This window comes from Zonotrichia leucophrys, chromosome 3 (assembly GCF_028769735.1).
Source record: "Zonotrichia leucophrys gambelii isolate GWCS_2022_RI chromosome 3, RI_Zleu_2.0, whole genome shotgun sequence".
NCBI classification, from domain to species: Eukaryota; Metazoa; Chordata; class Aves; order Passeriformes; family Passerellidae; genus Zonotrichia; species Zonotrichia leucophrys.
Window position 1 is genome coordinate 112,234,298 of NC_088172.1, and position 60,948 is coordinate 112,295,245.

The following is a 60,948-nucleotide window of genomic DNA, read 5'->3' on the forward strand; positions in this document are numbered from 1 at the left end:
TGCTGGTCACATACAAGAGCACCAACAGTTCCATGTCCTTCTGAGCCTGTTCCTGGAGAGACTGGAGTAAGGAATAAATGGCCAGGCTGCTGGTCTGGGTGGCTTCTATCTTTGCTTCATGAACAGCAGAAGCAGAGCTTCCTGGTGCGTAGGTGACAGCATGGATGTGCTCTTTCATTTGCTGCAGTGTTTTGATGAGCTCTTGAAGCTCAGAGACTTTGGGAGATCTGGGAAGCGGGTGGTCAGTGTGAAAGACCCATTGCATAATTAAGGAAGCATCAGGGAAGTCCTTGACAGAGTAGATATGAGGATTCAGGAGACTTTTCAACATTACCTTGATAGTGGTGGTGTTTTCTGGACGTGACTTCTGGCAACTCCGCACAGTGTTCACCAGGAAGTCCTGCAGGGCTTTGTCTGACAGGCACACGTTGATCCACACACTGGGGTTCCTGGTTTTTGCATTCAGATCATCTTTTAGCTCCATCAGCCTTCGCAGATTCCTTTCATCCACTTTCGTCACCTCCCAGGCCTTCACAGTTGCCATGAAATCTTTGGCCTCTTGCACTGCACTGCCCAGTTCCTCTCCAAAAGTGATGACGATGCCCTGATTTGTCAGAGCTTTGTACGCAGCCCTGAGGGCTCTGCTCATCTGATCTACGGTTTTAAAATCCTTGCCGTGATTGTACAGGATGATGTCCCACACTGGGATCAGCTCAAAGCCACGGTCGATAACACACCACGTTGTGTTATCACACACAAGCCCTGTTTTCCACTGAGGAAGGGAACCTGTGTCTGCTGGGCCCCCTGTGTTGACCATGGAGACCTGAATCCCTGTATGGGAACGCTCTCTGGCTTTCCCCAGGACAGAAGCCTTTGAGCTGGACTTAGAAATTTCCAGGGCCCCTCCAGCATTTGCCAGGAAGTCACCATAGCTCTTCCTGACAAGGCTGTTCAGTACTTCAGAAGTTTGTCGCTTCACCTCTTCTTGCTGCTTTGCTCGGAATCCTTCTGTAGACGCCTTCCACCAGAATATCCCCCCAAAGTGAAGGGGACCGTGATTTACATGGGACCCAAACCTGCTGAAGAACATCTCACATCTATTCAGTAGGGGGGCCTTGTCTTCTTGAGGGAGGCTCAAAAGCTGCTGCTCCATGTCTTGCAGCTCTTGCAGAGCCGCATCTGAGAGGCGAAGCTGATGCCTTTGGAAGTAGCAGGAGGCCAGAGGGATGTACTGGTACTTGGTGATGCAAAAGTAGCTCTGCTCAGAGTGAGACTCGTGGGTGTCCTCTGACTGCGAGGAGCTGCTGTGATCTACACTCCCTCCCAGATTAATCCCCCAGAATGAGGATTTGGCAGAAACGCTCAGGCTGAACCCCAGCAGCTCCATGGACTTGGTGAAAGTGGATTCTGCGGCAGAGGAGGAGAACTCCTTTGTCTCAAGCAGCGATCCTTGCTCTGGACCGGCAAGCTGGAATCCCTCAGGAACCCTGAGGAGCTGTTCTCGCTTTGCCAGCATATCTTCATGTCTGCTCGTTCTGTAGATGCCCTGCAGGGCCAGTCCCCCTGATGCCCGCCTCAGCACCTCCGTGTCAGGGATGTTCCTCTTCCTGCCTGCTGACAGCTCCTGCTGCTCCTGCTGCTTATTGATGCTCTCCTGCACATCCACCAAGGGGTTCTTTGGCTGTGGCCAGCTCTTGGGAATTTCCAAGGCTCGCCACAGAGTCTCTGCTTTCTCCCTCAGAGCATCCTGGCTGTGGCTGTTGAGCATTTCTGTCAGATCATTTAGGACATGTTTGGCCTCTTCTTGTATCTTGTTTGTCGTCTCCAGGTACTCCTTCTGCACCTCTTTAGTGGTCATTTTGTCATCTGTTATGTTCAGGAGTTTCTGGAGTGCCTTTTTCTCCCAGGGATACCGTACCTCACACTCCAGCTTGAGGTAGTCTTCATATTCCAGATGTTGCAGGGCTTCTCTGCACTCAATTCCCAGGATCTGTGTCACTTTGGGCAGCCAGTATCCAGCATCCAGTCCTTCCTTCTGAAATACGTCTGCCAGGAGCTGTGCCTGTACGTCCACCTCTTGTGTGTCCTCCTGTGAAGCCATGGCTGTGGAGGAAGAACAGAGATTTTCCCTAAGGTGTTGTCAGAGGCCTCAGGCTCCTGGCACAGGCTGTGCAGCAGCTGCAGCCCTGGGGATTGCTCCCACACGGCTGCTGGAGCTTGGGATGGCACAAGAGCCAGGGTCTTCTTCCCAGCACCCTGGATGTGCCTGTTGCTTTCCTGTTTGCAGAATTGTTGGGGGTTGGGTTTTTTCCCTTTCCTTTTCTTTCCTACTTACTTGTGGAATTTTTTCCCATTGAGTTCATAAGAAGCACTGATGGCTGGGTGCTTGAGATAGTGGGAAGGAGCAACTGCTCTGGTTTTTTGGGAGTTTTTCTTGGGGAAGGTGGGCATGGGACTGGACAGGACAGAGCTACTGCGAGAATAGAGGCAGGAAAAAAAAGATGAGATGAATACTCTTGGTATTCGGAGGAGGATGGTTGAGCTGGTGCTTGGGGAAAGCAATTTTGCTACCACTGCTATAACCCCACCGGGAGTGGCCATCCTTCTGCTGCTAGGCCCCTGCACCCCTGCCCCACCTAGACATCTCAACCCCCTCCCTGGGATTTTCTGCTCATTTCCACAATGCCAGCCTGCTACTTCCCAGAGTCCTGTTGGGGCACCGGGATTGTCTGCCCCAGGGTTTGTGAAGTGAAGCCTCTCCTCCATCCCTCCCTGTCTCAGCCGAGCCACCATCTCCATGTGCTCCCCGAGCTTGCACCGGAGCGCCCCCTGCAGCCCCGTGGGGTTCCCTGCACCTGCCCTGCTCACCGGGAGCACCAGCGCCCCTGCTGGCTATGCCCAGAACTACACTTTTGGGGAAAGTGCTGCTGTGATGTGCTGGAATCCATAAAGTTAGAGGGTTTTAAGGAAATGGTTAAAAAAGTATAGGCCTCAGACTGAAGTTTTGTTAGCATTGCAAATACAGCAGAAAAGTTCCCCAAGCAGTAGAGCATACGTGACAAATAACAATAGGCCTCTGTAGAATTGGCTTATGGATGGCAACAAGGTTATTTAATGTATATCTTTAGAAGGTTAGCATGAAGAGAGTTCTGTTCTTTGTCTCTTATGAACCAGTCTTTGTTTTAATTACCATTACGTGTGTTTTATAAGATTGGATAGAATACTTGTCAATATGTCTTGTTCTATGTATGATTGGCTGAAATCTAGGCTGAGATGGTTTTATGCTATGCTGTAATGCTCCACCTCCTTGGCATTCCCTGTGGATCAGCGAGCTGTTAACATCCTGTCTCCATTGTCTAACAATGTCCTGAGACCAATGTGCTGAAAATAAAAAAAGCTCTTCACTGGTCTGCTTTGTCCAGTGTTGTCCATATCTGGACGTAGTTGCCGCGGCCCATGGTTTCCTTGGTAATGCATGGGTTCCTGACACAATTGGACATATATTTTCCCATACATACACGCCCTGCATGATGGACTGGGTTTCTGCTCTACTATTATTAATGGCCCAGTTGTTGTTCTTTTGTTTGCCTTATTATACATACGAGTAAAGAACTGTTATTGCTATTCCCTTATCTTTGCCTGGGAGACTCTTAATTTCAAATTTATAATAATTACAAGGAGGGGCTTTACATTCTCCATTCCAAGGGAGGCTACTGCCTTCTCTAGCAGACACCTGTCTTTCAAAATGAGACAAAGATCAACCCTGGAGCTGAGGGTGTGTCCCAGAGACATCACAGACACAGAGAGACAGAAACACAGACAGAGACACAGTCACACACACACACACACACACACACACACAGACACACTGAGACACACCAGACATACACAGACTCACTCATCCACACAGGCTGCCCTGGACAAGGTGCTGCCTTTGCCATCACCCACATCCTACCAGCAGAACTCCTCCATCCAAAAGTGCAGGGAGCCGGGGGCATTCCTGGCTCTCTGGAGCACTGGCACAGCCCCTCTGCCCATCCAGCAGCCCTGCCTGCATCCTGCACCCTCTGCCCAGCCCACGGCTGCCCTGCTCGCTGCCTGGCCCAGCCTGCTGCTCCCAGCACCCGCAGGCAGCGCTCACACACTGCCCCCATGGCACCCCACACTCCCCAGACACACTCCCCCCATGACCCCCAGGGTCTCTGAGCTGTGCTCCTGCTCCAGCTGCCAGTGCAGCCCCTCTCTCGCCCCTCTCTGGCCTCTTCCCAGGAGCTGCTTCCTGGCACACTCAGGGACCCACCCAGTGCAGGGGGAAATCCACCTTGTCCCTGCCCCCAGCTGTGCCTGGGACATCCTGGTGGCCCTTCAGGAGAGACTGGAAATAGTGGGACCCATCTCAGAGAGGTGCCCTCTGTGATCTGCTGCTCATTAGCACAGAGTCTCATCAGGCAGGTGCCCATTGGTGGCAGTCTTGGCCACAGTGTTATAAGCAATAAATATAATTATTTGCTTTCACATTTATGTAAAACCTTTTGTTTTGCTAGTTACTATTGATCACAAAAATCCTGATATAGTACAATTCTTCATTACTGCTTTTGATACAGCATAATCTGTCAGTTTATATAAGCATGGCATAGATTTTAGAAATAGTGGTATAATGAATACTATTTTAGACCATAGCATAATAGAAACTGTGAAATGTTGAAGTGATTTTTCATGTAACAAACTCAGAAAATGGTGTAAAATAATTATGTGATTTCCTATATTTGGGGACTATCTTATCTAAAAGGCAAGATAAATGGAAACAGAAACTAGAGCACTGTGAAAAATAAGAATATATTGTCTCTCATTATCAGGAAGTGAAAATACAACAGAATGGAACCACAAGAAGAAATAAAATATATTACTTTAATCTACAAGATGAAGACAAGTCAAGGGTTAAAACTCCTAAAAGAACATCTAAACTCAAAGGAATGACTGAATATGTATAAACTCTTAGGAATATGCATTTACCCCCTGTAGTGTAACAGTACATAGAGAACATGGTTTAAGTTAATGGTACGCTTTTGGCAAATAGCCAGGCACCCCAGTGCTGGATTTTGTCCCTTTTATCCCTGAATAAACTTTTATAAAAATTTTAAATATTGAGCAATATTACAATTTGGAGGTTTCACTGAGATCACACTTCATTTTCATAACTCCAGGAGATCCTGAGGGGTGCCTTGCTGAGTTCATGAATCTCAGCTTAACCAAGTTTCTCCTGATGTTATCGGTGATAGCAGGTCTGACATTTGGTAGATAAAAGGGATAAAAAGAAAAGGGGAAGAAAAAGTTCTCCAAGAAACTGTGGCAACTGTCAGCCTTTAAACTATGCCCGAAGACGTAGACCTAGGTAAGTATAGTGTGGGCAGGCTGCGAATGCCAGGAGAGTGAATGGTGTGTGTGTGATGTGGACTGGACCATCCAGATCTGTGAAGAAAGTGTGAGGTCCTTCTAGCCATGGTTCTGTATCCCCGCAAGGGGATTGGCCAGCAAAGGGACAAAGTGAAAGGGGGTGACCAAGGGAATCCCAGAAAAATTGCTGGGAATGACTATAACTCAATTCCACGTGAAGGAGCAACAGCTCCTGTCAGTACTGCACCAGGCCCAGACCTGACGTACATCGGAGCTTCAGCCTGTCACTGCAAGTCCGTGCTTCAGTATGTGGCCAGGTGAGTCAGCTAAATTATTTTCCCTTTTAACCCAATAACTGATCACTTGAAGCCTGCAATGCGGACTTTTCTGTCCAATTACAAAATACCACCTAAACCCATGAAGAAGGAAGAAGAAGGCAAAGAAGAACAACCTGTCTCCGCTCTAAAAGCTCCATCTTGATATTTATTACCATATTCTAAAACCTCAAACTCTAACCTTTCCACTCTGATATTGCACACTTCTAACCAACTACACACCCATAATCCCAGTGCTATCAATCAATTTTGGAAGCCTTCTCCACAGCCTCAGGTCAAATGCAGTGCTCGCTTGTGGGTCTGTGCCTTTCAGCATAGAGAGTTTAAAATTCTCAGCATCAAGGGTTCCAACAGGAGTGATTAAGAATATTTGTGTGAGAAACAGTTGTTAGAACAGCAAGCCACAAAAAGCGGGGCACAAAGAAGTTCATATCCTTATCCAGAGAGACTCAAAGTGAGAGTTTAATGGAAGTTATTCCACTTAAAAAGACATTTTACAAGAGGGGCTCTGCAGAAATTTAAAGCATTTTGATGGATAGGACCTATAAAAAATACTAATTAAACAACAGAGATACCTCAGTGTTGTGTGAATGAGTGAATAGAAAATTAAGAGAGTATATGTGTATGTTTTATGTCTTGTGTAACTGATAAATGTAAAGATTTTGTGTTGTAAATTTCTGTTTAAGTTGTGAACTCAGCTGCAAACTCCTGAATATAATGTGAGTGTAAAATCTATCACAGGAAATAGTATTAAACATTCACACAACAGACTGCCTGATGCTGAGAATGTGAAAAAGTAAATTAAGAATCAGAAATCAGGCATTGAAATGTCTTAATTTCTGTAAAACTTTAAAAAGTAAACAATCCAATGGTAAGAACTGCTTCATGAGAGACAGTGACCGAGTCATGACAAGCAAAGATAATTAAAATAGTGAGTAAAAAGCCAGCAGTTGGTCCCCAGAGATTAGGGAATGAGACACAAGGCAAGCCATGAGAAGACTCCAGAGGCAAAGCAAAACATGGAAAATTGTCGACCAGTAGTTACTGGGGGGATTGAGGAAGATACCCCATGGGCTCAGAGTGCCCGTGAGACATTTTCTGAGCAGCAGAGGAAGGGGAAGGCCCCAGCTGAGGAGAAATTTAAAAAATATAAAGCAATATATCTTTCAAATATAGACCATAATACAAAAACTAGACAAGCCCTATCTAAGATAGCTTTCATCATTCATATTAAGCCAGGCTGGCAAAATAAGAAACTAAATGATCCATTAGAAGAAGTGCAGAAAGTATATATACAGAAAGATGAGAAGAGAGTAAGGACAGTAACTAAGATAATGGCAGCTGCTGTTCCAGGGGAAACAGCTCTGCCAGTGGGGCAGCAGGGCCCTGTCCCACCACTGCCCCCACCACGCACCTGCTGCTGGGGGGAAGCTCAGGGCCCCGGAGAGGGGGGAGAAGCCGTGCTGGGCTTGGATTCCAGCAGGCACTGAACTCCCCCAGCAGCTCCTGTGCTCCCACCAGCAGGATGGGGACAGGAGGGGGACAGCAGAAACAGGAAAAGCTGCTGGCTCGAGACAAGGGCAGTTCAGCAGCAGAGGAAAGCTGGGTGTGCTGGCAGAGCACAGGAGGGATTTCAGACACCAATTGTTTTCTTTGGGCACATGTCCAGCTGCTCCCTGGGCAGCAGAGCCTCAGTGCAGGATGGCTGTTCAGGAAGGGAACTGCTGGCTCAGGGTCACTGCTGGAGCTTGTCCACTTGAGCCACTTGTCCCACCCCTGTCCTCTCCCACATTCTCTCCCACTGGAGCACTGCCAGTGCTGGTTCAGTCTCAGGAGCCAGAGGCTGCCCTGGACAACATTAACTCCAGCCCAGCCACACCCTGAAACTGCCCCCAGGCACCCTTGGCTGTCCCTGCACGGCTTCCCAGTGCTGCAGGAATAGGGAAAAAGCCCCATGCGACTGTGTCAGTGCCCGCAGAGAGACACTGAGCACATTCAGGGCATAACTGGGGACTGAGTTCCTCCTTGGAAGCAAAGGAGGGAAGTGGCAAGGCTGGCAGCAGGACCTGCCATGGGAATGCCTGCACCCCGTTTCACAGGGACAGCTCCCTGAGAATGTCTGCCCCAGGGAAAGGGGCTCTGGGAACACTGCTGCCTTTGTGGGGCAGTCCCAGGGACCAGAGCGCTCGGGGTGGTGATGCTCAGACTGTAAGAGAGGAGAATCCCACCCTCCCTGCATGGGCAGGAAAAGGAATGATCCCCCCGGCTCCTGCCCTCAGGGGAGCGCCGCCATCCGGCCCCGCCGCGGGGCTGGGGGTGCCCGGGCCGGGCAGGGTCGGCCCCGCCTGCGGGGAGCGTTTCCCGGCCGGGCACGGGCTGGCGGCAGGGAAGGGGCTCCGCTCGCCATCTGTGCCCGGCCAGCCCCGCTGCCGTCTCCCGGGACAGCCTTTGCGCCTCTGCAGCCTTCCCTGTGCCCCTCCATCACCGCATCCCTCCTCCTTCCCCCGCCGCTCCGCTCCCACCGCTCTGAGCCCGGGGCCCTCCCAGCTCAGCCCCGCAGCGCACACGGCTCCCCCGAGCTGCCCAAAGCGGTGCCAGCAAAGGCGGCTTCCTGCAGCCCATGCTCGGAGCGCACAGCGCCCACCCGCTGCCCTCAGCCCCCTCTGCTCCTGCCCTGCCATCTCCCCAGCCCTGGCAAAGCACAGGGAACAGGAGGCAGGAGAGCAACAAGATCCCGCTCCCGGCTGCTCCGGCTCCGAGCCCCACAGTTCATCCCCATCCCCATCCCCATCCCCATCCCCATCCCCATCCCTATGCCCTACCTTCTTCCTCCAGGCCCTGCAGCTCCCGGGCTGGGAGAAGCTCATCGAAGCCCCTTTTTATCCAGCTCTGGCTCTCCAGGGGGTGCGGCTTTACCTGTTCCAGAGGTGATGGGGTAATTCCAGGAAATCAGACATTTTATTGCAGCCAGGTGACAATTTTGAAATCAGATAATTGAATTAGTGTAGAAATTACACACGAGCTGTAATTCAGTTGGCTCTATCACAGTCAAAACTTGTCAGTTGCAGACCTCTGACCATGAACTCCAGCGCTGATTGCTGATAATAATATTGTAAACTGTGATAGTTGGATAGGCATACATGTAAAAGAAGGAGTAGAGGGACTTTGGACAAGGGTCTGGAGGGACAGGACAAGGTGGAATGGCTTTCCACTGCCACAGGGCAAGGATAGATGAGATATTGAAAAGGAATTCTTCACTGGGAGAGTTGTGAAGGGCTGGGATGGAAATGCAAAAGAAGCAGTGGCTGCCCCATTCCAAGACAGGGACACCTTCCACTGTCGCTGCTTACTCCAGGCACTGTCCAACCTGGCCTTCCCTGGACACCCTTCCAGCAGAGGAAGCAAAGCAGGAACAGGGGCTGGCTGCAGTTTTCTTGGCAGGGGACTGTTGCCTTCTGATACAAGGCAGGCGACCTGGTTTCAGGAGACAGCACGGCGACCCCCTTCCCCAGGGTCGCTCAGGCCTAAGAAACACGCTAACACCAACATGGTGGACGGTCAAAGGCCTTTATTCTCTCTTCTCGTGGGGTTTTATAGTCTAAGGGGCTTCTACGTCAGGCGAGGGTCTGTCTTTACCATGTATGGTTAGTAGGGAATGGAAAGTTACTGGGCAAGTGGAAAGTTACTGGCATCTGGTTCAGGGGGCTACATTCCTATGTTAATTTTCTTATCTAAGGGGGCAGGGGCCCTGTCTTCCCGTAACATCACGAGATCTTCCGAACGCCAGGCCCTATCTGCTACATCTCCCCCCCATTTTTCACAAATGAATGAGGTAGTCATATACTGAAATGAGGTGTAAGGTTGTAGTTTGATAAGGAAAAGGGGGTTTGGTACATCTGAGTAAGTTTTCGCCAGTCAAGGTTAGGACTTGTGGCTGGCAGTGTTCCCTGGTTGGATTCGCCGGCCGATGAACAGGATGTTGGCCCGTTCCAGGCGGGCCTGAACGAATGAAACCAGCTTGTTCAGCAGGCAAGGTCCGAAGGTAACCGCTAGAAGCAGCAATGCCAGTGGACCTATTAGGGTAGAAATCAGAGTGGTTAGCCATGGTGATTGATTGAACCAGGACTCGAACCAGCCCTGTTGAGCTTCCCTGTCCTTCTGCCTCTGAGCCAGTCTGTTTCTGAGTTCTGCCATGGAGTCTCTCACGACTCCTGTGTGGTCTGCATAGAAGCAGCACTCCTCTCTCAAGGCGGCACACAGGCCCCCTTGCTGCATGAACAGGAGGTCCAGACCTCGCCTGTTCTGCAAGACCACTTCCGAGAGAGAGGAGAGTGACTTCTCCAGGAAGGAGATGGATTTCTCGATCCTTTGCAGGTCCTCATCGATGGTCATTTGCAGCTGGGACAGTCCTTGGTGCTGTGTCGCTAGGGCTGAGACACCCGTTGCCGTTCCTGCCGCTCCTAAACCGAGCAACATCGCAATAGTTACACCTGTTATTATTTCTCTTTTGTGGAGCCGGCTGGGTTCCTCAAAAAGGTGGTACACTTCTTCATCTGAGTGGTACAGGACCCTAGGAACAATCAGAACTTGGACACAAAAGTCGTTAGAGTCATCAAATTTGGCAAGAGACACACAGGGACTCACTCCAGATCGCTGGCAAACCCACATCCCAGGTGCGGATGGGACTACCCACTTATTGGTTTTCCTGTTAGGCTTGACAACTTTGGTGCAGACGTTGCTTCTCTGCCTAGCTAGTGTTGCATTGCCAAAGCATCTGTCCTGGCCTGTGACTTGGCTCAGGGTGATTCTTTTCTGAGGGGTTTCTCATCTGCACTGGTGAGGGGCATCGGCTGTGGAGTAACTGAAGGGAGTGTTTAAAGCAATTCCTTCATAAAAGGGAGGTTTGACATCGTAGCAAAGCCAGCAGGATTCAGTTAGGTTAGGGTTGGATTCATTCAGGGATATAAAGGTAGCTTCTAACATACGAAGGATTGGGTCTGAGTCCGGCCTGGCTGCGTGGTCTGTCTGAAAGACTTCCGCATGGCCGGTTGGGACTTTGCTAACTCTAGTGGGTAGGGTTTTATGGTAGGTTGCTTTTTTTTCTTTCAGCACGCTTTTAATCACTTTGTTTGGTCCGACCGCTCGGGGCGCCGACGGTTGGAGCCTGATAATTCGCACATTTACTCTCTCTTTTGACCCTTGAAGGACAACTGTCCACGTTCGGCCTATGGCCCAACTGGGGTGATGTGGCTGCAAGACTGTCATGTTATAGCTAGTGCATTTCCGAACTTTTGGGATTTTATGGTGATTGCAATAAAAGTTTCCCTGGAGGAAGATGGGTGTTTTGCAGCCGCTGGGTGCCTAGGCGAACTGTAAGAATTTGTCGGGCTCTTGTGGATCCCACCCAGGCCCCGACGGTCTGGCATCTGTAACAATGGTTTCGCAGCCCCAGTGCCCACAATATCCCCCTTGGCGTGGTGGAGCAGTTGCTGATAGGCGCCTTGGCTGGGGGCAGTTTACTGCCAGGTGGCCTGCCTGGCCACACTTAAGGCATGCCATCACACTGGTTATTGCAGTGTGAACTGCTGCTTGGATGGGAGCCAGATGCTCTTCCTTTGCAACGTGCCTAGTCATGGTTGCTGTATTAGACTCAGGTGGTAGTGATCTTAAAATGTCCTTGGTGGCTGAGTTACACTGCTGGCGCAGGCAGTCTGCCAGCACAGGACCCTTGGCCTCCGACGGCAACAAGGAGGAGTCCAATGCTGCCTGAAGTCTGTCCACAAACTGAGTGAAGCTCTCGCTCTCACTCTGTTTGATAGTTGACCATGGGGACGGACTGGCTACTACTTTAGCAGCTGCACGGATAGCTTCTCGGGCAGCACGGGTGGTTGTCATAACTTCATGAGCCCGCAAGCCCTCAGCCTGCGCCTGGGGGGTGATCATAGTGGGGTCTCTGCCCATGAGCCTCTGTATGCTGGAGCCATGCAGTGGATGGTTAGGTCCTGTTACTTGGGCCAGCTCCTTTGTGCATTGATCTTCCCACTCCTGTTTAAAAACTATCATCCCCGCGCCATCAAAAATCATTCTACACGTCTGTTTAATATCAAAAGGCAACATATCATCCCCTCCGAAAACGGCATCAATGAGTGTGGTAGCCATGGCAGAATTAATTCCCTTGTCTGCAATCGCTTTGATTATTGCCTGGATTTCCTTTGGGTTTACAGGGGAGTAAGTCCTCTGTTGGTTATCGCCTGTTCCCCTCACGCGGACTGGGAGCACCAGGTTAGCAGACGGGCTCCACTCCGCGCAAAACATCTTTATCTTCCGCCAATCCGTAAGCGGAGTCCGGTCTTTCTCTAATGACCCCTTCACCCACGCGGGAGCCCTGCGACTAGAAACCTTGTATGCCGCTGATCTCCCTCTGTTAAAGCTAGAATCCAAATCCGAACTCCCTGACTCCCTTTCGTCCCAGACCGAGTCAGAGTCAGAGGCGGAAGCAGAGTGAGTCAGCACTTCCGGGCTGCTCTGCCTTTTTCCCGGGCTCCGACCCCGCCCCCTCCTGCGGGGGTCGGGCCGTTCCCTCCCCCTGGGGTCCCCCCGCCTCCTGCTGGGGGAGGTTCTTGCCCTATAAGGACTTAATTTGAATAGAGCGCTTTGATTGGTCTTACGCCGTACCGCGGGGGCCGCCCCTTCTCCCCGCTCTCCCGCACATGCGTTCTGGAGCGAGCTGACTGCATTTCCGCCCCCCGTCTCCTTACTTCCGCCCTCATGATGTGCTTTGGCGCCATTTTCAAGCCCATACGGCAGCAGGGAGTCCCCGCTGCTCCCGGCGGGGTTGGCCGCGTTCCGCGCCTCCTCCGCCAACCCCCGCCAGAACGCCCGTGCGTGTCCTCCCACCCCCGATGGCGAGTCCACTCTCTGGGGGGTTTCTGCCGGCCGCGCCTCCCCCGCGAGACCGCCCAGGTCAAGAATCTCCGCAGTCTGTGTCGCCGCACCTACCCCGGGCTGTGGGGGGGCTAGCAAGCAGGTTTGTGCGGCTTTCCAGGCTTCCTGCTCTTGTCGAGCTTTCTGTAAAGCCTGGAGAACTTTGCCCCAGGATTTTAGGGCTTTCCCTGAGCCGGAACACATAGTGTCTTCGGCCAGGACCTTAGTACAATCGTCCCACACCCCCAGATGGAGGATATCCGTGGGGCTTTCTATAGCCCCAAGCTTAATGAGTCTCGGCAATGCGAGAGATAAATCCTTAATTTTACATTCTATCCCAAAATGTGCATGCATATCTGATACGACCTTTGCAATGGATTCCATGTTCCTTGCTGGTCCAGGGGCGTCCCCCTCGCTGCAGTCGGACCCACCGCCACAGCCGCTGCTTCCCGTCCAGGTGAATTCCCGCTCCCCCGGGCGCTGATCGGCTTCCCGGGTGTCGGCACCAGATGTTGCCTTCTGATAGAAGGCAGGCGACCTGGTTTCAGGAGACAGCACGGCGACCCCCTTCCCCAGGGTCGCTCAGGCCTAAGAAACACGCTAACACCAACATGGTGGACGGTCAAAGGCCTTTATTCTCCCTTCTCGTGGGGTTTTATAGTCTAAGGGGCTTCTACGTCAGGCGAGGGTCTGTCTTTACCATGTATGGTTAGTAGGGAATGGAAAGTTACCTGGGCAAGTGGAAAGTTACTGGCATCTGGTTCAGGGGGCTACATTCCTATGTTAATTTTCTTATCTAAGGGGGCAGGGGCTCTGTCTTCCCGTAACATCATGAGATCTTCCGAACGCCAGGCCCTATCTGCTACTGGGGACACCCCACACCTGACAGCAACAGAGCCTTGGGGTCTGGCAGAGGACATTCAACATCCATCCAGAGCAGGGGGCCTGGATTGCTTTTCCCTTGGCATGTGGACACACAAATCCTGCTCCATGGCCTCAAAACAAGCACTGGAGTTTGGATATGGATCCCTCCAGCCTGCCAGGACCAGCCATCACCTGTCCCAGCCTGACAAGCCTCAAGTGCTGGAGCAGACACAGCTGGCATTTGTCCGGCCTCAGGGGAAGCCTCAGCAGCTGCCAGGCAGGGCTGGGACACATCACCTACAGAGCATGGATTTGGTCCCTCAGTTCCCAGCTTAGCTGAGCCTGTCTCCAGAGGGATATTTCCTCCAGCCAAAGAATTCCCTGCTGCAGGAGTGTTACAGGCACAGAATCCCAGGATCTCTGAGGTTGGATAATCCTAGACCTTCGAGTCCAGTCCATGACTGATCCCCACCTTGTCCCTTGCCCAGAGCACTCAGTGCCACATCCAGGCATTCCTTGGACACCTCCAGGGATGGGCACTCCAAACCTCCCTGGGCAGCCCCTGCCAAGGCCTGAGCACCCTTTCCATGCAGAAATTCCTCCTGATGTCCACCCTGAGCCTGCCCTGGCCCAGCCTGAGGCCATTTCCCCTTGTCCTGTCCCTGTTCCCTGGGAGCAGAGCCCGACCCCCCTGGCTGTCCCCTCCTGTCAGGGACTTGTGCAGAGCCACAAGGTCCCCCCTGAGCCTCCTTTTCTCCAGGCTGAGCCCCTTCCCAGCTCCCTCAGCCTCTCCTGGGGCTCCATTCCCTTCCCAGCTCCCTCAGCCTCTCCTGGGGCTCCATTCCCTTCCCAGCTCCGTTCCCTTCCCTGGACACGCTCCAGCCCCTCCAGGTCTCTCCTGGCAGGAGGGGCCCAGAGCTGCCCCCAGCACTGGAGGTGCCCCAGCAGTGCCAGCACAGGGGACGGGCACTGCCCTGGCCCTGCTGCCACCCCAGAGCTGGCACAGCCCAGGGGCCATTGGACTCTGTCACACCCAGGCTCAAGTCCAGCTGCTGGCACCAGCACACCCAGGAAATCTCATCCAGCACCATTAAACCATGACCCCCTCTCTGCCAGCGATGCACCGTGTGCTGCACGGCTTCCTCAGGCTCAGGAGCTCCTCAGTGTCCCTTCAGGAGCAGCCACAGAACCGTTCCCTCTCTGCCCCTGCCAGCCTGGCACAGCAGGAGCACACTCCTGCCTCACCCCAGCCAGCAGGAACGTGCACACTGCAAACTGCAACCATCTGCACTCCTGACTCCATGGCAGCAGTGACCCAGCCAGGGCTGGAGAAGGCTGGGGATCATCCTGCATGAAGCTCCTCTGCTCCTGCTCTGTCAGCTCCAGGGACACCAGCTCCTCTCCAAGGACAGGCTCCTCTTCCTTTGGGGACACGCTGCCTACTCAACACCCCCTCAAATCCACTGTCTCTTCTCCAAATCCATGGTGTGTGGCCAGAGAGCTTCTGCCAGGCACAGCTCAGACACTGAGGCACAGCCAGGGACTGGCACAGGGTGTGCCCAGCGAAGTTGTGGCTGGTCCTGGATCCCTGGAAGTGTTCCAGACCAGGTTGGACATGACTTGGAACAACCTGGAATAGTGGAATGTGTCCCTGCCTGCATCAGTGCAGGGATTTAGATGGTGGATGCTGCTGGCTGTTTCCCAATGAGCATCTCCTGTGGAAAGGCCACCTGGGGACTCATTCAGGCAAAGCAGTCAAGTGCACACACCACACTCACACTTCACTCTCGGTGAAGAAAGGCAGAAGGGCCTTTTGTATGATAAATTCCAGTGAAGGTTTATTCTAGCATGCCCAAGGGAAACCAGGGGCAAAAGACCTGGCAATGTGGGGTGCACAAGGTTAACTGGGGGTCAGCAGCCAATGATCTGAGGGCATGGAGGTGGCACAAAGGGCAGGACAAAGGCATTGCCCTAGAGGGAAGACAGGGCTGGCCACCAGGGATACCATAACCAGTGAGGAAACAGGGAAAGGACAAACCATGAAAATTTGGGCCATATCGGGAAAGTAACTGGGATGAATCATAGTGTTGGGAAGGCTCCATGGGGAAAATCTTTTCTCTCAGCCTAGGTGGAGACTCTATGGTATATTCCTGCAAGGCAAGGCTCTGGGAATTTCCCTGAGGGTTTCAAAGGATTCCACAAGAGGGATATCAAGGACAGCAAGTTTTCACCCAGATAAGAAGCTGTGTGATTTTTCACTCCTGAATTTTAAAGCGGTGTTCTCTCACTATATGCAAAAAACAGTCTTTACAGAAAGTTTCCAGTTTAGTTATATTGATGTCCATCTTATGGGGAAATTTCCCAACCGCTTGCAAGGCTAGCCTGTTCTTCCTCAATGATCCCTGAAGCCCACCTTGGTACGGTTGGGATACGTTGCAGGTCCAGGATTGTTTTAGGAGATTCTAAGTCCCTGTTTGAGCACCATTTCCAATGTATAAATGATGTACAGTCCCCAGATGTGGTGCATTCAGAAACATTTATTAGAAGCATACACAGCTTTATTATTTTCACTATCAGATGAGAATAGTGTAAGCCTGCATAGCCAGTATTATAAATGTACAAATATCTGCTAACCAATAATATCCATGATCATTCCCTAGTAGCAACATCAGCTCTTTTCTGTATGACAAGCGCTTGTATAAAAATTTCTTCTGAAAAACTACCCTGCTTCTGCTACTTGTCAAATTTTAGAAACTTGATTGCATCTTTCCTGCCATGACTAAAGAGTTCATTGTTTCCTAGCTAAAAGCTCCTTGTTCTCTTATTAAAATTCCCCCACAGGCCTCTATACATCAGAGCTCCTGGGCTGGGAGGAGCCCATCCCAGCCCCTCTTTTTCCAGCCCTGGCTCTCAGGTGGTTGTGGGGTTCCCACCTCTGTTCCAGAGGCAGTGGGGTAATTCCAGGAAATCATGTGTTTTATTGCAGCAGAGAGTGAAAGTGGAACCACTCTTTTGAAATCAGATAATTGAATTAGGGTCAAAATTCCACACTAATTCACAGTCAACACTTGCAGACCTCTGATTGTTAACTGCTATACTGATTGCTGATAATAATGCTGTAAACTGTGATAGTTGGATAGGCATACATGTAAAAAAGGGAGGAGAGGGACTTTGGAGAAAGGCCTGGAGGGGCAGGACAAGGGGGAATGGTTTTCCACTGCCACAGGGCAGGGATGGATGAAATATTGAGAAGGAATTATTCACTGGGAGAGTTGTGAGGAGGTGAGACAGAATTTCCAGAGAAGCAGTGGCTGCCCCATTCCAAGAAAGGGACACCTTCCACTGTCCCTGCTTGCTCCAGGCACCGTCCAACCTGGCCTTCCTTGGACACCTCTCCAGCAGAGGAAGCAAAGCAGAAACAGGGCCTGACTGCAGCTTTCTTGGCAGGGGACATCCCACACCTGACAGTAACAGAGCGCTGGGGTTTGGCAGAGGACATTCAACATCCAACCAGAGCAGGTGGCCTGGATTGCTTTTCCCTTGGCATGTGGACACACAAATGCTGCTCCATGGCCTCAAAACAAGCACTGGAGTTTGGATACTGAGACCTCCAGGCTGCCAGGACCAGCCATCACCTGCCTCAGGCTGACAAGTCACAAGTGCTGGAGCATTCACAGCTGGCATTTGTCCGGCCTCAGGGGAAGCCTCAGCAGCTGCCAGGCAGGGCTGGGACACATCACCTACAGAGCATGGATTTGGTTCCTCTGTTCCCAGCCTAGCTGAGCCTATTTCCTCCAGCCAAAGAATTCCCTGCTGCAGGAGAGTTACAGGCACAGAATCCCAGGATCACTGAGGTTGGAAAAGACTTCACAGACCCTCAAGTCCAGCCTGTGACTGATCCCTACTTTGTCCCCAGCCCAGAGCACTGAGTGCCATGTCTAAGCATTCCTTGGACACCTTTGGGTATGAGATTCCACCATGTCCCTGGGCAGCCCTCCCAGTTCCAGGTCCCAATGCACGCCCTCTGCCACAAAACCATGGTTCTCCCTGCAGCCCCCCAACCCACAAACCTCATATCTCACTGCAGGCATCCCTCCAAACCCTTTGTTTCCCTGCAACCATTCCCAAATTGGGGTCTCACCACAGAGCTCCCCGTACCCTGAAACCCCTATGTGTCACTGGAGCCTCATACCAAACCCAGGTTTCCTGTCATGGTCTGACACCAGGCAAACACCAGGCACCCACGAAGAAAACTATTTACTCATTCTCCTCTGCTATAGTTGAACAGAGGAGGGGGAAATGTGGAGGCTGGTAAATTGGCTGAGGAGAAGCTTACCACACTCTCCTGGAGGGAGAACTCTTAAGCAACAATCTCCCTAGTCATGGTGAGACAGAGTAAAAATCGCGCAGAGTAGAAATCCATTTTGAATTGAGTGAAATGTCTGAATAGGGTGAAAAGTCTGTAAGGCCGAAGCTAAAGGGAAAACTGCAGGACAGAGATAAGGAAGAGACAGGAGGAGGCAGATAAAGAAAAACAGAAACTGCTGCAAGCGCAGGTCAACTTGACTCAGAAATTCTTTCTGATAAAGAGGAACTAGCGGCAAATGTCACCGAAATCCATAAAAATGAATATGTATGAGCCTATGGTGAAACTGTATGCATATGTATTTGGGAAGGGAGATAAAAGGATATCTGAAGTTCTCAGAGGTGCACATGCCTTTTCAGGAGGCAAATCTCCGCATGCGTCCAGTGCTGCAATAAAACATACCGGCTTTACAACTTTCACAAAGTTGTGGAGTTCTTTTCGCCTTCTCCGCAAAATATTGGTGAGGAAAAAAAATCTTCCCCCAGATTGCATTGTTGCTGTATGTTGATTCTATGTATCCCATTGGCCCTTTCCTTTTGTTCCACCCCAGTGCTCTCATCTCATCTCATCTCATCTCATCTCATCTCATCTCATCTCATCTCATCTGTTCTGATGTTCTGCCCCCCTCTCTGGATGCCTATATACACTCGCACTCTCTCTGCCTGGAGATTTCTTTGTCCCTGGACCCCTTTGTGGTAGGAGCTCAATCAAGACCCTCTGTGGAACCCCATACAAATACTTCGTCCCTTCCTTCTGCATCGTTTGTGTCTGAATTTACCCATGAGCTGAAATCACTCAGTGAGAGTGAGATGTGCCTGTGCACCCAGAACATCATTTTTATAGACGCCTTTCTGAAAACATCGTGGCACTCTACCTTTTCTGCCCGCCATGACAAGTGGCGCCCGAACAGGGACCCTGTTTAGGGGGTCCCTGGAGAAGCATCTCCGCTCGCCCTGTGCTGCTGGACACAAGCTGCTTTCGGGACAGCCACTTTCTTGAGGAGAACCACTTGTGTTCTAGTGAGTGTTATCCAAAGGGCAACCAGGGACCTCTAAAGAAGTCAGAAACAGAACCAGAGGCTGGTCAATAAGCAACCATTCACCCAGCGGATTGATTTTGACCCAAAGAAAGACAGTAAATTTCCTATATATATTGGGTTCACCATTTTCACTTTTTCTTTCTCCCCTTTTACTGCTGGGAGAGAAGCCTGAGGATGGGCAACCAACTTACCCATCCTAAACTTAGCTCTTCTCAGAGGGACATTTATCTCCAAGTTGCAGGTGCCCTTGTCATTGGGAAATTTATGTTTTCTAAGAGGAATCATAAGAGATTTCTAACCTTAACTATGACTCTGTTCTTTCTCATTCATTTTGGGAAGTTCTACCCTTTGTTTCACATTATCATTAATACAAAGGTAAAAATGGGGAATGATTTGGGGAATGATTCAGGAAATGTTTCAGGTCTCCAGTTCAAAACCCTTCCCCTTCATCCTTTTCCCAAGCTTTCCCTTCAGAGGGGTGATCGGCAGGTGGATGTTGCTACTCTGCACAGGGGGCACTACCATCTCCCTGGTACCTCCTGACCCCCTCTCTCCCCTTGCCAGGAGGACACTTGCCGTGCCACCTTGGAGCTTCCCCTCAACCTTCTCCTTATGTTCATGTACCCTTTTCCCTCTCCCCATGCTATTGTTATCCCACAAAATGGCGCTGACAACATGGCCAACCCAGCCATCTTGTCTCCTCTTCCAAGTTTTTGCACCATGGCATCTCAAAATAGCCACTTTCCTGCCTCTCCTCCACTCTTTCCCTCCATTGCGCTTGACTCCTCTCTTCCTCCCTCGTCAATGGGTGTAACAGCATCAGGACCCTTCCCTTCCACCAGAAGTTCCTTTCCCATCACAGGCCCCACCCCTCCTTCAGTATCTTCCTCTTCTTTTGTTAGCCCTCCCCCCACTGGCCACCCCCCTTCTGCTCCCTCTAACATCCGGACCAGACACGTCAGTGATAGTGACTGGAAGGAAGCCATCTTGGTTTCCAGTGGCGCTCACTATCTGGCAAATCCAGTCTGCCCAACAAAGCCCTGTGCTCTAATGCACTGCCCTCCATCCTTCTTGGAGGATGAGAGCAGTGTCTCCTCAGATTCTGATTCTGGGCTTGAGGATCACTGGGCAGAAGTGCAGGAACAAGCTGCTAGAGAGGGTGACTGGGAGATGGCAGGGAGATTGCTGATCCTGGCTGCCCCTGTTCAGTACCGAAGAATGGGGAGCCCAAGGTGGGAGTCCATGCTTGTAGAAAATCAAGGGGCATCCAGAGACTCTGAGAGTGGATCCCTGTGCTTCAAAAGCCTGATAAAGTCTGGTAAGAATAGAGGCCCTTGACAAGAACTGTGATGACAAGCACAAGCAGCATGGAAGAGAAGAAAAAACGGACAAGAGACATGGCATAACAATCCAGACAAAGAACCAAAGAACTGCAATTTCTACTAAAGATTTAGTTATTTATTCCACCATTGTTTGGTCTAGTCTTATTTATACATCTTTTGTTGTTGTAACTTGCCTTTGTGTTACAGTTACCTTTTAAATTACTTTACTAATAAAGTTGCAACTTTTCCTTTGGAACTCACAAAGAAAATCTTCCATCCCCAAGATTCCACTACACTTTTAAATGCTAAGGATTGATGAGATGCGTCTCATCTTTTGTCAAAGGACTGTTTTGGGTTTTAATTATGATTATCATTGTGTTAGTTATGTCTCCTTGTTTAGTTAAGTGCCTGCAGAAATCCATTGGGGAAGCCTTCTTAGTTAAACAAGAAGGGGGAGTTGTGGAGTCCTGTGAGCCTACTGGGGAGAGGGCAATGGCAATGCCACGGAGGGATGCACCATAAGCTCTAGGCATTCCCCACAGGTTAGGGAGAAGACGAAGGCTTCTGACATGGTGCTGTGCAGAACTATGTAAATTTGTCCCAGTTTTGTCCTCAAGCTCACTGGTTCAAACCTAGTCTGCCCTTTCACATGACCATTCTTGAATTATACCAGAATGAAGTTTACTTACTTGAGTGTTGTCCCCATCACTCCCTGGATGCTCCTGATGGTTCAGCACACCCTCAGTTGGGTCGTCCAACAGCCCAGCCAGAATGTATGGGTGACCTTAGGAAGAGCCCTTCATCAAGAGATTTTGAGGGCCTTTGCTGTTTTAATTTAACATCCCATTCCAAATCCATCTTGAAAAGAATCCAGTTGTTAAAGGAGCAAGTCCAGCAAATTCAAACCAAATAAACAGCGAAGACTACCAATACCATTAATGAACTCTTTACACAATGGGGACTCAAAGGTTGAGCGCTTTCCTTAGTTAAAGGTGTTTAATGGATTTTTGTCATAAATTTGTCATTCACCTTATGTTCTCCTGTTTTTTAAGGTGCTTCAAAAGAGTTCTGGGAGAACTTTTTTAATAAATAAAAATGAGGGAGTGGTGGAGGCCAGTAAACCAGCTGAGGAAAAGCTTACCACACTCCCCTGGAGGGACAACCCTTAAGCAACAACCTGCAAGTCATGGAAAGGAAAAAAAGCTTCCCCCAGAATGCATTGTTGCTGTGTGCTGATTCTATGTATCCCATTGGCCCTTCCCTTTTGTTCCACCCCTGTGCCCTCATCTCATTCGTTCTGATGTTCTACCCCACCCCTATGTATGCCTATATATCCTCCTGCTCTCTCTGCCTGGAGAGTTCTTTGTCCCTGGACCCCTTCACAGTAGGAGCTCCATAAAGACCCTCCGTGGGACCCCATATGAAGACTCCATCCCTTCCTTCTGCATTGCTCATGGCTGAAATCACCCAAGAGCTGAAATCACTCAGTGAGAGCAAGGCGTGCCTATGCACCCAGGATGTCTTTTTAAAGATGCTTTTCTGGGAAGGTCGTGGCACTCTACCATCTCCACCCACTGTGACAGGGAAAGAAAAAACTGAAGAGCTCATAAAGTGAGATAAGGATTACGAGAAAACACTAAAGGCAAAACTGGCTTAAACTTAACAGTACAATAAAAGTTTATCAACTGAATTAAAGTAGGGCAATGACCATGAAAATAAACCTTTCGAAGACCTTTTTCTCCCTTCCAGCCCTTCCTTCATTCTCACTGACAGTGCAGAGAGACAAATCAGGTAGTCTTTAGTCAGTTTGTTATTTCTAAAATCTTTCTTCAGTTTGCTTAGGGAAAGAAATTTCTTTTTTCTGCTGTGTCTTGGGGTCCTTCCTAGGAGAAACAGTTCTCTGGGAACTTTTCACACATGTTTTAATTTTCACGAGTAGCAGTCCTGCCCAACCTGCTGCAACCTAAGTCCCTCCCACAGGCAAACAGTCTTCCCACAACTGTTTTTTCATGGGTCATTAGTTCATGGGTTGAAGTCTCTTAAGGATGAGCTGTTCTAGTTTGGAAGCAAGGGTCTTCTTTGTCTATCCCTGGAAGCAAGGGTCTTCTCTCTCTGAGTTTCCAACTAGATTACAGTTTTTCAGCATGTACTCACTACAGTGTGACCTCCTTTTCTCATGGGCTGCGAGTGAATCTCTGCATCCCTCCATGCACTTCATGAAGTACAGGGAAAATCAGTTTGTGGTATTATAGTCCTCACCACGGCTCGCAGAAGAATCTTAGCTCTTTCATTTGGAGCATCACCTCCTCCTCCTTCCTTTTCACTGACCTTAATGTCGTCACGTTGTTCTCTTCATGCGTCTTCACCTTTTCCTTTTCTGTGGCTCCAGAGAAAAATGTTATCCGTAGGTTTGTTTGTTCTCAGGTTCAATAAGTTGAAAAGATCTTCTAGGGCTTTGCAGCACTGAAAGGCTCATCTCGCCTGCGCTTTGTACTGGGGAATTACTCATCATGCCCCTTGCTGTTGGTCTCATGGTCCTTGCTACTGCCATTTGGGTGGTGCCAGCTGCCATGGCGTTGCCTCCATTCAGCAACTCTTTCCATGCAGGCCGCTGAAAAGGAGAAGCTGCTGCCACTGCCCCTGCCCTTCTGTCCACAGCACAGCTGGTCAAAAGTGGTCAAGCAGGCACAGTTCTCTGTAGACCGTGCTGAGACAGCAATGGCTGCATGGGCACTCCTGGCACTGACCCCAGATGCATGGTCGTGGCTTCATGGCCACTCATGGTGCTGGGACAGCTCCTGGGGTCTGTGCTAAGATGGTCCCCTGGCAGCCACAACCAGATGGGCCCCAACAGCTGCATCAGGATGAGCTCTGGTGGCAACCTTGCCAACTGTCATAAGAGAAGAAAGACGGTGTATACCGTTCTTTGTAGTTTTCAAATATGTCAGCACAGAGGCATTACGAACTTCTCTAATTGGCTAGCCATATGTCTGTCTATCATGAGAGCCTTCAGGGACTGGCTGTGCTGGACATAGTCCCTCCCATTTTCCACAAGTTTTTCCCACAGCTGTGTTTATGTGCCTTGTTAACTTGTGTTTTAAAGATGAGTTGTTCCAAGATAAAAGTTCTCATTATCTATCTCTAAAATGATCTTCATCTCTAGGAACAGAGATCTTCTCTACCCGGAGGCACAGGATTTCTCTTGGGTCCTTCTCTGTTCAAACTTCTTGAAGGATCACAGCTACCTTTACATCTTCTTACCTTGGCATGGAGGCCTTTGCTTGATATCCAATTGAACCCTTCATCTCCCCATGCTTTCATGTGTTACAGGGAAACAGAGTCTTTTCTCCATAGCTTTACAAGGGGATTTCAGCCCCAAGATCAAGGCATCTCCTCATGCCTCCCATCTGGGACTTCACGTCTTCTTCACTGATTTTGATGTCTTCATGTTGCTCCTATACGTGCCTGCATTCTGTTTCTTTCCCTCACTTGAGAGAGGATTGAAGCACTGAAAGGGTTAACATCTCACCCAGGGCCTGCAGGTGGTCACCTGACCCTGGCTGGTAGCTTGGGGCAAGAGCTGCAGCTGGGGCTGTGTCAGGATTGGCTACATTGCTGGTCTTTGGTTTTTGCTCCATTCCATTCCAGCCGCAGGGCCACTCTGCATGGGCTGCAGGACTGCCTCTGGTCTCAGCCACATGATCTCATGAGGTGGCAGCACTGGGGGGGGGGACCTGACAAAAAGATATTAACAGCCACAGCCCACTCCTGTCTTGGCCAGAGCCCCCACAGATTGCCCTGCCTGGCAGCTGCTGGGGCCTGGCCAAGCCAGAATGGAGCCTGGTGGGCTCACTACAAAGCAGCCTGGATCTGTGGCAGAGCCTCCCCAATTTGGCCTGGCTGAGACAGAGGCCGGGCCAGGACTTGTTTCTATTCCCAGGCCAGAAGGAGAAGAGGAAATTCCCGGGTTTCTTTAGTCTTTAACATGGGGTTTTCACAGAGACATGTACCGCTTTCTAGTGGCTAAAAGCTTTGCATCACTTCTGTAAATGTCTCCCTTGCAAAACCAGGACACAAGGTCACGTTAAGGTAAACTGTCCACACTAGTCCATACCCCAGGGTGCAGCATGCTGAATTGCTGCTAGCATGGTCCACAGTAAGGAAGCAAAATCGACCTTTGCATAATATCCACAGATGTTTAATTCAGTCACGGCATGAGATGATCAGGTCCCAGACACGCACACATTCAGGGTCCAGCTTTCTCTCCCCAGGGAGTCGGGGGCTGACCCTGCTCTTGGGACAGTACAAAGATAAGGGCCAATTAGGGAATTGGGAGGGAGTGTCTCAGGGACATAGGAACAGGGGAAGGAGCCAATGGAGCCTAACAGCTTTTTGTGGAAAGCTTCTTGTGTCTCCCTAGACCAGGGAATGCCTCTCCAGGGTCTCCACAATTCCCTGGTTTTTATATTATTGAGAAAGCTTCTCTGAAGGATCCACTGAATCAACACAAAATGACAAAAACAATGAAAAGCACTCATAAGACAATTTTTCAAAATGCAAACAATTCTGAGTTCCAATGCCCCAACAGACTTCCTGGAGTGCCTTAGAGCTGGCAGGAGGAATGTGGGGTTTTCTTAGCACAGCTTATCAGGAAACCAGGTCAGGAGAAATTCATTGTCCTGACTTCTCCGGAGTCAGGAGAAGTGGCAGAGAGCCAGTTCCTGCAGGGACTGGTTCTCTGCCACTTGTGGCAATGTTGGCTCTAATTGGCTCTGTACAAGGTAATGTAAGTGGTGGTGTGTCTGCTGGAAAGTCCAACCAGAAATCATTAACTTTAAGAACAAGACAGTTATTTTAGGGAAATTTTCCTTTCTTTCCCTCCCACTCACTCTCCCTCTGGTATTACGAAGGAACTCAAGGGGAAGGAATTAGTGGTGGGAGGCCATGGAAAGGGGGAAAAAGTAGTAGGAATTTGTGGGAACATAAAAAAGGGGTAACAGGACAATGGAAAGACAAAGGGGAAAATGGGAGAGGGGCAGGGAGGCCACAGGAATTGGGGAAGGGTATTAGAAGAAGTGGGACTTATTGGACTAGAAGGTTCTTTCATTATGGAGGTGGACTCTTGGATGGAGGATGGCTCATTGGTGTTCTGTCCTCTTTCAGCTTTTAGGCTGTTGCTGGGTCTTGGTTGTTGGTTTTGGGTTTTATTTCCTTGGTAGAAGTGTGGAAGACTTCTATGATGTGGGTAATATTTTGCAGGTTCAGAGTTTGGTGCAAGTTTACTACCTTGCACTCAAACTCCACCAGCTCCTGTCCTGTCACATCGGCTGCTTGGGGGCCCTTTCTTCCTTGTATTATATTAAATTCCACAATTTCTCCATCTCCTAGACTGTGGAGGTATTTCCTGGGGTTCTTTTTTATAGCAGTCTGATGAACAAACACATCTTCTTTGATATCATTCAGGTTATGAAGCCATATCTGTTTTTTACATTGAACCATTTCACTGTCCCTAAAATGTTCACGGCAAGGACTTTTTACCTTTGCCAGTGGGTTTGTGTGTGTGTTGCTGGACATGTTGTTGGTGTTGATGTTGGTGCGCTGCCCTGTGGGGTTCATCCTATTCCTGGTGCTGGCGGCCGCGCTGACACCTGGCTTTTTCTCGGGTATCTCTCTCAGCTGAGGCCTGCAGGCACTGTCAGCGTGGGGCTTCCAGAGCAATGGCAGTGGCTTGGGCCAGGTGGGTGGGCAGGGGGCAGTGTTTACTCTGCCAGGACTGTCGTTCTGAGCCATCCCCCGGCAGGACTGCCAGCCCACTGGTCTTGCCTGCCCATCCTCAGCCCTGGTGCTGTGGGCTGACACTACTTGGGCTCAGCCATGGGTTTTCCATGGAAGCAGCTGTTTGGTGCGAGCTCTTGCCACCTGTGCTGTGTCCTGTGGTGCTGTAGCTGTGACAGTGTGTCCGAATTTTCCCTCATCTGCCTCATGATCATCATTTGGGGACCACCGAAGAGAAGACCCCCTTGTCTTCTCTGTAGGAGAAAGTTACAGATGCCACAGGCCTGAGACCTGAGCACAGTGCTAAGCTATTGTTTGCACAGGTGTTGTTTGCTGTATGCTACGCTGAGCCCAAAGAAGGGGGCACCATGCCCTTTTGCAACAATAGCCTTGGAAGTTGTCCCACCTCTCGCCCTGGCTGGACTTCTCCTGTGTTCTGGTTGGTCCCCTGCAGAAGACCCCTCTCACTCATTTGCAACCACCACAACAGACAAACTGAGGTGTAAGAAGCCTCTCCATCAAGGACTGAGACATGAAACACCTACGTGAAAAGGCCCCTCTTCTCCCTCCAAGGACTGGCACTGAAACCCCCAAGCCAGGGGACGTGTGTGGGGGGAGGCAAGCTGACCAAAATGAGATGTTTGCCTGCAGGTTGTCACCACTGGACCAGGAAAACAAAGGCTCTCATTTACTGCTGAGAACATGGACTGCCTGTTACATCCATTCCTTATTGTATCTGTTTCCCCCTCCCTCACAGTTTTCAATAGAATTATCATAATAAAAGCCTCTGAGTTAGCTAGAGATTTTGAGATCTCCCGGACATAACAGGCAGATCCTCGACTGGACCGGAACAAAGGACTTTGTCTCTACATTTGGTAGCTATATCCCCCTATTTCTCTCTTTCTTTTCTCTCTCTTTCTTTACCTTTTTCTCTCACATAATCTATCACATACTGCTGTGGTCATTCAATAAAGGTACATTTGTTTTGATTATCACTGCAAACCCCCTGTGCCGTGTCAGTTCTTTTAGCACCCTGAGATGAATCCACGAACCATCACAAAACCCGTTTGTAAGGATGATTCGTGACAATCCCAAAGTCTTGAAAGCCTTCTTCATGCGCAAAGGTTAAAAGCAGCACTTCCCTGGAGGTCATGAGCCCTCAGGGCAGGCAGAGAAGTATTCCCTGTGCCCTGGGTTCCAACAAGCCACCACATGGCCCCTGCCACCACTGTATGGGTGTTGATGGGTGCCGCAGCACTGGCGCTATTTAACACTTCTCTTCACATGTGGTGCTGGGAAGGAAAAGTCACCGCTGCTCCTGCCCTTCTGTCCATGGAGTGTCTGGCTAAGGGCGTGCCAGCCAGACAAAGCTCCCAATATAGCAGCTGGGGCACATTGCTGAGTGCTGCCCCACCCCTGAAAAAACTGTGTGAGTGCTGTTTTGAATTTCTTCTTAAATATGTCATCACAGAGGTGTTACTATGTTTTCTAACAGGCCCAGCTGCGCCTTCAGAGCCATCAGAGATTGGCTCTGCCGGACATGGTGGAAGCTTCTGTCACCACAGGCCTCCAGGCAGGTAATAATTGGCATTGACTCCATGATTGCAGAAGGCTGATCCATTGCTTTATTCTATTATACTGTATCTTATACTATACTTACTAAAAAGCTCGTAACCCTTACGGACAGTCCGATACAGCTTTGACCTCACTGGTCAATCAATCCAAATGTTGAGGATTTCTTGCAGATTGAGGAATTTTTGCAGGACAATTTTTGCAGGCCACATTCAGCTGATGAACAATCCAGCCTACTTGGGATAATAGACAATGGACACATTCACAAACAATGAATAATGGACATATTCAGAAATGGGGATGGTATATCCTTGAAAATGATACAAGAAGAGACACTAGGACTCAGCAGGTTTGTCAGTGAGCTCAGGAAAGTGAAAAAAAAATAAAAAAAAGAAGTCATGGATGGGCCAGACAACCACAAAGACTCATGAAAAATTAGAAGGTCCAATCAGCATTGTATTTTTGATGCGTGAACAGCTAAGGTTAACCAATCATGTATTAGCTAGAGACGCGTGGACAGTAAAGAATTATCATAAATATAATTTTTTTAGGGATAATAAATTTGGCTTCACTGGATCATATTGGTTATGGTGTGATGTCCCTGAATCTCTGCATCCCACATTTTTCCCTAACACCAGCTAGTGTCCAATTAAGAAACCACCCTTTGGTAAACAATCTCCATAACACACTCCACGTATGCACAACAACAGGTCCAGCAAGTGGAGATAAGAATTGTTTCTCATTCTTTCTATGAGCTTTCTCACAGCTTCCCACAGCTTCCCAGAAAAATCCTGGGAGAGAGCTATGTCTCTCTCTTTTCAGAGGATATGTGATTACCAGAAGCTTCCCGGGGCTTTTCACAATAAATACCCCTGTGGCTCTCTCGCTACCAAAAACTAGACCATGGAAAACCCAATACAGTGGGGAAACCCCTCAACAATGGCCAATTTTCCAGCCCTTTTGTCTTTCTCTGCTCTGTCCCACTGCTTCCTGGGCATCTCCTCTCAGAATCCCTTCTGCCTTTCCCTTTGCCCTGGGCCAGGGGGCAGCTGGGCAGGGACTCCTGAGTTGGGGCTCTCTGGTGTTTGTCACAAAGAGGGAGGAGATGAGGAGAATTCCCAGGGCTCCATTGCTCCCAGACCTCTTCCAGGGTGTGGAGAAGCGTGTCCACATCACAGCACAGCTGGAAAAGCAGCAGCTGTTCCCCCAGTATGGCACCTCAGTTCCCTGCTCCCCACAGCCCTCCCAGTCTGGCCCCAATGCTCCTCCACACTGATGTCTTCAGTCTGGACTGAATGGTGGAACCATGCATGTGGAATTGTGATTAGCTAAGAAAGAATTACAACAATTAATGGGCACTTTAGGATCCTGGATAAAACAGGTACCTGGATTTTCTATCATTGCATATGAAGCCCAGAACTGGGCAAGAAAATAAATCTCTATAATCAGACAGCTTCAGAGTGTCAGAACTCAGCGCATCCCTTTGGATGTCCAGAGTTGCCAAAAACTTCGTTGGGGGGCTCGGAGACCCTGGCATGCTGCCCAGAACACCTAGGGTTTTGATTTTGACCCTTGGAGCAAGTTACCAGTTTTGTATGAGGACGTGAAAGTCGCACAGGTCTGAGTAGAGTAATAATAAAATATGCACGGGGTGAAAATGTAGATTTTAGGATTTTTGGTATGGGGGTAATAGGGACAAGATGGAGGAATCAGGGTGTGTCTAGTCCTTCTTCTTTCTTCTTCTTTTTCTTCAATTTCTGCAGTGATGTTGGCACTTTGAGATTGGTTTAGAGTAGAAGTGCACTGTCCCACATAGGTGATAGGTATTGGGAATTAAGAGTAAATATGACATACGTATTTTGTAGTATAAAAAGACGATACTGCCTCGGGGGCAGTCAGGATGCTTGTGGCTGCCTTGCTGAGCAGATCTCAGCTGGGCAGAAAGAAAATTTTATAGATAAGAATCAATAAACAACCTCAAGACCAAAAAGTGAAGAGTCTAGACTCGTTCTTTGATTGCACGGGCTGAAGCAGAGACATCCTATGCATCTCGGGGCAGCAAATATCAACAGCCAACCCAAGATCAGAGCAGGTATTGGTTTATATAGTGCTGGGAGTGAGGGGGATCTCTCCACCAAAAACTCAGTTTTCTTTAGCTTACAGTTAAATTTTAAAAGTCCTTCCACTCAATGACACAATTACAATGTATCATTAGCATATTCATAATTGCATAAAGCTGTGTCATGGTTTTACAACAGTTTGTATCTTTCGCGCATGTATCAGTTCCATCTGTGGTGGTCATCAGTCTTCTGGTGTTCTTCTGATGAGAGCTTCTGCAGTTGTCCTCACGTTTGATCTTTTTACCACAATCTTCAGTGCAGTCCTGGTGCTTCTTGTTTTTCAATCTAACGTGTTTTTAGCTAATTTTGCAGTTTGCAAGTTCCATTAAAACTTGCTGTCTTGCTCTTGATGGGGTTTATTATCTCCCTTGCCCTGCTATCTTGTTTGCTCTATTATCTTGTTTGTTCTGCTATCTTGTTTGTTCCGCTATCTTGTTTGCTTTGCTATCTTGTTTGCTTTACCTGCACTTCTTGTTACAATATTACTTGTGGTTAACCTTTTGTTACATACTTAGGTTTCAATCCCCCCTTCCTTTTTCCTTTTGTGAATTCTTTCACAAAATATAATGTGCTTATTCTCCAGAACTATGTTCCTCTTTCTACTCTATATTTCAATTTATATCTCTTCCAATTATCATAAGATATTGTGGTTCACTGTCACACCACAAAAAGCATTGGTTAAATATACATGTACACAAAATTATTATTCTTAACAAAAAGATCCTCATGAATAATTGTTTTAACCTATTTAGATCAGGGACTCAAGACAGAAATGTCTCCCATAAATGAGTTGGACCAAGATGTATCATCCTTGGTTACTTCATGGAGTATCTTTGCATGTTGCCAGAGTGTACGTATATTTGTTGTTATTTGCCCTGATTGATCTATGTAAGTACAACAACTGATATTTATCAACATACAGACTCCTCCCATTTGTACTGTGATCATATCTACTACCATATTGTTTTGAAATACTACTTCTTTCAAAGAATTCATTTCCATTTTCAACCATCCAATGGCATCTGCTCTTGAGTTTGCAATTATTTCCACCTCTGCTAAGATGTTCACTATTGCTTTTTCTAAGTGTACAATTCCTAAAGTTGGGAATAAAACTCTGACAAGGCTGTAAAGGCCTGTGTTATATCTACTCAGAGGATTAAAAGGTATACTTCGACTAAGTCAGTTTCTCCAAATTCCTCTAATGATTCTTGTAATTAAACTAGTATGATTTATAACTTTAATAGGTGGGACGAGATATCCCATATTACACTGACCTCTCCAATTTCCAGGTAGCTACTTCAGGGCTATTCCATTTCCACAAAACCACTAAAAGCAAAGCCACCTGGCAAATCACAGCTAGTTGTGTTGCTCATGTTGGAATTGTTAGCATGCAAACAAATGGTCATGTGTCATGGTTTGACACTGGCCCAACACCAGGCATGCACCAGAGTTGATTGCTCACCCTCCCCTGCCACAGCTGAGCTCCTGGACATGGCACATGAGCAACCCCTCATCCACAGGCCTCTAACAACCGGGGCTGCTGAGACGAATCAAAAGTAAATTGGTTCCTCACACAGTGACACGAAGGGGTTTGGGGTTTGGGGGGGGGGGGGGGGGGGGGTTTGTGCCGCAGTGAGACCTAGGATGTAGTGACAGATGTTGCAGGGAAACCTGGAGTTTGGGAAGGGGGGATTGCAGTGAAACCTGGGTTTTGGGGTGGGGTTCCAGTGAGACATTGGGGTTTTAAGGTAGGGGGATCTCTGCAGTAAGACCTGTTTTGGGGGTGGTTGCAGGGAAATACAGGTGTTATAAACAGTTATGTAGTAGTAGGGTCACACTACAATTTATTTGCTTTAAGTTTGAAATTGTAATTGTTTGCAAATAATTATTGTAAGTTTTAAACTGCTTTTAAATATGATAAAATTTGTAATCCCTTGTGGGAAGGGTAAATGGGGAAATGAGTGAAAAGCAAAAGCAAGGCTTTCACAAGATGTAAGAGGGCTTGCAAAAAATGTACTTTAAGATCTGCTTGCTATTGCAAAATGTGTATTCAAGATAGCATAGGCAGAGAGCAGAAGACAATAAATGGAAAAGTATCAAGCTTAAACTGTCATCAGAAGACCAATGTCTGCAACAACTGAATTGTGGAAACAGTGCAAAAAGCCCAAAATAAGTCTGCAAAATCATCTGAGAAAGTAATACAACTGTAAAAGACTGCAGACTGAAGAAGCAAGTGTGCCACAGGCATTGCCATGCACCCAGTGTATGCCGTAACTCTTGCTTCATGTATTATCCCTTATTATAATTTTTAAAATTCTTAAAATTTTAGAAGAATTATCTTCATTTCTCACACAGGGTTTTGGGGATGGCTGCAGTGAAACCTGAGGTTTGTGGGGTGGGGGGCTGCAGAGAGTACCAGGGCTGTGTGGCACAGGAATTGCAGTGAGTGAGAGCGGGGATTTGGGGGGCTGTGGGTGCAGTGAGGACCAGTGTGGTAAAGGTGGGACTGTGTGTGACATGGGACCCCCCTTGCTGGAATGATCAGGGTGGGACTGGGAGCTTCTCCTCTGCCTGGGCTGGGGTCCAGGGAGGCAGTGGTGACCTGTCCCTGCACACAGTGAGCTCTGGGGCTCTTCCCCCCATGAATGGACTGCAGAGAGGGCTGTGGGTTCCCTGGGAGCAGGGCCAGCCCAGGAACTGCCCCCATGGAGCTCAGGACAGCTGTGATCCTGCCCCGTGGGTGCTCCCTGCAGTCACACCCATGGAACTCACATCACTCCCATCTTCTCATGCCAATCTGTGTCTTGTTCCTCTTGTTCCTATTTTAGCCTTGGGAAAGTGACTGATCCAGCACAAATCTCAGTACTGGGTCACCTATTCCAGCCTTGATTTAGGCATTGAGGCTTGGTGTGCTCTGCCCTTTGCAACCTCCAAAGCTGGGTTACCTGTTCAGGCTCAAAAATGAGATGGGAAGGGACCTTAAAGCTCATCCAGCACCACCCCCTGTAATGGGCAGGGACACCTTCCCCTGTCCCAGGTTGCTCCAAACCCAGTCCAGCCTGGTCTGGAACACTTCCAGGGATCCAGGGGCAGCCAGAGCTCCTCTGGGCACCCTGTGCCAGTCCCTGGCTGTGCCTCAGCATTTGAGCTGTGCCTGGCAGAGGCTCTCTGGCCACACCCCATCGATTTGGGGAAGACACAGTGGATTTGAGGGGATGTGGAGGAGGCAGCGTGTCCCCAACAGGGAAGGAGCCTGTCCTTGGAGAGGAGCTGGTGTCCCTGGAGCTGACAGAGCAGGAGCAGAGGAGCTTCATGCAGGATGATCCCCAGCCCTCTCCAGCCCTGGCTGGGTCACTGCTGCCATGGAGTCAGGAGTGCAGATGGTTTCAGTTTGCAGTGTGTACGTTCCTGCTGGCTGGGGTGAGGCAGGAGTGTGCTCCTGCTGTGCCAGGCTGGCAGGGACAGAGAGGGAATGGTTCTGTGGCTGCTCCTGAAGGGACACTGAGGAGCTCCTGAGCCTGAGGAAGACATGCAGCACAAGGTGCAGCGCTGCCAGATAGGGGGTCATGGTTTCACGGTGCCAGAGAATATTTTCTGGTGGCGCTGTGGTGCTGTGGTGCTGTACCAGGAGCTGGTCACGAGCCTGGGTATGCCAGAGGCCACTGGCCCCTGGGCTGTGCCAGCTCTGGGGTGGCAGCAGGGCCAGGGCAGTGCCCGTCCCCTCTGCTGGCACTGCTGGGGCACCTCCAGTGCTGGGGGCAGCTCTGGGCTCCTCCTGCCAGGAGAGACCTGGAGGGGCTGGAGCGTGTCCAGGGAAGGGAATGGAGCTGGGAAGGGAATGGAGCCCCAGGAGATGCTGAGGGAGCTGGGAAGGGGCTCAGCCTGGAGAAAAGGAGGCTCAGGGGGGACCTCGTGGCTCTGCACAAGTCCCTGACAGGAGGGGACAGGCAGGGAACAGGGACAGGACAAGGGGAAATGGCCTCAGGGTGGTCCAGGGCAGGCTCAGGGTGGACATCAGGAGGAATTCCAACATGGAAAGAAATTCCATGGTCAGGCTTCGACAGGGGCTGCCCAGGGACATGGTGGGCCAAACCCCAGCGCTCTGTTACTGTCGGGTTTGGTGTGTCCCCTGCCAAGAAAGCTGCAGCCAGGCCCTGTTCCTTCTTTGCTTCTTCTGCTGGAGAGGTGTCCAAGAAAGGCTAGGTTGGACGGTGCCTGGAGCAAGGTGGGACAGTGGAAGGTGTCCCTGTCTTGGAATGGGGCAGCCACTGCTTCTGTGGGAATTCCAGTGCCTCACCAATCTTCCAGGGAAGAATTCCTGTGCAAGCTCAGGGGCTGATGGCTTTGCATGTTGCCTCTGGTGAACCTCAATTTTTCAGAGCACAGAGCTGATGTGATGGCACAAACAAACATCTCCTCCCATCCCTCCTCTCCTCAGAACTTCGGGTGTTCACCTGGAGAGAAGGCTCCAGGGAGATCTTAGAGCACCTTCCAAGGGCCTGATGGTGTTCCAGGATGGGATATTGGGAATTAGGAATTCCTCCCTGTAATGGTGGACAGGCCTTGGAACAGGATGTCCAGTTCTGGGATTCCATGATCCAGGCCAAGTGGAGCAGGGTGGGTGGTTTCCAGCCAGGAGGCCCAGGCTGTGCCCAGCTCCCGCAGCCTTCCATGGAATCATGCAATCATCATGGCTGGAAAAGACCTCTAACATCCTCTCACATGAAACATCTTCACCCCAAACCAGGCATCAGCAGTTTCACTTCCACACTGCTGCAGCAAAACACACGATTCCCAGGAAAGCAGTAGCTGCTCCCACACTGCCCCAATAAAAGGAGAAGCAGCTCCCTCTAAAAGAGCCAGAGCGTTTTGGGCTGTGCTGGACTTCTCCCAGCCCAAGACATGTGGGGCCCGGAGGGAGAAGGTAGGGGATTGGGGTTGGGATGGGGATGAGCTGCGGGGCTGGGAGCCGGGAGCAGCCGGGAGCGGGATCTTGTTGCTCTCCTGCCTCCTGTTCCCTGTGCCAGGGCTGGGGAGATGGCCGGGCAGGAGCAGAGGGGGCTGAGCGCAGCGGGCGGGCGCTGTGCGCTCCGAGCGTGGGCTGCAGGAAGCCGCCTTTGCTGGCACCGCTTTGGGCAGCTCGGGGGAGCCGTGTGCGCTGCGGGGGCTGAGCTGGGAGGGCCCCGGGCTCAGAGCGGTGGGAGCGGAGCGGCGGGGGAAGGAGGAGGGATGCGGGGATGGAGGGGCACAGGGAAGGCTGCAGAGGCGCAAAGGCTGTCCCGAGAGCCGGCAGCGGGGCTGGCCGGGCACAGATGGCGAGCGGAGCCCCTTCCCTGCCGCCAGCCCGTGCCCGGCCGGGAAACGCTCCCCGCAGGCGGGGCCAGCCCTGCCCGGCCCGGGCACCCCCAGCCCCGCGGTGGGGCCGGATGGCTGCGCTCCCCTGAGGGCAGGAGCCGGGGGGATCATTCCTTTTCCTGCCCATGCAGGGAGGGTGGGATTCTCCTCCCTTACAGTCTAAGCATCACCACCCCGAGCGCTCTGGTCTCTGGGACAGCCCCACAAAGGCAGCAGTGTTCCAGAGCCCCTTTCCCTGGGTCAGGGCTGCGGAAAACACTCTCGGGGGTCTGTTCCTGTGAAACGGGGTGCAGGCATTCCCATGGCAGGTCCTGCTGCCACCCTTGCTGCTTCCCACCTTTGCTTCCAAGGAGGAGATGGATCCTGAGTTATGCCCTGAATGTGCTCAGTGCTTCTCTGCGGGCACTGACACAGTCACATGGGGATTTTTATCTATTCCAGCAGCACTGGGATGCCGTGCAGGGAGTGCCATTGGTGCCGGGGGCAGGTTCAGGGTGTGACTGAGCTGGATTTGATGTTGTCCTGGGGAGCCTCTGGCTCCTGAGACCTAACAAGCACTGGCAATGCTCCATGTGGACAGAACTTGGAAGAGGACAGGGCTGGGACAGGTGGTGCAAGTGGACAAGCTCCAGCAGTGACCCTGAGCCAGGAGTTCCCATCCTGAGCAGCCATCCTGCACTGAGGCTCTACTGCTCAGGAAGCAGCTGGACATGAGCCTGTGAAAAATGCCAGTCACTTGCTTTAAGACTTTTAAAAGTTTAATAGTAATAAAATGGTTATAAAAATAATAATATAATTAGAGTAATAAAAATTTGAACAATCGGGATTAGGACAACACGAGGCAATAAAACCAAAGAGTTACAGATGGTCCAGGTACCTTTTTCTGGGCAAAATAAGCCCAAAAAAGGACCCACGTTAACAGAGGACTAACCCTTAAAAGCAATAACCTGTTGCATATTCATCCATCTCATACATGATGCATGAAATAAATATGCAAGGAAACCTACTCTTTTTGGATGCCTTTATTAAGTGATCAGCTCTGGATGAGGGCCCAAAGGGGTCTTGTACACTGTCGCTGCTCCCTTTGGTGACATAGAGGAGAAGATAGTTTTACTTCACAGCAGAACTGGGGCTTCCGTCCTCACAGGCATGCCTAGGAAGACAATGTTGGCTGGCTCATAGTTTAGAGGTGTCATCCAAATTGAGTACTATTAAATTTATGGTGACAGGACAGAATCTGGCTCTGGTCAATGGTTGTTATTTCCTGTGGTTCTGCCAGGTTAAAATCATAGTTTATGTGCTGGTTTGTTGTTTTTGAGAGGGTCCATATAGTACCAACAGCACCTCATTAAATTCAGTCTGGGTGCAAGTCCTTCTGGGAGCAGGGGAAGTGGTTCCTGAGGGAAAGGGATACAAATACAGGGTAAGATAGTAACACTTAACAGTGGTGACCAAAGGCAAGTCTCAGAACTCTAGTATTCAATATTCAACAGCAGACCAACACATCAAATTAAGACCCTATCAACTTCATCAACATCAACTAGCAGTTACCACTCTGAAAAAGAGCTCCCGTCTCCAGGATTTCATTTCTCACAAAACATAAATTCCATTCAAACAAAGGAGTCTCTCTGACCAGTGTCAACTTCTTCCTCTTAATCCTGACAGCATCTTCAGGGCTGAGCGAGGTGTTAGTTAGTTAGTTAGTTTCTTCTGATAGAGTTAGTTTCTTCTGATAATGGAGCATACATTCATTTTCTCTGAAAGATTTAGGTGTCCTGTGGATGCTATCTAATGCAAGTACCTCATTCTTTTTTAAAAAAATATCCCACATACATAGTTTCTGTTTTAACTACAAAAGTTACATTTTAACTACAAAACTACATTTACCATACTATTAAAATGTTAATACAGTACTACTAATCAATACAACATAATACATGTAGTAAATATCTGTGTAGAGCCATATAATATGCACTTTTCACAGGAGCAAAGAAAAAAATTGGTGTCTGAAATCCCTCCTGTGCTCTGCAAGCACACCTGCTTTTCCTCTGCTGCTGAACTGCCCTTATCTCGAGCCAGGGGCTTTTCCTATTTCTGCTGTCCCCCTCCTGTCCCCATCCTGCTGGTGGGAGCACACGAGCTGCTGGGGGGGCTCAGTGCCTGCTGGGATCCAAGCCCAGCGCTGCTTCTCCCCCCTCTCCGGGGCCCTGAGCTTCCCCCCAGCAGCAGCTGCGTGCTGTGGGCAGTGGTGGGACAGGGCCCTGCTGCCCCCTTGGCAGTGCTGTTCCCCTGGCTCTGCCCCCTCCTCACCTTGTCTGCTGCCCCCAGAGCACAGATGTTCCCTGCACAGCCTCTCACCCATCAGCACCCCCAAGTCCTTCTCCTCAGGGCTGCTCTCAATCCATTCTGTTTCCCAGCTTGGGTCTGTGCCTGGAATTGCCCAGACCCAGTGGCAGCACCTGCACTTGGCCTTGCTGACCTTCAGGGGCTTTGCTCTGTCCCACCTCTCCAGCATGTCCAGCTTCCTTCTGGTGGGGGAACATGGATGTAGGTCCCAGGTGAAACCCTGCTCTGGTCACCTCCCATGAAGAGCCCTGAGGAGTCTTTGCTGCCTGGGCAGTTGTCAGTGGAGGAGAAGGGTTGGCCTGCAGTGCTCCCTGGAATGAATCTGCCATGCTCATGGGTTACCTTCTGCTGACTGTCTGCTCTTCTCCTTTAGGATTTTGGGCCTTTCCTTCCTGGTGCTCTTTCTCCTGAGTTCTTGAGGGATTCCTGTCTTCTTCTCCACACCCACCGTGTACCCCAGGCCTGCTGCTGCTGCTGCTGTGCTGTGTCCCCTGAGCTGGGGCCCTCGGCTGCTGTTGTCTGCTGAGAAGCCAAGGCTGGGAGCAACGGGAGCATCTGCTGTGAGGTGGGTGAGGAGAATCAGAGCACACAGCCCTTGCACACTGCTCAAATCTGCACGGATTCCAGAGGGAAAGCTGCCCTTGAAGGCTCTGGAAGGGTGCAGGAGCCCTCAAATCTATACATGAGTCCAAGTCCCTGGAATTGATTCCTGTGCTGGTAAGGGTCTTGCGGCCTTGGTGGAATGGAAGCTGAATGCTCGGGAAGAGTTGGTGCATTAAGTAAATCTCTCCTGTATCCAAGTGAATTGATACTGGCACAATTCTCAGAGTTGTGTTACTGTGTTCTCAAGAAAATTGATCCACAAACACCAGAGGTTTATGTCCAAAATGAGAGGAGTCCTGTAACTTTATTCCAATAAAGGGAGAGGCCATGGGGCATTTCCCCTGGGGTCTCTCAAAACTTCTAGGGGACAAGCCTCCTTATTATCCTAATTTCCCAGCTGCATTTCCCTCTCTCTTTCCCCATTGGCTGAGGAACTTGAGTCGTACAGACTTCCCAAAATGCCTGATACAGATGCCTTTCTAATGTATGCCCCTCTAATGTATGCCCCCTCCTCCCTTCTTTTTTTCCTTGGGTCTCTGTTCTTTTTCTCTAAATCCAGATATTTCGCACAGTCTTGAGTGAGTAACAGTCTGTGTCAATTAGTGGACTGCCTATGGAATTCATGGTTCCCCCCCTTGTGTCAGGATGGGGGACAGCGGGGAGCTGCAATGGTTCGTTTTACTGATCTCAGAGTGCAAAAACCAGTATGGAAAGGGGATAGCAGCATCAATCAGAACAAATGCACCTTTTTTGAAAGACGACAAAAAATGCATTAAAGGAATTAGAGAAAGGAAAAGAATAGAAAAGAAGGGGTAGAAAGAGAGAGAGAGAGGCATATATCTACCAAACGTAGAGACCAAGTCCTTTGTAGTGCAGCCCAAGGAATCCACCCGTCACGTTGGGGACATCTCGAAAAACCTGGTTAACTCAAGGTGCTATTATAGCCCATTGCTAAGGGGGGTAACAGATCTTGAAACTGTTGAGGGGGAACAGATACAGTAAAAAATCTCTTGAAATCACTGAGGGGGAAAGAAGACATTGAAGACGGGTACAGACAGTCCATGTTCTCAACAGTAGGCAAGAACCATTGTCTTCTTGGTCCAAAGGCCACACCTGCAGACAAACATCTCACTTTAGTCAGGTCAGCTCTCCCACACACCTTTCCCATGTTAGGGGTTTTGGTCTCAGTTCTTGAGAGGGGGAAGATTTTCCATACAGGGTTTCATGTCTCAGTCCTTGAGGGGTCTTCCATGGAGAGACCCCCAAAGGTAACCCCAGAAAAGTCCAACCCGGCCAAGAGGTGGGTAAATTCATAAGCTATTGTGATGAAACAGGTGCCAGCATATAGGGTGTGTCTCCCCCTTGGCAGGCCCTGCTAGAAGCAGTCATTGTAGACAAAGCTGTCAACAATCGCATGGCAGGCCAGAACTCTTCTCAGGAACCTCAGGATTTCTGGCATTCACCCACCACTGGCAGGCCAGAATCCCGATTAGAGTCCTCAGGGTCCCGATGTCTGTCCTTGGGACGGTCATGAGGAAAATGAGGGGAACTCCAGACCATCTCTCACACCACCCGGTGACTCACAACAGTTTTCAAGGGGTCTTCATCAGCAGAGTTCCATAGGGTCATTGCAAAGTCTTCAGGACTCGTCGAATATTGGTAGCATATCCCGGAAAGCAGAGACAGTATGTCAGAGAGAGAGAGAGAGAGAGAGAGAGAGAGAGAAAAGAAGGAAAAGAGAGAAAAAGAGAGAAAGGGAAAACAATAAACAAATATAATTAATATTAATTAAAACAATATTATTTTAAAACCATTTTTTTCAAATAATCAAAACAAATCCCAAATAATCAAAAGCAATAAAGTAATAAACAAATACAGTAAGTATTAATGAAAAATAATTTTTTCAAAACATTTCACTAAAAATCAAAAGTAATTTTCACAAAATGATAAAAGAAACTTGAAGATTATTTCAAAACACACTCTAATTTATAATCACTTTGTGTCAACAGTCTTGGGGATGTCCGCAGTTAAGAGGACATCAGCCAAGTTGTGTGCATTGAGTAGAGACATCAATTTTGTTAACCCTTTCATCATTCTCCAATTCATCATGAATTAGATTGCTGATAAGATAAAAGCAATCAAAACTAGAATAAAAAAGATAACAATGGGATGACACATATTGTTCAGGAGACTTGTGGCAGTAGGTGACCACTCAAAAAGAGTATCCCACCACCTGTGATTGACATGTTTCTTTAGTCTTTCCATGACACAGTGTATTTGTCTCACATTGTGATGAATGGTTACCAGGATTTGCTGTCCATTTTTCTTGATCTTTTCCAAGATTTTGATTAAGTCCTGCTGGAGCAACAATTGCCTTACCAAAGTGAGGCTCATCCCAGTGGGAGTAGGCATCAATTTGGGAATCAGTGTGTAGTTGGATTGTAAAAGGTAGTGAGAGGTAACTGGAGCTTCATAGGAAAAATCATATCCTGCAATTTTGGTAAAAATACAAGCACAAAAATTTGAATGATTTTTAGTATCCGCTATGTTTGCTATGGATACAATATCACAGTTCTAAAGCAGTTCTAAAGCATGCACACGCATTGCCTATATATATAGGGACTGTTTCAGAAGTCTAGTTAGGATGAATTTCAAAGTGACAGATATTTTGCTCTGTGTCCAAACAATTGTCTTGAGCTATGACTGCATTACTTTCACAGATAAACCCTTGTTGTTTGTCACCGTTAGGTCGGACATGACAGACACACGTGATCAGGGTCCAAAAAGAAAATAATTTTTATTCTGCGCGTTCTCCAGCTTATATACTCTTTACAAAGTGTAATCTTAAGTCATTAACTACATCACAATAACTTATTATATTCATTGGTGCAAAGCAATTAGCATCAATATAATTGACAAAAGTTTTACAGAAATTTAAAAAGGCACCTATACACATCCACTTATGCATGTAGTTTAGCTTACAAAAATTTTCATGCATCTTTTCTAATTTGTCTCCACGCTGGCGGCCTTGTCTTCTTCTTTGCTATGGATACAATTGAAAATTATCAATTGTTATTTTTTCTATTAACTCAGCTGTCAAGCCCCTCCATTCTTCCCCCTTTTAGTATTTGAGCGACAAACACAGCTGATAAAGGTTTTTGCAGGGTTCAATGCAAAACTCCAAGCAGACAAGGGACACACAGAGCAATAGTTACAATCACCAACAAAATTAACAATCCAGTCTTTAACAAGGCCTTAAGCGACTTAGTTATGCCTTAGCTTTTGAAAAAACTATTCAGCTATCTCCATTTGTCATTTACTTGTAAGTGATTGACTCTCTCTTTCAAGTTTGCAATACTTTTGTAGATTGATTTGCTGTGATTTGATAAATTCATGCAACACATACTTTTAAACTTTTGGCATCCATGACCATGAGATAACAATAAGAAATCTACAGTTGTTCTGTTTTGCAATGTTGCATGTTTAATGCTGTTTACATCTAGAAGTAATCTACTTAACGTCACAGATGTGTCATTGCTTTGCTTACCAAGTCAACAACTAAGCTTATTTAGGAAAGATAGAGCATAAGCTGAAGCTACTCCAGGTGCAAAAATTGATACAGAAGTAATAGAAGCAGGTCTTCACAAAGCCCCTTCATCCTGGCATTGAGAAGCAAATTTATGCTGAAGTGATCGCTTGCTTCTTGTTTTTTGATCATTGTTATGTTGGACGTCAATAGAGTAAAATGCTCCAAACTGCAGGGACTTTTTCTTATCTTTCTTAGAATACCAACTCAAGCACGAGCACTACAGATTAAAAACACACTTTTTGGTAGTTTCAAAGATATATCAAAGGCACGTGATACATGATGTAAAGTGTAGTTACACCGCAAGCTTGCATTTCTGTAAATGTCTAGTGCTGTATTTACATCCTGAGACTGCCTTTCTGTTGTCTTTTCATTTGTAACTAAACACCGCACAAGCATCTATTTGCAATGATCTTAGTAATTCTAGCTCTTGTGGCTCCATGGAAACTTGAGGCAAGTGTACATAGATACTATCTTAGAAATTTATATCCATACAGGATTTATTGGTTTACAATTAAAAGCTTGTAAAGGATATGGCTAGTTATTAAGAGGTACACTAACAAGATCACGTAGAGAATGGATTTTTAGGACTGGAAACTGACAGACACAGCACATCTTGATGTGTATCCTCAGCCAGTGTACTCACACGTTCCTTTTACGGTTGTAGTGGAATCTTCCAATCTATTCTCTCAAGTGCACTCCAGATAGGGTTTAACACAAGGAGTAGGTATTCATTGTGGTCCATTTTGTGTAGAGACATAAGTATGTCTCTTCTTCTAGGTTATTAAATTTACAGGACTTCTTCATTGCCTGCTAATTACATTTCTCATTTGCACTTGAACAGACTTTTACAAATTAGATTTTTTTTAAATTGAAGAGGGAAAATTAGAAAACAAAGGAGGTAAAGAAGTTGTTTCTTTGCAGGAGAAAAAATTCAGCACATAAACTGCTTTGTTGAATTGTGCTTGGGGGGGTTTTCTTTGCATTCTCTTTTTTTGTTTTGAAGCTGATGCTTCAATGTGCCATGGGCACGTTCAACAATAGCTTGTCTAGCGGAAGAATGATGAATACTTGTACTATGTGCAACACCTTTAGCAGCCAAAAAAACGCTTTGTTTTTTGAGAAACATAATCAGATCCGTTATTAGTCTTAATTTGTTGAGGCACCCCTAAAACAGAAAAAGCCTTTTGAAAGTGACGAATAATATTTAGAGCTTTTTCACTTGTATGTGCACATTTCTACAATAGCATGAGAAAAGGTATCAATCGACACATGTACATGTTTCAATCTCCCAAAATCAGCAATTTGAGTAATGTTTGTCTGCTAGAGTTGCAAAGCTTGCAGCCTTCTGGGATTTGTTCTATAATATACAGGAACATGTGAACTTTGAAGGGATAATTGAATGAGCATTATTGTTACTTAGGCCAAATTGCAACTGCAGAGCTGGAGCTCTTTGATGATAAAACTGATGAGGCAAAATTGCTTGTTGTTTACTATTAGGAACTGTTAAAGCAGTATTGGAAACAAGAGCATTAGCTACAGCATTCTTTTCAGTGAAAAATCTTGGTAAAGAAGTATGACTACGAATGTGTAGTACAAAATATGGTTCAGTGCATTGCTGGATTGTATTCTACAATTCCAGCAACATGTCAAATAAAGGACAATGATTAATTTCAAATGAAACCACCTTATCTAACTTTTTGGTCAAATTTGTTACATAAGCAGAATCTGTGACAATGTTCACAGCTTGAGGGAACAACTGAAAAGCTGTTGTCATGGCTTGCAATTCAACAATTTGAGATGATCTTGTTTGAAATTTGATTACATGCTAATTACTATTGACTTTCTAAGTTACTGCAGCTTTTTTTGTTTTCCTAGGACCATCTGTAAAAACAGTTGGTCTATCAACTGGACTTTTCATGCTTAATTGTTTCTGACTAACAGGTACTTTTTGAAAACATTTTAACAAGGGGTGACTTGGTAAATGATAATACACTTGTCTTGTGAAAACAGCCATAGCTGCTTGCAACTGATAATTGTTGGCAAGATACCACTTAAAGTACAAATTCTGGACAGGCAAAACAATTTTTTTAGGATTTCAGCTTAACACATAATTTCTGAGCCTTAATAATAATAACTTCAGCAATCAATTCAAAAAGACTAGGAGCAGTTTTCACAGGTTTGGAAGGTATAAAAAACCGTTTTAAAATATGTAAAGGACCTTTTTACTGATAATTTCATTGCACAAGAATTTCAAAAGGAATTATCTTGTCAATCAGAATGGTCACCTGCATTACTTGTGTCAGACCAATGTGAGAAATAAATTTCTTACACAGATCTTTCTCAACCTTTTCAAGAACAGAAAGAGCTTCTGAGGTTAACACATGGACATCAGTAGGATTGTCTGATTTCTTCAATATTTCAAAAAGAGGCTGTAATTGTGAATTAGTAATCTTAAATAAGATTTTATGTAATTAATTGATTTTATTAATTTTTGCACATCAGTGAAATTTTTAACTTTGTTTTGTAATTGTGTTTTTTCAGGTTTCACTTGTTTTTGAGACATAATGAGACCCAAATATTTCCAAGGTTTAACAGTTTCAATTTTCTTTGGAGTTAAACACAGGCTATAACTTTTTTAAGAAGTTATAGCAAAAGATTGCAAATCAGTTAACTGCTCTTGTTTTTTGGCTGCAAACAAAACAGCATCTATGTAATGATAACAATAGCAGTCAGGAAATTTCTCTCTTACTGGAGACAATGTTTGTGTTACAAACTACTTACAGATAGTAGGAGAATTTTTCATCTTTGGGGAAGAAATTTTGTGGTGATTCACAATGGTTAATTGTGGGCACTGTAAATAAAAATTTTTCTTTGTCTTGTACAGCTAAGGGAATTGTGAAAAAACAATCTTTTAAATTCATCACAATAGCTTTCTAGTTTATGGGAATCATAGTAGGGATGGTAAACCAAGCTGTAAACTTTCATGGTAGCCATTACAGTATTAATTTGCCTCAAATCATGTACAAGTCTCCACTTACCACATTTATTTTTTATAACAAACACAGGAATATTTCATGGACTGCATAAAGGTTCAATATGACTTGCAATTAATTGTTCTTGAACCAATGTTTGTAGGGTAATTAATTTTTCACCAGTCAGAGGCTACCGATTGACTCACACAGTGGACAACTAGGTTAAAGCAAGAGTGGGTTGCTGAACACTCTGTAACACAGTAAACTCTGTTAAAAATCTGTGGTAATTTTCACTTCCCATTGACTAAGACAATCCTGATTCCATACATTCAAAGGAGTAGAGGTAATAGATGGCTTTACAGTTGCTTTTTGCTTTTCAGGATTTATGATCAAAATATTGTTAAGTGAACTTCTACCGACTGTGGTGCCTTTTAGCTTAACAACCCCAGTGTCGCTTGCACCAGCCACTGTGGTGGCCACGAGTGTAAAGACACAATTGTAATATCAGCTTTCATGTCTAGCAGACTGTTCAATTTTATTTGTCGAGGACTTGCATTTTCAGAAGTCAAGGTGCACACAGGTAGGTCACTGAGCTGTCATTCGTTGTGCTTAGCAAACTTGAGACATCCTAATAGTCAAATTTGAAGCTTCTAGTGGAATGTAGTTGATTTTCTGGTTTGAGAACACAATTTAAAAAAGGAACAAGTTGAGCAAGAAAAGTTCCTTAGGTATAGTAACTGGTGGATATTTAGTTGAAATCATAGCACAAATTTGTCTTGTGTAATTAGCATCAATTACTCCAATATGTAAATTAGGTCCCATTAAAGTAGCACTAGATCTTCTAATTGAAAGAGCACTGAGACTTTTACCAATAGGTGTCTATGCTTGCAAAGGTGCTTCAACAACATCATAAGTATTAATAGTTATTGTGTTAGGGGTGGGTATATCAATTCTTGCTGAGCTAATTGTTGCCTCTGAGTATTGTTCACAAATGGATAACTTTGCAGTGCTGGGAGGGCTTGTGGTTGTTAAGGTATTTGTGTCCATATGCGCCCCTTCGTGGTTTTTTTCTCTTTTTTTTTTTTTTTGTAACAATTGTTAATTTGCATGGTATTTTGATTTACACTGTTTTGCAAAGTGCTTATTTTTACTACATTGATTATAAGTAAAATTCATTTCAGACTTCACTTTTTGTGTTCAACATTTTTAGGATACTGTGATTGTAAATGACTTTGTTCTCAGCAGGAAAAACATTTTGTTGGAGGCCTTAGATCTGCTTCTAATGCAGTCATTTTATGTTGAACTGTGCCAACTTTTGAATAGGCTGTGACCATCTTAGGGACAGAGGGATTTCCTGGCAGCGCTTCAGTAGTTTTTTGGCAATCTTCGTTCACTTTATCTCTTGCTAACTGCTTACACAGAATTTGCCTTAAATTTTCATCCTCTACTTGTTTTTTAATTGCTGCATCAATTTTTTCTACAAATTGCAGAAAAGGCTCTTTAAGATTTTGTCTTATAGTAACATATTTTGGTTTTGGAGCTGCTATTTCCATTGTTTTAGTTATAGCACTCACCCTTAATTGTTGAGCTTGTGTTAAAATTAGAGGATTTCACCATGCTTGTAAATCTGGATTAGAAAAAGGCCCCTTACTAAGCAAAACATCAACACTTACAGCATGACGAAGGTTTTGCTGAGGTATTTGACTATTATTTAAAGCTGTTCGTTCAGCTAATTGCTTTCAATTATTTTGAAATACTCTATACTGTACTGGTTGAAACAAACTGCAGCCAAATGCACAATGTCATAAGGAGACAGCAAGCTCTTTTACAATGCATTATCAACTTGAATACCAACAGCATCTGATCTTTTTGGTGGGCTTATTTTTCTTACTAAATTTTAGTCTCCTGTCTAAACTGCTTTCCTTTTAACATATTCTCAACACCAAAAAGACTGAAAAACAGTTACAATAACATAATCAGAAGGCAGAATTTTTAAAACACTAAGCTTATTTTTATTACTACTTTTACCAAGCTTATCTCTATTACCAGTTTTACAGCAAACAGAAGCATGCATTAATTCAGACTTTTAAATCTCTGTAATTTTTTCATTGTCACTATTAGAATCAGAAGACAAAGGAAGAGAAAGAGTTAATACTTTCCTTTGTTTGGGTGGTTCATAATTAGGAGCAAGCAAAGAAGGGGATGGCTCAATTTGTTTCTTTTTGAAGGTCATCTTAGCCAGTTGCTGTGCTGAAGACTCAAGAGTTAGATTTAACATTAAGTTTATCTAATTGCTGTATAGTGGAAGGCTATGTGGATTTAAATCTTTTTGCAGACAAATACGAAGAAGCATTATCAACTTGTTGCTCATTTCCTGTAGCAACAGACTTAGCAACAGTCTCTGCAGAAAAAACTCCAGCACAACTCTCAGGCTGAGCTTCTCCCCTCTGCTGCTCCTCAGCAACTTCAAGTTCCTCCTCCAATTCTCTTTCTACTTCTTCCAAGTCTTTTTTATCTTGCTCCACTTTCCACTCCTTTAAGATGTTATAAAGCCACCTCCAAGTAGGAGATAGATCTGCAGTTGCTTTATCCCCATTCTGAATAATTTCCCAGAGTGTTTCTCCAGCTTCTTTCTAAGCTTTAACACTAAAGCAGTAGTTACATCAGTCTTATAATTTTGAGACTTTGCCCAAATTAAAATACTACATAGAGCATAGTCTGTAGTTTTACCTCTTTTTCTTTTTCACAAAGATTTCCATGGAGATAAAACAATCTGTTCTTTGCTTGTTAAATTATTTCCTATTGTTCCTATTCCTATTGTTCAATTGTTCCATCTTTTTTCCAAGTGTCAAAATCAGGTCTGGACTGGCAGTTGCACTCTGCTGCTGTCAGCTTTGCTGGGCTCCAACCTCACTGCCATTTGCCCAGCAGTTCCATCATGTCGGGGTCACCAAAGGTCACCATTAGGTCGGATGTGACATACACACGTGATCAGGGTCCAAGAAGAAGAAAGAAGTTTTTTATTCCTCATGTTCTCCAGCTAATATCTCTTAACAAAGCAAAATCTTAAGTTATTAACTACATCACGATAACTTATGATATTCATTGGTGCAAAGCAATTAGTGTCAATATAACTGACAAAAGTTTTACAGAAATTTAAAAATGCACCTATACACATCTACTTATGCACATAGTCTAGCTTAAAAAACTTTTTATGTATCTTTTTCAATCTGTTTCCATGCTGATGACCTTGTGTTCATCTTTGCTATGCATACACTCAAAAATCATCAATTGTTATTTCTTCTATTAACTCAGCTTTGCTTGCAGGCCAGCTCTCAAGCCCCTCCATACCACATGGATAATCTAGCAACCATTTTAGATTCCCAATTCCCACAGCAACCTCTAACTCCACCCTCTCAAAACGTGGAAACAACTAACCAAAAGTAAGGGTCCACGAAACTATCCAAATAGGTATATTCTACAGCCAACTACACAATGTGGCTTTTAGGTTCCCTGAGTTAAAATACCCTTCCCTGCCTAAAGATCTGTCCCCACTGAGGGATACTCACCTTTAGTCTCGACCTGACAGAGGCACTGCAGATGAAGTTCCGCTCCCACAGATGGTCTTTGGTGCTTTAAGGATTCTCATCTCCACCCCCAGGAACACTGCTGGGCAGAAACCAGCCTGCTACAACTGGGGTAGCTGATGGCCAAAGGGTTTAATTGTAATCCACAGACAAGCACACAATCTCTTTGTGAGGTCTGGGACCAGACGGGAGGCCTCATGTTGGGCACCGAGTGACACCGCACTGGAGTCCATGGCTAGCTCAGGAGCAATGCAGTGCCATGAGTGGGGAATAGCTTCCCCTCAAAATAGAGAGAGCTGAACCTTAAAACTACCTCCTCTACAGCTAGAATGGCTGTCAGTGTCAGGGAGTGGACAAAAGAGGAGAGGCAGGTCTTTGGTGTGAAATTCTGAGAAAGACTTATTCACCAAAGAGAACAGGAATTGAAGAGCCCCAAACACCAGTGTGTTTGGGATTTTTTACAGCACTAGAACTGGGGGGGTATAATGTCTAAACCAATTGGGAATCCAAGAGTGAGGAGCAACAGACGGGGAGTACAATTCAAGAACCAATGGGAAAATGGGGTGGAGAGGGCAGGTCACATGGACCAATGGGGCATGGTACATTTGGGGAATTCCATGGAGGCAAAACTGGCAGGGGAAGGGTTTGCAGGAGACTGACAGGGAAGGGTCCAGAAGAGGGGGCAGAGTGACGGATAGGGAAGGCACTGGAATACTGGGTGGGGATTGCAATGATTGAAGGGTAAAAGGGAGGGATATGACCTGAGAATAGTCCGGCTTAGGAAAATACAAAATACAGGGGGTAAACCAGAACAGGCTATTGACATCAAAAGTCCATGAAATAAAAAGGCACCACAACAGCATCCCATTCATTACTCTCTGACACTTTAAACACGCTCACCTTCAAGGGTGAAGCCTCTCATTCCCAGCAGACAGCAATAGCTCTCTCTTCTTGGTTGAATGGTTTCTTAGCTCTTACATATATGTTTTATGGTTGACACAGCCATCCTTCTTCTGAACCATGTCTTGGCCAGTATACATGATTGTTCCTAATTTCCCTTCTGGTCCATTCTACTCTGCAGTATTGAATTATTTTGAACTTGCCCTTATCTCTGGTATTGGGGTCATATTTCTGCCAGGCTAGTTTCTTTCCCAGTGGGCTATCTGGAGGTATACCTATTGGTACCTCCTCAATTTCTACTTATCCCCTTGAGGATAGCCTGCTTACCCATAGTCCCATCCTGACAGGCCAATCAAAGGTGTTCCCCCTGACAGAGCCTGCCTTTCCAACCACATCCTCTCCCAACAGAGCTCGCCTCCCCAGTCGCCTAAGCACAAGTTCTCCCAGCAAAGCCCACCTTTAAAGAAGGGAAAAGGAAAGGGTGTGGGGGGGGAGGATACAGAAAACAAGGAAAGGAGGCAAGAAAAGGAAAGAAAAGAGAGAAAAATCTTTATCTCTCTTCCAAAAAGTGAAAAAAATCTTGCCTATAATCCAGGAGCCTCCATATCACTGGATTGGTCCCTACCATTCCTGTCGTCCTCACCTTGATGTTCTGGTCCCATGGCCTTATGTGAGCAGTTATTACCAGCGAACCGGTAGAGCCCCACGTCTGCCTTGATCCTCTCTCAGCAAGAGGTGGCCTTGGCCAGGTCCAGGCTCAGCGAGTGGCATCTTCGCCCTACTCCCTGCTCAGCAATCTGTGGCTCTGCTTCCACCTCATCGAGCAGCATCTCTGACTCACTCCCATTGCTGTGAGTGGCTGCTCCTCCCCTCTCCGTGCTCAGTGGCTGGTCTGGCCCACTGTGACCCCAGCCTTGGCTGGCTCAGAAAACTACACGAGCTGCACACAAGGAGTCAGGCCCCACCCCAGGTGCTGCCCGAGTTGCTGCACTTCATGGAGCCCTATACAGACTCCTACTGTTTGCATAAGCGTGGTCAGATGACCCCCAAGTCTTGTAGCTCTCAACCTGACTCCCCCAGGTGTTCTTGAGCACCCCTGTGTCCCGTAACTCTCAATCTGGCACCCCCAGGTATTCTCAAGCCCCCCAAGTCCGGTGGCTCTCAACCTGGCACCCCCCAGGTGTCCTCGAACTCCCATGGGTCCAGTAAATCTCACCCGCACTCCAAGCATACTCTCTGACTTTCACACACATGCAAATACTCACAATTTTTGTCAGCTTTTTTTATCCTCTCCTTCTTTTCCGTTATTTAGTCTTCTGCTCTCCCGGGGGGATACCTGCATTCACCAGTGGTCACAATAGATCTTAACCAAGCTGCCAAAACTGTGGCAGGGTGCACTTCTATTTTGAAATCTCCTACAGCCACAGAGATGAAGTTTTTATTCCAGATAAGAGACCATTGTGAGAAACAACTGCTTACTTTTAAAATGTCAAAGGTTTATTAAACCTTAATAAAAATTACAACAAAGGATGAATAAGGAAAAGGTTTTCAACACTGGGAGCCCCCATGACTACCAGCCATGTGCTCCTCTTCAAAATGGACGCTCTCCCTTCTATATCTCTAGCCCCTCCTAGAGTCTTGTCAGTCAACTCCTTCCTTGCTGTCTAGTGGTAGAGATAATTTTCTTCCATCTTGACTGGAGGTCAGGTGTTACTATAGGAACAAGCCAATCCTCCCCAAATGCCCCAACTACCAAGGCCATCCTGTGATACCACATGGGGGGTGGCAGTGCGACAGGACATATTACAGTAACACAACAATAACTAGACATATACATCTACAAAACTTCTCTTAATATACACATAACGTTCATCCCTTAATTCTGAGAGCCAACCATCTCATTACTCATCTATAACAAAAAGAAATTCAGTGTGACAAGAGGGACTTCCCCCTCATGAGCCTGTGCTGGTTGTGACCCATGACTGTCTCATCCTTCAGGGTTTTTTCAAACAAAAGAGACCAGTGCTGATGAACCCCAGCAACTTCAGGACAGTCTTCCAGGGGTCCTGTGTAACTGTCCCCTTAGAAGCCTGAAGTCTGCTCCCCTCAAGGGCAGGGTTGAAGGTTTGCTGGCACTTTTCCTCCTGTCACCAGAGATTTTAATTTGATGGCTCTGTGGTGGCTGAAGCCAAGACTGCCACCAATGGGCACCTGCCTGATGAGACCCTCTGTGCTAATGAGCAGCAGATCACAGAGGGCACCTCTCTGAGTTGGCTCCCAAAGTCTCCAGTCTCTCCTGAAGGGCCACCAGGATGTCCCAGGCACAGCTGTGGGCAGGGACAAGGTGGATTTTCCCCCTGCACTGGGGTGGGCCCCTGAGGGTGCCAGGAAGCAGCTCCTGGGAAGAGGCCAGAGAGGGGCGAGGGAGGGGCTGCGCTGGCAGCTGGAGCAGGAGCACAGCTCAGAGCCCGTGGGGGGCATGGGGGGAGTGTGTCTGGGGAGTGTGGGGTGCCATGGGGGCAGTGTGTGAGCGCTGCCTCCGGGTGCTGGGAGCAGCAGGCTGGGCCAGGCAGCGAGCAGGGCAGCCGTGGGCTGGGCAGAGGGTGCAGGATGCAGGCAGGGCTGTTGGATGGGCAGAGGGGCTGTGCCAGTGCTCCAGGGAGCCAGGAATGGCCCTGGCTGTCTGCACTTGTGGATGGAGGAGTTCTGCTGGGAGGATGTGGGTGATGGTGAAGGCAGCACCTTGTCCAGGGCAGGTTGTGTGGCTGAGTGAGTCTCTGTGTGTGTCTGTGAGTGGGTCTCTGTGTCTGTGTTTGTGTCTCTGGGATACACACTCAGCTTCAGGGTTGATCCTGCAAACAGGAAAGCAACAGGCACATCCAGGGTGCTGGGAAGGAGACCCTGGCTCTTGTGCCATCCCAGGCCTGGCTCCAGCAGCCAGGTGGGAGCAAGTCCCAGAGCCACAGCTGCTGCAGAGCCTCTGCCAGGAGCCCCTGACAGCACCTTCACCTTGGGGTGAAACAATACACGGAATAAATAGACTCCACAACCTCATGTAGTTATGATGTGGGTATGTATTGTCAGTGCCTGGCACAAGTGAGATATCTATTGTGAAAACTTGTGCCCCAAGCTGGTCTGAGCTACAATTTTATTCACAATGTGTTCCATATGCAATACATTACACAACCTTTCCATACATATTCACCCCTGGCCCTGCCTGTCCTCGCCTCCCATGGTAATTAGGTCCACACAATTCTGAGCATGTGTTTTTCACAATGGTGGTTGCACAGGGTTGTTTTGGTAGTCTCTGAGGCTGAAGGTTGTGGTCTTCCTCATGATTGAGCTTTTGAACTTTCCTCCTTTGCACATGTCCTTTGGTCCCTTGGTGCTTATCCGAGTACATCTATTGATTCTGATCAGTTGGGAGACAGAGGAGCTCTTTTATCTAGGATTCTTGCATTTCTCGGTCTTCCCCTTGTCTTGGTTTGCAAAGACAGGAGTCTGCTAAGGAAGGCAGGAGCATCCCCTGAAATGGAGAATGTAAACCCTCCCCAGCCCTCCGAATTGCTAAAAATTTTAAATTAACGGGGCTCTCAGGCAAAAATATGGGGGCAGGAAATAACAGTTCTTTAATAGGGAAGAAAAAAATAAAGGGATAAAATAAACAAGGCAGTACACTAAAACAACACTGACAGAGTCAGAACCCAACCTGACACTCTCTGGGGTGTTGGTAGCAGTCCAAATGGAAATGTGGCTGCAGCCCTCCTGAAGTGTCAGGTGTGGTTCCGTTGGAGCAAGGGGGTCGTGTAGAGAAGGATGTATTCTTCCTCCGAAGATCCAGTGGAAGAAGAGACAGCTACTGTTTCTCTGGGGAATCCCGTGGAGAAAGCTGTGCTGGTGTTTCAAAAACCTCTGGTTGATATCTGGGAAGCAATGCTTGGCTCCTCCCTCTGGGCTCACATCTCCCAATGGGTTGCTGTAGTTCTTATCAGTCATGCAGTGAAATTCAATAGTCTGTTATCAGCAGATGTCCCCTCCAGAGGGAGGAGTGATTGTGGTCACTCAAAGAGAGAGATAAAGCAAGCTGCCCACTTGACAAAAAATAATCTACCATACAGATGGTAATGGAAAACATCTTGCATTGCAATCTTCAACACTCCTAAAATTGTTCTCTATCACAAGAACCTTCAGAAATTTGCATTTTCTCTGCCCTTTGTACCATGGCAGATTTTCTTAAGTTAAAGGTTAAAATTCCACAAGCTAAAATTTAAATGCTTAATTCATCTTGCTAACTTAATCAAACACCTAAAACCTCCATTTCAAGGGAAAGTCTCTGTTCTTCCTCCACAGTCATGGCTTCACAGGAGCACACACAGGAGGGGGATGCAATGACACAGGCCCTGGCAGAGGCATTACAGAAGGAAGGACTGGATGCTGGTTACTGGCTGCCCAAAGCTTCACAGATCCTGGGAATCAAGTGCAGAGAAGCCCTGCAGCATCTGGAATATAAAGATTACCTCAGGTTAGAGTGTGAGGTACGGCATCCCTGGGAGAAAAAGGCACTTCAGAAACTCCTGAAAATAACAGATGACTATACAACCGCTAAAGAGGTGCAGAAGGAGCACTTGCAGAAGACAAAACAAAGACAAGAAGTTGCCAAACAAGCTCTGAAGGATCTGACAGAAATGCTCAAAAACCACAGTCACAGCCAGGATGCTCTGAGGGAGAAAGCAGAGACTCTGTGGCAAGCCATGGAGATTCCCAAAGAGTTCTGGCCACTGCCAAAGAAACCCTTGGCAGATGTGCTGGAGAGCATCCAGAAGCAGCTGGAGCAGCAGGAGCTGTCAGCAGGCAGTGGGAAGAACATCCCTGACACGGAGGTGCTGAGGCGGGCATCGGGGGGACTGGCCCTGCAGGGCATCTACAGAACCAGCAGACCTGAAGATGTGCTGGCAAAGCGAGAGCAGCTCCTCAGGGTTCCGGAGGGGTTCCAGCTCGCCGGTCCAGTGCAAAGATCGCTGCTTGAGAGGAAGGAGTTCTCCTCCTCTGCAGCAGAATCCACTTTCACCAAGTCCATGCAGCAGCTGGGCTTCAGCCTGAGCGTTTCTGCCAAATCCTCATTCTGGGGGATTAATCTGGGAGGGAGTGTAGATCACAGCAGCTCCTTGCAATCACAGGACACCCATCAATCCCGCTCTGAGCAGAGCTACTTTTGCATCACCAAGTACCAGTACATCCCTCTGGCCTCCTGCTACTTCCAAAGGCATCAGCTTCGCCTCTCAAATGCAGCTCTGCGGGAGCTGCAAGAAATGGAGCAGCTTTTGAGTTTCAGTCAGGAAGAAGACAACTCCACCTTGGTGAATATATGTGAGAGCTTCTTCAGCAGGTTTGGGTCCCACATAAACCAGGGTCCCCTCCACTTTGGGGGGATATTCTGGTGGAAGGCGTCTGCAGAAGGATTCCGAGCCGAGCAGCAGAAAGAGGTGAAACAAGAAATGTCTAAAGAACTGAACAGCATTGTTGGGGCCAGCTGGGTTGATTTTGGGGCCAGTGTAGAAGGGAACCTGAATGTTTCCAAATCCAGCTCACAGGCTTCTGTCTTGGGAAGAGCCAGAGAGCGTTCCCGTACAGGGATTCAAGTCTCCATCGTCAAGACGGGGGGCCTAGCAGACACAGCTTCCCTTCCTCGGTGGAAAACGGGGCTTGTGTCAGATAACACAACGTGGTGTGTTATTGACCGTGGCTTTCAGCTGATCCCAGTGTGGGACATCATCCTGTGCAATCACTGTGGGGATTTTAAGTCTGTTGGTCAGATGAGCAGAGCCCTCAGGGCTGGGTACAAAGTGCTGACAAATCAGAGCATTGGCACCGTTTTTGGAGAGGAACTGGGCAGTGCAGTGCAAGAGGCCAGAGATTTCATGGGGACTGTGAAGGCCTGGGAAGTGACAAAAGCAGATGAAAGGAACCTGCTCATGCTGATGGGGTTAAAAGATTATCTGAGTGCAAAAACTAGGAACCCCAGTGTGTGGATCAATGTGTGCCTGTCGGACAAAGCCTGCAGGACTTCCTGGTGAACACCGTGCGGAGCTGCCAGGAGTCACCACCAGAAAATATAACCTCTATCAAGGCAATGTTGAGGAGCCTCCTGAATCCTCATATCTACTCTGTCAAGGACTTCCCCGAGACTTCCTTCATTATGCAATGGATCTTCCAGACTGAACACCCGCTTCCCAGATCCCCCAAAGTCTCTGAGCTTCAAGAGCTCATCAAAACACTGCAGCAAATGCAGGAGCACATCCATGCTGTCACCTACGCACCAGGAAGCTCTGCTTCTGCAGTTCATGAAGCAAAGAGAGAAGCCACCCTGACCAGCAGCCTGGCCATTTATTCCTTACTCCAGTCTCTCCAGGAACAGGCTCAGAAGGACCTGGAGCTGTTGGTGCTCTTGATTGTGACCAGCACAGGGTACCAGGTGGAAAGCAGCACTTTTCAGCACCTCCTTGGACACCCAGAAATTCAGTACATGGCCAACGAAATGGCAGCGGCACATGTGGAGTACGTGAACCTGAAGGAGCAAGATGCCAACAGAGCTGAGGCCTCCCTCCTGATGACGGGTCTGACTGTGACACCTGAAAGTCAAAAGCTGTCCCCTGAGCAGAAGAGGGAGCGTTTGGTTTTCATGGAAGATCACATGAAAGGCTTGTGGTCCACACGGATAAAGAATCTCCTCCAAAGGCACAGTGGAGACGAACACTGGGAGAGGCTGGAACAGGACTTGAGCTCCTTGATCAGTGGTTGCTTGGATGACAAATGGGATGAGAGGATGCAGAACATACTCAGTGACCTGGAAGACACTTTTCCAAGAACTGAGGCCTTCAGTCAGTCTCAATCCAGGTCAGACAGCAGTGAATCCAAAACAAAGCAAGCCACTGCCAACCAGGAGTTCCTCCAGCTGCTCAAGCGCCTTGGACTGGAAAGTCACTATCCAAGGAAAATGGGGATGGGAGATTTCCGCACCATCTGCAAGACATCTCTGCAGGACAGCCAGCCCAGCCAGGACAAGGAACTGCCATTATACTTCTTGCAAAAGCTGTTAACTGTGGATTACCAGGTGAGGTACCTGACTTGCTGGGATGACAGCAACCCCTGGCTTGCACCCATGCCACAAAACACAGAGCAAGAGGCCCAAGAATCAGATGCCTTTGAAATCTTTCTTGATAAGCTGATGGAAGCAGCCCCTGAACATGCAAGTATGGACTGCCATGTGCACCCCATGGACCTGCAGATGGCCATTTTCCATTGTGCTGATGACTTCCTGAGACAGACCCTGGCAACCAAGCTGGCATTCTGCCAACTGGCGCTGCCTCTGCTGGTGCCCAACCCGAGCACTTCATGCATTGAGTTCCCGCTCTACGCCCTCAGCCAAATCAAAAGGAGCTGGAAAGAGGTGGACAAGTCAGGAAAGCAGGCCCAAACAAAGAGTTACAATAACAAACTCATCTTTCAGGCACAGACACCCTTTGTGTCCTTCATCCGCATTGGCAGCTCGGCCTCATCTTCCAAGTCCCAGCTCCTGAACGCTCTGCTCAGCAAACGCAAACACGACACTTTCTTCCACCGCCACTGCAGAGGCAGCACCAGAGAGCGTTTGCTGATGGAAGGGCTGGTGGAGATTGCCTGGTACTGCCCTCGAGGAAGCCCCGATGACACCTTTGAGCGCTGCGTGGCTTTCTGTAACCTGCATGGAGATGCCAGGGATCACGGAGCACAGCTGCAGTTCCTGCAGGAGATATCTGCTGTCAATGTGGTTCTTGTGTCCGATTGGGAGCACATGGACAACAGGGGGAAAAAGCTTCTGCAGGACCTGTGGCAGTCACAAAGGCCTTTGGTTTGTCTTCTCACAGAAAAAGAAAAGGTTCCAGCTGGACAAGCCAGCAAAACCTTAAAAATAGGGATCAAGAACAGAAATGAAGCAGAACTGGTGGACCAGCTGACCAAGACAATTGGGAATCTCCTGGAGGGTTCTAATACACGTTGCAGTCTGGAGGCCTGCGTGGACAAAGCTCGCCAGCACGGATTCATAGTGGATGCAGATCAACCCGCGTGTGTGACAGCCAAAGCAAAGGCAAAGGAGCTGGTGGAGCTTCTGAAGAAAGAGAAGCTGTCTGAGATCAAATCCCGGCTGCTGCCACTTCAAGGAAAACTGTGGTACCAGTGGTGCCAAAAGGACAAAGAACTCACTCGCTTGCAGGAGAAGGGGAACAGGAACATTGAGCATCATCGCAGCCAAATTGAATATGAGAAGAAAGCAATAAGAAGGAAGCAACTGGAGCAAGCTTTCCCTCTCAACCCACTGATGAAATCATTCCTTGGCTTTCTCCAGGCCCAGCCAGCAGATACCAAGAAATACTTCCTGCACTGGATGAAGGTCTTTATGCATGAGCTGTCTTGTGGTCACCTTGAAGAACTGAGAAGAGACTATCATGAGTTATGGTCTGAAAACCTGTCAAGAAAGAAAAGCATGAAAAAACCCAGTGGCAATTATGAGTTGCTGAGTCGCTTGGACGCCCTCTCTAATGAAATCAACGATTCATCCATTGGCCTGGAGCACCTTCTGAGAGAGGTAGGGCAGATTTATGAAGCTCTGCAATTGATGAACTCCAAGAAAGACAATTTTGTCAAACTGCCAAAAATTGCAGCAGAGCTGATGGTTTCAGGGTACCCCGTGGAGCTGATGGATGGGGACGCTTCTTACCTGCCCTTGTGCTGGGTGGGAGCAATCTTTGACAGCTTAATTGAGAGGCTGGGGGACAAACGAGTGTTTGTGCTCTCCGTGCTCGGCATCCAGAGCACAGGCAAGTCCACCCTGCTGAATGCCATGTTTGGTCTGCAGTTCAACGTCAGCGCAGGGAGATGCACCCGCGGAGCCTTCATGCAGCTCATCCCAGTGGGCGAGGAGCTGCAGCAAGACTTGGGCTTTGATTTTGTGCTGGTGGTTGACACAGAGGGACTTCGTTCCACTGAGATGGCCAATAAACAGTCCCTGAACCATGACAATGAGCTGGCTACCTTTGTCATTGGTGTTGGCAACATGACTGTGATCAATATCTTTGGAGAAAATCCATCAGAAATGCAAGATGTTCTCCAGATCGCTGTGCAGGCTTTCCTGAGGATGAAGAAAGTCAATCTTTCCCCAAGCTGCCTCTTTGTCCACCAAAACGTGGGAGAAGCAACTGCCAAGGAGCAGAACATGGAAGGACGAAGGCGTTTGCAGGAAAAGCTGGATGAAATGACTGTGGTAGCCGCTCAGCAGGAATTCTGTGATGTCTCCTCCTTCAGCGATGTCATTGGTTTTGATGTGAACACCCACATTCACTACTTTGCTCACCTGTGGGAAGGAAACCCCCCAATGGCACCACCCAACCCCAACTACAGCCAGAATGTGCAGCAACTCAAGAGCAAAATCCTTCAGGAGGCCAAGAAGCAATCTCAGCGCAGCATTTTGACGTTCTCAAGCCTGAAAAATCGTATTGGTGACCTCTGGAATGCTTTGCTGAATGAAAACTTTGTGTTCAGCTTCAAGAATTCCCTGGAGATTGCTGTGTACAGGAGACTGGAAAGTGCCTTTAGTCAGTGGACCTGGAGGCTGAGGAGTCACATCTTAGATGTACAGATGAGACTGGACAACAAAATTCGGAATGGGGACTTGCAGAATGTCACCATAAAACACCTTGAAGGGCTGGTGCAAAAGACAAGTGTTGCCATTGATAAAGAATTGGAAAAGTATTTCAGGGAAGACAAAGACCATGAAGCACTTGTCCAGTGGAAATCAAGCACACAGCTGAAGCTGAAAGAACTCAAAGAGACACTTCTTCTTGAAACAAAAAAGAAATGTGAGAATCTTATTGAGCTACAGAAGGAGCAGAGGAAACTGGATGCAAGAAAGTTGGAATATGAAGACAAGCTCCTGACAAAGAGTCGGGAGCTGGCTGTGAGTCTGAAAGGGAAGAGCTTCAATGAGAGAGAACTGGAGAAAAACTTTACTCATGTCTGGAATGAGTGGATTGCCGAGGTGTCCCGTCGTGCTCCTCCTCCAGAAGAGGTAGATATCGATGCACAAATTGATGATGTCCTTGTAGAGCATTTTAAGGAGCCAGGTTTTCCTGCACGACTTAAGTTACTTCCAAGAGGCAGAGGATTTTCTTTTGACATAGAGAAACACATAATGAAGACAAGGCATTCAGGCTATATCCCAGATCCCAGGAGCATTCCCAATGCAGGTGTTATCAACTTTCAGCACATCACGGACACCATCATTGCATGTGTGAAGACCAACATTGCTAAGAAGGAAGAGGAGAAATGCGATTACAGTCAAAATTTTATTCATGAAATACTCAATGAAGTACAGAAAGGTGTGAACTCTGTCCCCAGTGATGCAAAATATATTTTTACCAGAGAGTACCACATAGATTTGTCTCTGTATCTGTGCAGAATGGCAGCAGAAAGGTTTAAAGCCATGCACGAAGCATTCCAAATGGCAAATGACCCAGTTGTGTACCTGAGCAGCAAGAGAGAAGATTTCTTCCAATGTTTCCAGATTTCCTGCCAAGGAGCCGCTTCTGTCACAACTTTTGCTGCCTCCCTTTGTGACAAGATTTACCCAGCTCTTCGTCAAGCAGTCTATGAAAGGACAGCTAAAGCCATCGCTGAGGACATGCAGAAATCCCCAGATTTCAGGGGCAGCAGAGCCAATCTGGAAGTTTGCATCCTGAGATTCCTGGCAGAACAGGAAAATTTTGAGTATTTCAAGCAGTACCTTAGCTCTCCACAAAAGTATATTGAGAGTTACATCGAGACACGAGTTAGGAGTCACTGTTTAGATGGGAGGAGGAGGCTGAGGATATTTCTAGATTCTTCCCTTGATCATCCCTATCGAAACATCCTGTCAGCTGTTTCTTCATCAACCCAAATTGTCAAAGACAGAAAAGACAGACAAGACAAAGTCTCTCTCTGGCTGGATGAATTTTGCAGGGAACTATCAGAGGTGATCAACTTGCCCAGAAGTGACCTGAAAGGCATTGAGCACCAGGAGGTCACAGACATTGAGTTCCTGAGCAGTGCCATGGCAGAAGCTCTGGATGACCTGAGGGAAAGGCTCATGAAAGAATTGGCTGGAGCTGAATTGAGCTCATTTCCAAGGCAGCCTCACACCATCCTGGCAGAGCATTTTTCGGGATGCTGGGCACAGTGTCCCTTTTGTGGGGCTGTCTGCACAAACACCATGCAGAATCACGATGGAGACCATCAGGTGGTCTTCCATCGCCCACAAGCTTTGAAGGGACACAAGTGGCATGGGAGAGACCAGCTGGTCATTGATATTTGTTCCAGCGATGTTGCAAGTGATTGCTTATTTAGAGTTCCTGGCAGTAAATGGATCCCATACAAGAGATATCGTGATGCAGGACCCCCTTATTCGACTTGGAAAATTCTTCCTGACTCATCCATGCAGGCATACTGGAAATGGTTTGTGTCTCACTTCAGGACACAGCTGGAAGTTGTGTACAGTGGGAAATTTCAGGGTAGAGGAGAAATCCCTGAGGCATGGCAGAGAATTACCAAGCAGGAAGCACTCTCTGAGCTGGAGAAGCGTTAGGCCCCATCCTTGGGGAGGAAGAACCATAACAGCTTTGCACTTTAGGAGAATTTTGTACCAGGCTCTCAACAAAATGCAGTTACAATGATGACACTCTCAAACCTTGTTCAGATAACGGCATCTAACTTTTCCCAAATTTGGTGAAATAATATTACTGTAGCCATCGCTCAGCAACGCCTCACTTCATGAAAAACCAGAATTCTCTTGCCTTCTTGCCTGATCTTCTTAAAGC

General features: G+C 47.7%; 2 pseudogenes; one reads left to right on the forward strand and one right to left on the reverse strand.

Moving 5' to 3' along the window:
• Nucleotides 1-2,101, reverse strand: part of LOC135445111 (interferon-induced very large GTPase 1-like) — a 6,833-nt pseudogene extending 4,732 nt beyond the window's left edge.
• Nucleotides 2,102-53,415: 51,314 nt separating this feature from the next.
• LOC135445112 (interferon-induced very large GTPase 1-like) lies at nucleotides 53,416-60,716 on the forward strand (annotated as a pseudogene).
• Nucleotides 60,717-60,948: the final 232 nt, after the last annotated feature.